The sequence below is a fragment of the Herpailurus yagouaroundi genome, unplaced genomic scaffold (assembly GCF_014898765.1).
Source record: "Herpailurus yagouaroundi ecotype Mexico unplaced genomic scaffold, PumYag 187, whole genome shotgun sequence".
Taxonomy (NCBI): domain Eukaryota; kingdom Metazoa; phylum Chordata; class Mammalia; order Carnivora; family Felidae; genus Herpailurus; species Herpailurus yagouaroundi.
In genome coordinates, this window is record NW_024412418.1 from 33204052 (window position 1) to 33276140 (window position 72089).

A 72089-nucleotide genomic window follows, 5' to 3' on the forward strand; every position below is an offset into this window, starting at 1 on the left:
TTTTTTTGCATCTTGTCTAAATTATTCCTATACTAAATCATAAAAATGTTCTCCTATAATTATTTTTTCTATAGTATTTTCTAAGAGCTTTATTGTTTTACCTTTTACAGATCTACAATCCACTGGAATTGTTTTTTAAGATATGAAGTGGACATCAGGTTTCATTTTTCTATGTAGATATTCAAATTATTAAAGAATCTATTATTTCTTACTGCTGTACTGTGCCACCTTTTTCATAAATTTAGTGTTTGTGTGTGTGTGCATCTATTGCTGGGCTCTTTTTTTATTCCACTTTCTATTTGTGTATCATTATATCACACTGTTTTAATTACTGGAGCTTCATAGTAACTGTTGATACTCAGAGAAGCAAGGTGTCTTGTTTATTCTTCACAAATGTCTGTCCTATTTTTGGTCTTTTGAATTTCCTTATAAATTTTGGAATCAACTTGCCAAGTTTCACTCCCCACCCACAAATGGATTTTTTTTTCCTATTGAAAATGAATTACTCGTAAATTACTTTAGGGAGAATTGTATCATCTTTATAATGTTGAGTATCCTAATCCATGAACATGATATATTCCCTCATTTATTTGGCCTTTAAATTTTTCTTTCCAAATGTTTTATAGAAAGAAAGAATTCTGCTTCTAGCAATGGTGGACAAAGTAGATGTGAATCAACTTTCCCTCTGCAAACAAATAGAAAAAGAGGCTGAAGTACAAAACAAACAAAATACAAACAAACAAAATACAAAACAAAACAAAACATATTTGAAGCACTGGAGAGCTGTTAGATTTCTGTATGGAACCAAGATCCAGAGGAAAGGTAGGAAGCATGAGGTAGGCATTTGGTACCATTTTCCCCTCAAGGTGCATTCCATTTCAATAATTGTGGCTGAGAGCCTGACCAGCTCTTTAGCTTTTAGTCTTCAAGCAGTTGTTCTTTGATAGACTCCCTTAGTCTCTCTCTGTTCGTGTGCACTGCAGGAGTCAGCCAAGGACCTAGGGAAATGGCTTTGTATAGATTTGGGGCTCTACAGCTCCCCCATCTCCAATACTCATCCTTCCAAATCCCAATCTCTTTGACAGCCTTGAATGCTGGTCTCTGTTTCTTCCACCCAGTGAGTCTGCTACTTCTGTTTATGCTCATTTCCTTTACTGTGGTTGGAAAATGACCTCAGGGAGAAAGCGGGGTTGAATATGGAAATCACTGAGTGTGCTTCCTTTCTCTCAATGATCAGAATCCCTGTGTGGGCTGGCCAACACAAATTTCTTTACCTTTACCCTTGAAGGGTATTTTCACTGGGGATAAGATTCTAAGTTGGCGGATTTTTTTTTTTTTTTTTTTTTGCCAGCGTTTTGAAGGTATCATTACATTGCATTCCAGCTGCTTTTATTTATGTTGAGAAGTCAACTAGCTTATTTTTGGAATCTTAAAGATAATGTGTCTTTTCTTCTCTGTGCTTTTCTTTTTGTCTTTTTGGCTCACAGCACTTTTACTAGAACATGTCTAGATGTGAGTTTGTCTTATCCATTTTGGAATTTAGAGATCTCAAATCTGTGAATGGATATCTTTTGTTAGTTTGGGGAGATTCTTTTATCTCTTTAAAAGTTGATTTTTCCATAGTCTATTTTCTCATTAAGGGACTTATACAATTGTATGAATGCTAGCTCTTTTTACTCTTATTTCCCTGCTAGGAAACAATACCTCATTATGCAAGAGAAGGATTTAACAAATCAATAAGTCTTTCTCTTACTGAAATGTTTTTGCCACTCAAATCTCCTGTACTCTGAAGTACAGGACAGCATCTGACATTAGCAGTGCAAAACCCACAAACCATCATGGAATTTGGACATAGTCATCTTTTGTTTTAAGGACAAAAGGCAAAGTATGTGGAGGATTTTCTAGTCACAAGGTTAAACATTTAAGGTTTTAGGCTGCACTATGCCAGCCCTCAGTGGCAGATTCTGTGTGATAAAGGCACCTACATGCTCTCTGATAAATATGTATTTGTGATATGCAGGGCCCTCTAAGACATGGCCCCAAGACAGAAGCCCATCTTACCTGGGTTTAAGGGTAGTGTTTCTCCATCTCAACATTGACATTTGGGCCAGATAATTCTTTGTTGTGGAGGTCTGTCCTGTACATTATAAGATGTGTAGCAGCATCCCTAGTCTCTACCCACTAAATACTAGTATCACCTCCCAGTAGCAATAAACAAAAATATCTTTACACATTGCCAAATATTCTGTGGGAGGTAAATCCCTCCTGGTTGAAAACAACTGGTGTAAGGATAATACTCCAGACAAGAAAGACCCACATGGTGAAGTTCCACTTAGAACTTGAGGCACCTGGGTGGCTTGGTTGGTTGGGCAACTGACTCTTGATTTCAGCTGAGGTCATGATCCCAGGGTCATGGAATCAGGCCCTGCTTTGAGTAATGAACTGGGTGTCGAGCCTGCTTGGGATTCTCTCTCTCTATCTGCCCCTTTCCCCTGCTGATGCTCTCTCTCTGTAAAATAATATCTTTTAAAGGATAGAAAATAAATAAAATATAATATAAAATAAAGTTCCATTTGGAACTTAAATACTAGTAGTCTGGTTTATAAAAGCACATAACCAGTTTAACTAGAGACCATGGGTTATAATGAGTTGTGTGTTTTCCTTTGGCGTTGAAAGGAAAGGCTTCCTGTTTGGAAGCTTGAAGCTAAGTTTCATGTTTACTACTTAACTGTAAGCCTCAGTTTTCAGGACTGATCTTTTATTTCTAATATAACAATTCTTTTGGAAATGGCTTCACATAATGTGAAGCAGGCAGAGTGTCTCCATTTGAATTCAGCCTTAGGAGACAACATCTTGGTACTGGTAATGGCATAAGAGATACTATTCTCAGCAGAGCAAGTTAGGCTCCTTGAAGCAGCTTTGAGGGCAGTGAGCAACAGTTTAGGGAGATGGAAAGAACAGGGAAGGCATTGTTGGGTATCTGTTGGGGCATACCTTGTGGGCAGCATACAGGTGTTCCTCTGATTTATCCTGTGCCAGAAGTAATTTCTGAGAGTGGGGTAGGGAGCTCAAGTCCTGAAATCAAACTAGGGGGAGAGGGGTTGAAGCAATAATTTGAGTGTGATAAGTTAATGACTTCCAGTTTGGGGTCATTTCTCTCTTCTTTTGGAAATCACCCAAAAGCAATAAGGAGAATGAGAAATGGAACTGCAAACTCCAGCTTCAACAAACCTAGGAGACATCTGAAACTTGTAATTCTCAAATGGGTGAAAGAGTTGAAAAAGTAGTGAATATCGAATGGGAATACAGGAGAATGCTTGCTTCTGAAGGATCCTAGAAACCTAGCTAGTGTCTTCTCCAAGGCAAGGCTATTTGCAGGAGCAGTCTGTTAGAGTGGCAGGAAAGAGAACTCCCTCCTGTAGTATATGATCTTCACTGGCAGGGCTAGAAGGGTTCACACACATATAACTCTGGATCATGAAAAAAAAAATCTGCTAGCTTGTCCCCTTGTCCATATGAAAATCCTACAAATACCTGGGAAGAACTTAATTTAAAAATGAGTCATCAGTTTTCCTCATGTAGGTAAACAAATTCCATTCTTCCAGGAAATCATTCTTGACCCCTCTCACATGCTATATCCAGTCTTCTGACAAATACTGATGGCTCTACTTTCGAAATATACCCAGAATTGATTTCTCATTACTTCCACCATTACCACCCTAGTCTAAGTTCCTGTGCACATCTAGAATACTGCAGTGATTTCATAATGTGTTCTCAATTTTAACATTTGACTATAGTATAGTATTTCTTTCAAATACAGCTGCCTAAGCTACATTAGATCATGTCACTCTAATCAAAGACTCTCTCCAATATCTTCTCAGATAAAATCCAAAGTTCATACCATGGCCTGATGATCTTATTCCTTACTGCTGTCTTTGAACTCATCCCACAACTCTTTGTGGCCCCTAGCTTATTCAATTACTTTCACTGCATCCCTTTATCCTGTTTTTTTTAAAAATATTTATCCCATCTGATATGTTTATTGTGTCACCCCTCCACCAGAATGTAAGCCTCATTAAAGTGGGGACTCAGGGGCGCCTGGGTGGCGCAGTCGGTTAAGCGTCCGACTTCAGCCAGGTCACGATCTCGCCGTCCATGAGTTCGAGCCCCGCGTCAGGCTCTGGGCCGATGGCTCCGAGCCTGGAGCCTGTTTCCGATCCTGTGTCTCCCTCTCTCTCTGCCCTCCCCCGTTCATGCTCTGTCTCTCTCTGTCCCAAAAATAAATAAAAAAACGTTGAAAAAAAAATTAAAAAAAAAAAATAAAGTGGGGACTGATTTTGTTCACCACTGTACTCCCAGTGGCTAGAACAATGCCTGACACATAGTAGGTGGTCAGTAAATATTTGCAGTTGATAAAACAATAAAAAGGAACTAGCACAGGCGTTGTATGAGGATATTACAATAGAGAGGAAAAGATCAAGAAAAATAGACAATAGATGAAGAGCACCAAAAAAAAAAAAAAAAAATTGCCTCAAAGTAGTTGAGAATTATGATCAAAGATTTCATGATAACCTTATCTCTATAAAATAAGAGCAGACATCAGAAATACAAGAGGATATGATGAAACAACAAAGAATGAAATGTGAACTGACAGAACAGGAAAAAATTACAATTCACAAAGATGAATATAAAATTGGAATGATAGAATATACAGTGCTCCACTCACAATAAGGGAGAATACAAAACAGGGATTAAAAATAAAGAAAAATGACATGGAGATAGGAGATGCAACATGCACATAATTGGGAATTCCTAAAGGAGAAAATTTCTTTTCTATTTTTATAGATGAAAGCACTGAGAAACCCCGCTCATATGAAGAATCAGTAATAGGTTTTAGAAACTTTTAGAAACTCAATCCTCTGAACTCTTGGAATCTAGGTCAAACATCATGTGATCTTTCATCAAAATGCATTTCTAGTAAATCAGCTGACAATTCACTTTAACTCTCTACTAATTTTATTGAAGGCATAGAACTGGAAACTACCTGACTTCCATTCAGACTTCAGTATCAACAATATTTCAAATTGTCCCTTTGTTTGGAGCCTTGAAAGACTACCCACTAGGAAGATTAAACACTGTGAGGTTTGGAATGGTGGAGAGGTATGTCCTTTCTTTCCTCTACTGGAAAGTCTACCGTGAAAGGAGAGGTAGATTTCAGGGAGGTCAATTTAGGAACAGGAACACGTGGATGTATAAAAAGTGATTCTGTTGAACCCCTTCATGTACCCCAGAAGTGGATATTCATCTGAAGACTGCTAGTTAACAATGCCAAGTACTGCTAACAGGTCAAGAAAGGAACTGAAAAATACATTTTAGGAAAATGAGAATTATTGATTTGATGCAAGTAGTTTTCAAAGAAATCGTGCCAAGGTTGGGTAGAAACCACACTGAAATGAATTGAGGAGGGAGAGAATGGCAGGAAGACAGTAAAAGAAGCGTTATTAAAATTGGATGTGGAAGGCATGAGATAGGATCACAAAAGCCTATGTATCATCTAGGAACAATTATTTTTAAGATATGTAATACTGGGGGGGGTACAGATATTGACAAAAACGGGACAATAGATTGAGAGATTGAAGACTCAAGGAAAATTAAAAGCATTAGGTTCACAAGAAGATGCAAAGAATTAACTATAGCTAGTATTTATTGAGCACTGAATACCTCCCAGTGTGAAAAAGCATTTAATGTGTTTTATCAGATTCTCACAGTAACATGGAAGGTAGTTGCTATTGCTATCCTCATTTAACAAACAGGGAAAGGAGATCCAGAGAGGTCTAGTTATGCCCAAGGTCACTCAGCGTATTCACGATGGTGGTAGAGCTAGGCTGTGACCTAAAGGAGTGGACCTTTTCCATGGTTGTGAACTTAGAAGGCGAAACTTCTAGGAATTTTTGCCTGATAAAATCTATTTCTTATGTAAGCTAGAAGGCAAGGAAGGACATGTTAAGAATGAAGGAGAAAAGAGAGGGTCACAAGTTTATGAATAAAGGTTTTAAACAATCATTAAATGGGAGAAGAGTTGACTAAACAGTATTAACATGCAGCGTTGATGCCACTAACGCTTTAGTGATACTGGTTTGTACAGTTGGTTTTCTCCAGAAATAATCCATAGAGGGCTGGATATATCTAGGGATAGGATTTTCCAGGAAGGTATGAAAGGAGATCATTTAGGATACTCTTAACAATGATATTGAATTGATAGACCAATTAAAAATCTAGACAGAGTTTATGAATGACAATGACCTAATTTGAAGTGTAAAGGAACAGAACTATCATGATCAGTGGTAATTTCTAAATTAGTGACTTCAGAGGTAAAGTTGTTTATAAATATTGGAAACATCCAGGATATGGTTGTTGTGGAGACAAAGTAATGGAACCAAAGCTCTGTAAGAAGTGGTCATTCAAGTTTAACCAGGTAGTTGAAAATATTTCAAGATTTACTCGAAGAACGTGACCTTTCTGTTCTCAAACTATTGTTTCATCAGAAAAACAATCACTTCAAACTTTCTTCTGTAACTTCCTTTCTTCCAGGTTTAAAAAATTACGGATTTGAGGACTTTTTACCTATTAATACACACAAAATTGGAAATTGTGTTCCTGAAAAACATTTCAATAAAAAGACTAAGTCATTGGCATAATAGGTAAACACTCAGAAGTGTATTTCAGGTAAGAAGTTATGACAGGGCAATTTGTCATTAAACTTTTGAATAGTCTTTCATTGCACAAAAATAATGTTATTTTCCCACCTGATACTTTAGTAGGAATATCAAGATGGCATGGCATCTGTCTTCCTTTAATGTCCCCCCCCCCGAATTTATTAAATTCAGGGGAGAAAAAACACAACCCTGATGTTCATGCTTAAATAGCCATGATGTTTAACGTGCTGCAGAGACATTAGGCCATATGGTGTCCTAAATTTATTCCAACCCTGAATTATGTAAATGTGCAATAATATATGAGTTGGAATCAGAACTTCCCTACTTGGACAAGGTCTTCCAGTGTAGTTATTTTAGAAGGTTCTTCTGTTTACATATTAAGAATCACGACTTAACCCAGTATATTTAAACAGTAAGTTGATGAAAATACTTTTTAAAACATAATCCTGATTTCTCCCTTTTCCATTCTTAAACATAAGTCAGCCTTCATTTACTACTTTAGTTGTAATAAGCAACCCTAGAAACTAGATATTTGAAAATCTGTGGCAGGGACACCTGGGTGGTTTAGTTGGCTAAGCATTCAACTCTTGATTTGGCTCAGGTCCTGAGTTCGAGTCCTGTATCAGGCTTTGTGCTCATAGTGTGGAACCTGCTTGGGATTCTCTCTCCCTCTTTCTGCCCCTCCCCCATTCACATGCTCACTCTTGCTCTTGCACTCAAACTTAAAAAATCTGTGGCCAATTGAAATTTGAATAAAGCGAAATGTATTCAAACCAAGTATCTATTAAATGTCATATATCCTCTCCACTACCCACTGACTTGATATTTTACTCTGCAGGGTAGCACCTATTATAAAACAATACAAGAACTAAGTAAAAGCAAAAGCCAAATGTTGGGGATCTGATGTATGAACAGATTATATAAACCAGTTATCACCTGTTCTAGTTGCTTACACTACTACTATTTTAAATTTCAAAGTGACAAAGGAATTTTTTTTAAATCCAGCACATCCAACACATACTTAAATATCTAGATATATAAAAATTCACCAAACAGATTTTACTCAAGCCTTTGAACATGTTACTTAGAAACATTTTGGACCCAATTATTCAAAGATCATTGACTAGCCCATAATGCAGTTTGTCAGTCTGCTATACAGATCAACCACATAACACCAGTCAGAGGATTCTACTCTTACTCCCACAGAAGCAGCAATAAAATCAGAAAGCAATACTACTTTCCAGTAATTTGATAATCGAGGTAATAGTATTGGGATAAAATGAAGAGAATTTGTTTCAGCTTCTTCAATAAGCCTATTCCTCATTTTTAGATAATGAGGATGAAGGTATCACAAACCAAATATGGGAAACTGCTTTTCTTTATTGAGGGCTTAGGAAGAAAATTAACTTTGGTCACATATTACCATAAAAAAAAAAATCCAGTTTTACATATTCCTAAACAGGACCAAATAATCAGAGAAATAATTTCTTCTGTAAAAATTGGCCAAATTTATCAAAAATCTAACATACAATGTAATTCAAATTATATAAAGACTGCTTGGGATCATAGCATTCCAAAATGTATGATAGTTGCAACTCCATCTTAACCAGTGTGAAAGTATTTGCTCTCATGTTGCTTTGGTCCAAAAGAGTAGAGCTGAATCAGGAAGAGTAAACTAAGTACTTAATCTTTTGCAAACAATTTAGACTGTTATTGGCAGCAGAAATATCCATGATGAATAGTTCTACTACAACAAAGTATAATAACTGAATATTTTTCATGAACACATTACAGTATCAGATAAACTTCTTATAAGAGAAAAATATGAAGGAACAAAAAAGATGAAACAGCTACCACAAGTGTCTCCCCCGTAACTATCTGAAGGGGTAAAAAGGTGAGATTAGAGGTTTGATGATGCTAATATGAAAAGAAATTGAGTATTGTATTTATTTCTTATTTTATACAACTCTTACTCTTTACAAAAATGGTTAATAGTCATGCCCATAAAAGTGTAATCCATGGCATCTGAAAGCAAACACTCTTTGTAATTATTTAAAAGGGCCTTTTTAAAAATTATAATACAAAGGTCTGTGCTCTATAAGCAGTCCTCCACTGTGCATTATAACAATAAGGCTTACTTTTAATACAAAGACTAAGTGTTTGGGAGTTATGAACCACTGGATTTAACAAACATCATTTTATAGTTGCTTTTTGCATCTTTTTTGTTTTTGGGATCCTCCACTTCATCAGGGTGCTCAGTAGCTTGGAGTTCTTCAGCAGATTCTTCTTTCTCTGACTCTGAATCACTTTCAGAGTCATCTGGACTTTCAGGATCAGGTGAATCATCATCATCATCATCATCTCCAGCCACATCACCTTCTCCATCATGATCTTCTACCTATAAACATCAACCAAAAGGCTCTTCTTAAATACGATTACCCAGGACAAAAAACTGGGAAAGACCCTAATTTTTGTCACATTTTTTTTTTTTAATTTTTTTTCAACGTTTTTTATTTATTTTTGGGACAGAGAGAGACAGAGCATGAACGGGCGAGGGGCAGAGAGAGAGGGAGACACAGAATCGGAAACAGGCTCCAGGCTCCGAGCCATCAGCCCAGAGCCCGACGCGGTGCTCGAACTCACGGACCGTGAGATCGTGACCTGGCTGAAGTCGGACGCTTAACCGACTGCGCCACCCAGGCGCCCCTTTTGTCACAGTCTTAAAACAGCTCACTCCCTAGCCATTAAAATCAAGTTTTAAGACTGCTATTATGATCAAGAGATGCCGAGTGAAGACCTGAGGACTCCAGCATTGTCATGTTTTACATATTAGGACTTAACTAGGATTTTGTTCTAAGAAACAGCTTTGAACGGAGGGCCTGAGTGGCTCAGTCAGTTAAACGTCCAACTGTTGATTTTGGCTCAGGTCATCATCTCAGAGTCGGGAGATCAAACCCGCATTGGGCTCTCCATTGGGCACAGAACCTGCTTGGGCAAGGATTCCTGCTCTCAAAAAAAAAAAAAAAAAAAAAAAAAAAAAGAGAAAAAAAGAAACAGCTCTAAAGACCACTCACCTGCTCCCCTCCCTCTAGTTTGAAAGCTACTATATCTTCCTGAAACAATATATATTTTTTGAAGTAAATAAGGCAAGTTAACCACTGACTCATGGAAATGTGGAAAAGTTATCAATGTTTTATGTATGATATTACTTTGGAGTAGTTAACCGGTAGTTATATTATGAATAAGGATCATGGAAAATAGAGAAAGAGGGGCACGTGGGTGGCTCAGTTGGTTAAATGTCCAACTTTGGCTCAGGTCATGATCTCACGGCTTGTGGGTTTAAGCCCTGCGTTGGGCTCTGTGCTGAAAGCTCAAAGCCTGGAGCCTGCTTCATATTCTGTATCTCCCTCTGTCTCTGCCCCTCCCTTGCTCACACTGTGTGTCTCTCTCTCAAAAATGAATAAACATTGAAAAAAAAAAAAAAAAGAAAAAAAAAAAGAAAAAAGAAAAAAAAAAAAAAAAGAGAAAGAATCTCCTAAACTAGTATTTACAAGAACTACTTCCCCTAACCTGTATGTTGTTCATGCTTATTAAAGATATGCCCTGATGTATCTAAGTAGAATTTACAGTAAGCTTCTATCAGAAAACATTTGGAAAACTCACAAAAGTATCTCTTTCCATTATCTACAAAGACCTGTTTGGGCATACAGAAAATTAAGTAACTGTATAAAGAAAGCTTTCTACATAGGATTCTTTTTTTTTTTCCAAAATTTTTTTTACACGTATTTATTTTTGAGAGACAGAGAGAGACAGAGCATGAACAGGGGAGGGGCAAAGAGAGAGGGAGACACAGAATCAGAGGCAGGCTCCAGGCTCTGAGCAGTCAGCACAGAGCCTGACGCGGGGCTCGAACCCACGAACTGTGAGATCATGACCTTAGCTGAAGTCGGACGCTCAACCGACTAAGCCACCCAGGCACCCCTCTACATAGGATTCTTAATTGCTAGAGTAACCTAACAGATATAAAGATATCAATTTAGAAATTATCTTCCCATTTAAAGAAAATGTTAATTACTACCTCACTGAAGCCAAGTCCACAATGTCGTCGATATCTTCCTGATAATTTACTGTCCATACTTTGCTGATATTGAGACTCCAGTTCTTCATTAATTTTCTTGTCTTCTTCCCCTGCATGTCCAGTGTACTTTGGTTATGTTTCAGTCAAATTAATAAAAACATTTGATTACACAAAAAACCCATATTACAGATGCTATTATATTCAGGGCTGATTTCTCTGTGACTAATTTTATAATGAATTTTGTGGATAGGTTTCTCTATACCATAGGTAGTTACCTAACAGGCATAAAATAATTGAAAGATGTATTTATGATTACTTCTTTAGTAACCAACCCTCTAAACTACAAGTGTTTATAAAAGATGAAGAACTTATATTTTTTTATGTAAGAACTTAAACCCAGACCCACAGTCTCAAAACTGAAGTTCAGATACTGTAAATACTAATTACTAAGAACTTTGGGCCTTAGATGTTTTATAGTTTATTTATAGTCTAATAAATAACTGTTCTCTTGAAAGTTAGAGTTTTCTCCCACATTCAAAAAACCACCAACAAACAAAAGCTTCTGTCTTTGAACAGAAACAATGAAAAGGCAGGCAACTCTGTTCAGAGAATGGATAAGTAAAATGACACTGTAATGGCTCTACTTTCTTACATATCAGTTTACTGAAGCAACATAAACTCCTTTAAAATTCTGTTGTTATTACATACCATTTGATGCATTATTTTTATATATACTGTGGCTTATGTAAATTATGAAGCAATATACTAAACTACCTATGAACTTACTACTCAAGAACTAGAGCATTACAAATGCCATCAAAGCTTTGTGAGTATGCCATTTTAATTTGTAAATGAGAAATTTAATTTTAATCATAAATGGTAGTGTCTGCATTATTTTTATTCATAAATTCTACAGTTTTAAAGAATAAATGCAGCAGTTAAATAGTTTTCCATTCTGCAAAGCTCAGGGATTCTTTTTGCCTTTTCTACCAATGCAAATCAATTTAAAATAATTGTTTAACATTAGAAAAATGAAACACCTATTAATTTTCAAAAATGTGCTACATATTCTAGGTCAGTATAAGGTGAATTTAAATAATTTAACTAGAAGATTTGTTAAATATGATCCAGATCATTATGCCCTGTTATTAATAATGTCCAAGATTAGGGTCAATTTTAAGTAGGAGAAAATTTCATTTGACAGCAGCCTGAATTCAAATCCAAACTCTTCATTTTCGGCTTTTACTTGAAAGGTTTTTTATCTGAAATTAAAAGTTAATTTCTTCAGGCTTTGCAACAAGTTTATATTCTTTAAGGATTTCAAAATAAAACTTAGTGAATAAGTTCAAAACCAGTTTAATATACCAACTAGAACACCATACATTAAATAATTTATAAAATAAAATACATAAATTCAATACATACCGTAACTGGCATTATGAGTCATAAAACCTCACTATAATTAAAATGTTATAAATCAGTAAAAATGAAGACAGAAAAAAATTTCTTAGTTAGATTATCATGGATATATACTCTCAAATATTTAAAAACTAAAGTATATGCTAATTGTTACATGATATACACGTTTACATATACATTTCCAATTCTAATATTTAACCACGAATACAATTATACAAGTCAGAATATCCTGAAATACATACAAATATTTCATATTCCAAATCTAGCATTACCTCTTAAATTATATTTTACTTTCTTACCTGTTCGGAAGTGAGATGTTGATTTGTGATCTCCTATAACAAGACGTCCAGTATGTTCTTTCTGTAAGAAAGTAGAAAATATACTAGAATTTGAGACCACTAATTTAAAATAATTAATGAGTGTCTACTATGTACCCAACGCTGTTCCAGGCTTCTGGGATACAGCAAAGAAAAAGAACCAAATTGAGATCCATAGCTTTATAGAACTTACATTCTAGCAAAGGTAGAGATAAGGAAGGGAAATGAAATCAATAAGCAAATATATAGTATGTTAGAAGCTTATGTCATTAAAACAAATACACAGAGCAGAGAAAGGAAGTAGAGAGTATGTTGAGATCATGCTGGAATTTCAAATAGGATAGAAAACTAAAAAATTGAGTCGATATAAACATTTTCTTTCCTAAAAGGCCAATTAATGGGTTGCTTTAACTCTCCCACCTCCTCTTTCTGATCCTCAGGCACATCTCTTAGGGAGAAAACAAATGAAATTATTTAGATAGATAAAAATGAAGTAACTGACAGACATATAATAAACAAAGAGTATACAAAATAAAAATAATCACTATATCACAATCAAATATCCAGCTATTATTTGACTACAATAAATACCCTATCTTAAACTGTCAAAAAGAACAGAATTTAAAATAATCTAATTCTATAAAACATAAAAATAAATCCTGATTCAACATTACTAATTATCAGGCTACATAATTACTCTCAATTACCAGTTACAACCCACTCTTTATAGTTCATATAGATCAATGACTCAATATACTGCTTCTTTAGATTGCAGAAGATACCCCATTAACAAGATTTGAAAATATATAATGCATCAAGTTATTTGAGGATGAGGACAGTAGTGCACTGGTCTATTTATACTTTCAGTTGGTTCTCCCTCTCACCAGTAAAATACTCATGGTAGCTGGCTAGGCTTAGGAATATAAATATACGTGGTGGCCACAAAACAGAATAAATCTCAACAGTCTATATAAAAGATCAAAGCTACAATCTTGGCCTTTCTAGGAAAGAATTTAACATACGCTAAAGAAATGAATTACTAGTAGCCAAATTTCTTCTTAATTGTTTGATTTGTTCTCCCCCCCCCCCAACCCCAATTTTAATGAGATATATTTGACTACTGGTAGCTAAATTTCATACACTTTATGTTAGGGGATTCTTCCTAAATACCTGAAGAGTTTTCATTCTACTAGGTTGAGTATGCCCCCTAAATTATTACTTTACATACTCTTAGAAAATATTTTATTTGCGTGAATCAAGAGTAACTTCACATTACTTTCTAGGATACATTACAAATTAAAAATTTTGTTTATTTTTGAGAAGGAGGGAGCATACATGTGAGTGGGGGAGGAGCAGAGAGAGGGAGACAGCATCTAAAGAAGGTTCTGCACCATCAGCACAGAGCCCAATGTGGAGTTTGAGCTCATGAACTGTGAGATCACGACCTAAGCCAAAATCAAGAGTTGGATGCTTTGCTTTACCAACTGAGCCACCCAGGCACCCCAATAAATTACAAAATTGTTGGGAAATATGAATTAATGAGATATTATACAAATGAATCCTTATTTAGGCCTTACTGTGTTGCATGATGTCTCCCTACCCTGAACCCCATTGTTCTAGTCTGGCTAACTCCTCTTCGTTTTACCAATTCTATTTCTGGAATGCTTTCTTGTACCATTGAGGCAGTTAGCTACCCTTGTCTGATTCACAGCACTATGTGCATAGTTCTTTCACAGCAATTATAATTCTACATTATCTAGTTTCCTATACATGAAGGCTCTAAACACGTTAATGATCTATGTGATCCAAGACCTAGTATACAGTACCTGGCACAGAGTAGACAGCCAATAATTGTTGGTTAATGAGTAAGATAAAAATGTGTGTCCACACACAGACCTGTAGACAAAGGTCCACAGCAGTACCATTCGTAAGAGCCAAAGAGTGGAAAACCCCAAGCGTCCATCAACAATGAGGGGATTAAAAAAAATTGTTGGTAAAATATATGAATGAATCCCTGTATGAATAAAGACAAAGCGCAGAATTTAGTTTTGACGAACTTAACCAACTGAGCCACCCAGGCGCCCTGTTGACGAGCTTAAAAGAGAAAAATTTTCTTATTTTATCCACATTTGGTTTGCACAAAGATTTTTGGGACAATGTTAGGAAAATAAATTTACTTGCTTATACAAAATAAATACCTAGAGATACCTGTATTTGCATGTAAAAATTATTGCTAGGAACAAGAGGTATTTTCTCCACTAATGTTTTCCTGGCACCCATGGCTTGTATTTCCTACTGTGATAATGAAACTGAAAGGGATTTCAAACTATACTGAAAATTCTAAAAATTAAGTTTTGGGGGCACCTGGTGGTTCACTCAGTTGCGCGTCTTGACTCTTGATTTCAGTTCAGGTCATGATCTTAGTTCATGAGATCGAGTTCCACATCAGGCTCCACATCAGGTTCTGAGCTGACAATGCAGAGTCTGTTTGGGATTCTCTCTCTCCTCTCTACTCCTCCCCTGCTTGCACTCTCTCTCTCAAAATAAATGAATAAACATTAATAAAAATTTTTTTAAAAATTAAATTTTTGATAAAAGCTTGGTTACTACATCAAAGGCTGGCGAGAGCTATAAAATATGAAAGGACTACCATTTGGTCTCCCCAGAAATACCTTCTATTAAATCATTAGGCTAACAGCCAATCATAAACTTTGTTCCACTGCAATCTCCTCAAACCAAAGTTTTACTCTGTTCAATCTCTAAGCCTTACTGCCCCGTGGCACTGAGAATCCTATAAGTGGTTCAGAAATAGTATACATTTTAAGTGTTTGGTTAGGTCAGCTGTGTTTCCCAAAGCCAAAAGTAATAATGCAGACCAAGAAAATGAGATCCAAATATATTGTCTGGGTCACTCAACAGACAAAATAAGGGTATTACTTTCACAGAAAAGACTTTAAAAAATACATACTGTTTGATGCTTACCTTTCCTGCGCCCATAAGTCTCAAGAACTTTTGTTTTCTTTCCTCATTACCTAAGTCTGCTGCTTCCCAATTGCTAGATCCAAGCTGCAAAAGAAATTTGCCAATTAATTTTTTTGCACAATACTTAAATATTTAAAGTCTACCCATAACTCCCAATGAGTTTTTTTTCCCCCCTCCCTGTCATTTTTAACTATAAACAGGGCTCACTGTTTTTGTTTAGGAAGTTAAGCACATACATCATATTCAAACTTAAATATACTCCTTTTCTGTTACCTCAAGGCAGAATCCTTTAGTTCTTTTGCAGCCAGAGCTCTGAATTCTCAAAAGTCTGCATTTATCAGAATCACCTGGAGGGTGTATTAAAACCCAAACTACTACGCTATAACCCAGGAATTTTAGATCTAGTAAGTGTGGGGTGGGGCTCAAGGATTTCATTTCTAACAAATTCCTAAGTGAAGATGATGCTGTTGATGTTGACATGGGGAACCACACTTTGAGACCTACTACCTTGAAGCCTTGCAGGGCCCTAGAGTACCTAGGATTTTGAACCCAGAGGCTGCCACAGTTGTTAGTTGGAGTTAGTTAAGCTCTGGTGATATTCTAAGAACAGTGTAACATCAGAATCTAATGGACCCAATTTTAGGTTTTCAGTTTCTATTTTGTGCAGTTCTAGTTATCTGTGAGGATTGATATGTTAAGACTTATCAATTCTTTCCTAAAGGTCTTCTGAAGAACAGAAAACTTATTTTATTTTATTTATTTATTTTTTTTTCAACGTTTATTTATTTTTGGGACAGAGAGAGACAGAGCATGAACGGGGGAGGGGCAGAGAGAGAGGGAGACACAGAATTGGAAACAGGCTCCAGGCTCTGAGCCATCAGCCCAGAGCCCGACGTGGGGCTCGAACTCACGGACCGCGAGATCGTGACCTGGCTGAAGTCGGACGCTTAACCGACTGCGCCACCCAGGCGCCCCAGAAAACTTATTTTAAAAAACAGTAAAACTCATTCTACCCTATAATTATCAAATGGTCAGTTGAGCCCTTTTACAAATCTAAGAATTACGGAATCCTAGTGATCATATTTTTCCCTACATTTTGAAACAAAGGTAGGAAATATTTCATTATGATTCATTAGTTATTGCCAACTATGCTAAAAATGACTAAAATAAGAAAACAGAAAAATGGTAGAAGAGTTTTCTCATGTTGTCCAAAGTACTGCATCATCTTTCAAGATATCACTCCTCTGTTGTGTGCTTCTAGCTGTCACGGACAGAGTTGAGAGTCCAAAATTTTTCACTTCTACTCTTAATGGCAACTGGGTAAAAAGTGAAAACTGACAGCAGTCATTTCACAATTATTAGATGAATAAAATGAATGCAAAATGGTAGGTAGTGTACCCTAAACTAACAATGGCAAAATTAACTGTATATGCAAAACTCTTAGACTATGAATTTTTGGATGATGAAACACTAGATGACTTTTCTCCAACCCAGGAATCAACAAGAGACAAAGGAAAAGAAAGAAAGAAAAAAAAAAAAAGACAAAAAAAAAATGGCACTCTTATCTAAAGAGTCATTCAGCAGGGAGGACTTCATCTTGCAATACTGTGCAATAAGAGCCTGAACTATCCTGTTTTTCTAAAAATATGTATGCCTGTTTCATCTCTTATGGTATTTATAACCAAAATTTACTTGATAGCATTTGAAACTGGACAGTGCTGAAGGCAGATATGTATACAAAGGTGACTGGAAGAAATGTGGAAATGAAAACATTCATTGGATTCAACTTTGTAATTGAGTTTATAATCTAAAAATGAAAATGTTTAAAAATATGGAGCAAAGATGACAACCCCCATTTTCAACACAAAATCATGAGCACAAAGGTGTATGTACTGTATTTTGATGATGCAAATGCTAGAACTGCAAACAATAAAACTAAAATCTATTAGAAATTTAAAATCTGAAATTATATGTTCCAGTTTTACACACAACTGACAAGCAGTTAGCTGTATTCAGAGGCTGCTAATCATTTTGGGTAAATATGTCACGAAAATCAGGAAACTGTGTAACAGAAATTTGGGTTTGCTATGTTTACATTCATATTAAAATTTTCAATAAAATTGTTTTTTGCTGTCTTTATTCTTCTGGGAATTATGTGTAGCAGATTTACAGAATATAAAAGAAATGATGGTGACCATTTCTCTGAGGATATGAGAGTTAAAGTATTTGTACAACAATGGACACTCACTGATGGTCCTTTAAATTCCTTTTGGTTGGGAGCTTATATGCTTTCATGATTCTGGCTACCTAACTTGCAGAGCTCTACTTTCCATCTGACAACTCATATCTTTTTATAAGCCAGTTAATTCTTAACTATTTCTGGCTGACCATAGTTAAGAAATAAAAGGCAAAGTACTAGTGAAGCTTAAGTTCTGATTCTCACTACATCACTTGCTCTCTGTGAGCCTGGACCTGACATTTAATTTCTTAGTTTTCATTCCTTATCTACATTAAGAAACTTCTTTAAAAGACTATCTTAATAACAAAACCCAAGAACTGCATAGTGTTTTACAACTTACAAACGACTGTTCACTTCCATTCTCTCAAGAATCCATTTAATAAATAAGAACACTGAGGCAAAGGGACTTAAAAACTTAAGTTGCTTACTCTGATCCTCTTGCCTTAAGTTTTTTGCTCTTTCCACATCATATCGTACATGATCAAATGGGACAGAATACGTGGAAGTACTTTTTGAACTACAGTTATAAAAGTTATGGAATCAAGGTAAAAACAAAACTGTCTAAAAGCCAAAACTTTTCTGAACCATTTCTATTAAAAGAGCAAGTATCTTCAATGTCTTTACATAAGTAATCCTATCCTTTACAATATCTGATCCTAATGTTTTTTCCAATCAAGTCCTGGTTCTTCCTTCCAAAGACATTAGCATACAACACCAAGTACCTTGCCCAAATGCTGCATTCTCAAAAGCTCATGGGTGCCTGATAGATTCTTAGAGGGTCTCCATGAGTTACTACAATTAACTTTCTCTCTCCTCCTACTTCCTACATAGCTTTCATTTCTTCAAACCAATGAGGCCATTTTTAAATTCTTTACCCTTAAAACCTTTTAGTACAGAATTACAGTCAATTACCTCCTCCTGAATACATATGCTAGTAACTCTTAGAATTTACTTCTAACACTGTCAGCATTTTCCTAGAGCTGGATTCCATGTTTAATACCTACTTTTAATATCTCTCAAAATGTGTTACCCTCATTTAATATGTGAGGTCAGTAGGCAAAAAAAAAACAAAAACACTTTATCTTTTACATGCAATGGATGCTCATTAGAAACTGATGACCAACTACAACTTTAATTATAATTGATTTTCTACAATTTAGGTATGTATTTCAAAAGTATATTTTTAAAATTCTGTATACAGCATTTAAAATATTTTTAAAAGAAGTACTTAAAGATAACTCCCAATTACCAGTAAAATACTCACCTGAAACTGACTTAAAAAAAAAAAAAAAAAACACTATCAAAAGACAAGTTACTCTACTGCACTTTAACATAAAATTAGCAACATAATCATTTTTAGAGTCTGTTAAAGTTGCAGGGCCTAATCCTGAATTGCAACTATAACCATCTCCTTCAACTGACAATGCTTATAAAATTGGAAAAGATCTTAAAGGTCATCTAGTTTAAACTGATCCCATCAGACAGAAGCTGTTAGAGTTAATTACTTAATCCCTTTAACTTTGTTAAATTACCTAACATCAAGAGTTTTCTGTTAAGCTAAAAGATTGTTTGTTTCTGAGTCTAGCAAAACAGGTGCCACAGTTAAATACCACGAGGAAAACACTGTAATAGCTTTTAAAATGGCACCCAGGTTACTCAAATGCCTTTAGACAAATGCCTGACAAGTACTGGATTGCCATATTAACAAGATCTAAAGCCAGAAGCAGGTAAGAACATGGCACATGAAAAAATCTCTCATTATGTAATTATTCACCTCCAAATCTTTACTGATTACTAATCTTTCTGCAGAGCTAAATTTAATTTAAGGACCTTGGTATTCTAGTCTTAACACCAACCACCACCCATCCAAAGTGGGGTGGGTCTTAACATCGTCTCATTTGCTACAACTTATATACAACCGTAGTCTTTAATGAGCTTTTTAATGGTTCACTAAGGAAGGTATTATGAAAGGTACTGAACTGCACTATAGAAATAAAGAACTCTACATGTTCAGAAATTAATAGTGCTTTAAACAATAACTGAAAGAAAACTAGATGTCCTTTTATCATCCTTAAAAATGGCATTTCGATGCCCCCCGCGCCCCAAAATTTCTCAATCAACGTTCCCAAGGCGTTTATTCATTGTATGAAGGACCTAGTTTTCCGTTTACTGCAGTCTCCATGACACTGCGCTAAGAGCCAGGACAAATATACAAAAAGACTTAGGGACAAGCACCGTCCTTCATTTTTGAATTCCCAACACCTGGCATAGCAGTAAATATTTAATGGATTACTTTAAGGAATGGTTTGCTATTTAAGCTGACAAGCTTTGGGTTGGGGGGTGGGGGAGAAAGGTGGCTGAAATCAAAATGGGCTTCTAGGTCTTAACATCTTAGACCTCGCCACCATGCGTCAGTAAGAAATTACTCCCCTGGTACAATATTCGGTTCAATACTGTTTTCCGTTTACTCTTTATAGTACATTGCAAAAGTAATAACGGCCGGAAAATCTGTCCAAACGTGCACCACATCTTGACATTGTCACAGGATCATTTTAAACCTCAAACAGGGAGGATCCTGCCATCCCTATCCTAACTAGAAAGGCCCGACAAAGAAGCTTCATCAGCCCCCAAATAAGCTACTCGACCCTCTTAGGACTTCCTTTCTCGAACCCCCTTCCTACGCAGGTCTCTGGCTCTTAGGGTGTAGACCTCTTAAACCTTCCGACACTCAATTAAGGAAGGGAGACATTTCCCAGTCATTCTTCTGGTTCCTCCCCCTCGGCCCTCCCCCTTCGGGCCACCTCAGACGCTTCCTCTTGCTTAATCCACCCTTCCCGGCCTACCCCAGCCTTTAGTAGGCCTCAACCCTCATCCACTCCGCCATTGTTATTTACATCGTCGTCTGGGGAGGCTGAACGCTTCACCCCGTGCGGATGGGACTCCCTGGCAGCACTCATCGTTGCGGAGACCCCGACGGGCAACGCCGAACCCACTCGCCGTTCTCTTCAGCCCCAGCACCAGCAGCCTGCAACCTGCCACGGGCCCAAGCAGCGCCACTCCAGAACGCAGAGCCCCTCCAGGCCTTCTCCGCCACAGTCGTCACCGCCGCGGCTACTCGCCACTACGGAGCACTCTGGCAGTTGTAGTTTTCCGGCTCAATCCATACCGACTAGAACGTACGGGATGGATGGGGCAACTAAAACTACAATTCCCAGGAAGCTCAGCGGCGCAGATCGCGCTGTGTGGCGGGAGTGCCCTCTGAAGCTCCGCCTTCATGGGCTGGTGGAGGGAGCTTTCCCGCGGATGGGTATGGCGGTGAGCGTTCGTTTAAAGCTTCGTTGCCACAGAAAGAGCCTTAGCGGCTTCGTCGCCACAGAAAGAGGGTTTTCACTATGAGATGCTGCCCTACTGACAGAGCGTCTGTCATAGTTAAGCACCGAAGTTTAAATGTAATGTTTGGAGATTATTGAATCCTCACGGATACCCTCCACCCGCAACGAAACCCTTAAAAAAAAATGGCTTCTACTGTTTCCATCCGGGCGTTCTCTATTGCTCTTAAGGGATTTCTAGGTGATCGGCGGTGCGGCTTTCTAGAAGATTCTGATGAATATTTTTGCCGCTATCTCATTCTTACTGAAATGAGTTCAGTGTGGTGCTGGTTAATTGGCTATTATTGAAACTTGGGTCCACCTGAGGGAATTCTGTAAGCTGTACACACATCTCTGTGTGAAGTGACCCTCCCTGCTGGTAATTAGGCATTGTACCTTTGAGGCCTTCACCAAGTGGAGTCCGTCTCAGCCAGAAAGCCCTGTATCTTTTATGTTCCTCAAAAAAGCTTTTTTGGTGTGTTGAGGTGAAATTCACAACAAAATTAACCACTTTAAGGTGTACAATTAAGTGGCCTTTGGTACATTCGCAGTGTTGTGCAACTATTACCTCTGTCTAGTTCCAAGACCCCAAAAGGTCCGCCCCCTGCCACCCCAGCGGCCACTAGTCTACTCAGAAAGTGCTGTATCTAAAGATTTTATTCAGATACTGAAGATTCATTCATGCAGTATTAAGGTTTCTGAATGTTTGACCAGGCCTGAATCTGGCTACCTTCAACCCTAACATTCTGTCAGGATCCTTGTCCTTACTTAATCTGAAGCTTTCTGACCTTGAACAATATTTTTTTTTTTTAAGCAAAAATCAGTAAATCATATGATAGTATAGCTTTAGTCTGCACTTTGGTGATGAGAGCAGCCTGTGAAACTGCCAATTAGCTTCTGAATTTAGCAATTACTCTAGCTTGACTGCCTGTGTAGAAATGGTTTTACCTTTCTAGATTTCATATGATCCCTGTACCATTTACAGAATTGTGACCAGTGGAAGAGAATTAATTTATGCAGTCATATACCCAAATTTTGCTCCTTTATTTTGGAAGCAAGAAATAACAATGCTAATTAGGGTTATGTGAAAAAAACCCTCACTCATATTTTATAACCAAGCAAGGGCACCTTAATCAATTAGATCTGTGGTAATAAAACATAAATCAAGGAGGGGAAGAGTAAACCCATGAGGAGAAAAAGTATTTTGGCGAAGTAGTTATTTGTTGTTTACTATGAATTAAAATATATATTAACTGATTCTACAAAGATTTTGTGAATATACTTACAATGAAATTACAGTTAATTTACAGAATTTTGTAGGATGGACTACAGTTTACATTCAAAGGGTTTGACAGACTATAAACACATACAATTTATAACTTAGCTGTATAAATAAACAAATGGGGAGGCCGAATAGGTATTTTGGAACTGCTAAAAGAATTCAGAAGAAAGGACTATCAATAAGGCTAGTAGTTACTAAATACTTCTAACTTAAATTGGGGAAAGTCCAGAAGAGTTTAATGAGCTAGCAACCTGTCTTTTATTTCTTCACCAGAATTGTTGGCACCTGGATGACTAAATCTTCAAGTTGTCATAAATCAAGATCACAAGCCAAAGAGTAACATAGGAAATAAAAAAGACTGGATCATTTTATCAGATTTTACTGTTTCGTATACAGAAGGCTATATGGGTAAGGATGAAATATTAGTGTAATAGAATTCATATATGGCACAAAAACTCAGTAATAACCTTACTCCTTATTTTGTAAAGACAAGAAGATACTCTGTCCCAGGTATAACTCTGAAATACGTTCTTCAGGATTGTGACTGTTCCATCTTAATTTTTTGTTTCTGTATCTTCTGTCACAGTGCATGCCAAAGAGTAGTTAATAAGTTTTTTTGAATTAATACAGGAAGTATGAAGTTATATAATGTAACAGAGTGGTACCTCATATAAGTCCTAGAAGCCTAGAAATGTTCTTTATTGGGTAGTGGAGACAAGGAGAGGATGGATGCCCTGTTACTAATAGCACTTTAAAATACTTTCCTGACCATGCCTTTTTCATTTTTTATATACCCAATGCTTTAGCATGTAGTTGGCATTCATAAATGTTGAGTGTGTACATTAATATTCCCTCAACCCAAAGCAGTCATAACTGAACATGGTTAACAAACCTAAAGAATACATAAAAGTTCTGATAAATATGTTCTGTAAAAAAAACTTGCTACTGTGTTATCTGAGACTAAAAAAAATTCCTGCAGCCATTGTTATAACTACTATTTATTGAGTATCCATTATGCATCTTACATGTTGCTAGGTGCTTCTCAAAGCTTCACAACAATTTCCAAGGATTTTTATTTTATAAAGGATGAAACTTAAGGAAAGTTAAGTGTTTGCCCATGATCAGATAGTTAGCTAATGAGTGGATGGCTAATGGAGGATTTAGTCCTTAAGTCTGTCTAACTCCAAAAACCCATGCACTTTGCACTGTGCCAATATAAATCAACATTTACATAGTGTGCTTAGTATGTGTCAGGCATTGTGCTAAATTTGAAGAAACCCGGAGTAAATAATGTATAATCCCTTACCTCAAGGAGTTTACAGCTTGGTCGGGGAGGAATGATTAAGTGGCACCAGTAAGTCACAGACAAAATGCTATAGGTGGTGCCTGGGTGGCTCAGTCAGTCAAATGTCTGACTCTTGATTTCACCTCAGTCATGATTGTAGGGTCATGGGATCCAGCCACGCGTGTGGCTCAGCAGATGGAGTCTGTTTGGGATTCTCTCTCTCCCTCTCTTTCTGTCCCTCTCCTCTGCTCACTCGCTCTGTAAAATGAAAAAAAGAATTTTTTTTTAATGCTATAGAAGCAGTTCATTTTAGCTGAGGGAAATGGGGAAATTCTTCCCTGAAAGTTTTTGAGCCAGACCCTAAAACACTGTGGAAGAAGGGTGGGGCATGTATTCAGGAGTGGTTAGTGTTCTATGAAACTGAAATCTGATAAGCACAGAAGTATCATATTCTCAACAAAACTCTATAGGCTAATTAAATCTAGGCTGATCAAAGCCTTGAGTTTGAATCTCTCACTATGTGTGTTCAGGTTCAAATCCTCTGTTTCATTGATTTATAGTAACCTTTTCCCATGCTCTAATAGTTCCCAGTTAAATCCATTTTACACACCATAACCAGGCTCATCATCTGAAAATGGAATGTAGAGACTCTCCTGCTCAGAAAGTGCCATTTTGTACAGAATTAAGTTGGTAAAGTTGTTATAATTGGCTTATAATTGAGGGTCTGTATTCTGACTTCAATCATCCACTCCGTCTTATTTTCTTTCTTTTTTTACATTTATTTTTCTTAAAATTTTTAAAGTTAATTTTTTTTTTTTGAGAGAGAGAGAGAGCAGGGGATGGGTGGAGAGCAAGGGAGAGAGAATCTCAAGCAGGCTCCGCACTATCAGCATGGATGGGCTCAGTCCTACAACCATGAGATTACAACCTGAATCAAAACCAAGAGTCTGAGGCTTAATGGACTGAGCCACCTGGGTGCCCCTCCATCTCATTTTCTGGTTCTGCCTTTTATTTATGTTGTTAGTCTGCCATCACTAGTTAGAATAAAAGTATATGTGCTATAATAGAGCTATGAACAAAGATATAAGTCTTGCTGACTATTATATACTACCTAAGAACCTTTTGAGTAGAATTTAAGCTTCACATCATGATTTGTGTATAAACCATGACTCAAATTTTTGTTGTATTAGTATATGAATGGATGTGGTCAGAGAGGAGCAGGTTTATGTGGTAAGATGATGAGTTTTTTTTTTATTTTAGACATGTTAAATTTAAGGTATTAGTGGGATACCAACTGGAACTGTCTAGTAGGCAGTTAGAAATATGGGCTTCAAAGTTAGGAGAAGTCATAAATTTGGAAATCACCAATCTAGAGATGATGGGTAGACTAGGAGAGTGACTAAGCTCACTCAGTGATCATGTAGAAAAGAGGTCCTTGGAAAAGGGGAGGGGGGGGGGAGAACATTTAAGGGTATAATTAGGAAAAGCCTGAGATTAAAAGAGTAAAAGATAGATGTGGGACAGGGAGAGTTAAGTATCATTGAAGCCAAAGGAAAAATACTTGAAGAATTCATTGTTCAATTGGGAGACTCAGAGAGGAAACTTATCTTAAAGCTGATTTTAAAGGCATCATATAAGGGCACCTGGATGGCCCAGTCGGTTGAGCATCTGATTCTTGATTTTGGCTTAAGTCACGATCTCATGGTCTTGAGATTGAGCCCTTTGTCTGGCTCTGTGCTGGGTGTGGAGCCTGCTTAAAATTCTCTCTTCTTCTCCCTTTGCCCCCTGCCTCATTCGCACACGTGCTCTCTCTCTTAAATTAATTAATTAATTAATTAATAAAAAGAAGAAAGGCATCATATAAATGGAGGGAACCATAGAGCCTAATGTAGAATACTGAAGACAAGTTATAAAAAAATAAATATTTGTGATTGATGATGGTTGTTGATGATGAGATGAATTCCCATTCTGTTCATGGGACATGTACATTTACCACATTGCTACTATAATTTGAATTGACATAAATATTGGCTTGATTATTTTACACATACCTAGAAACTTAAAAAATAGAGAATGAAACAGCAAATGCAAATGTATTTGCTTATAAAATTGCTTCCATAAAATTGTTGATATGTATCTCTAATTTGGTCATCTTTTAAAAATTTTTTTATTTTTTTAAATGTTTATTTCTGAGAGAGAGAGAGATGGGGAGGGGCAGAGAAAGAGAGACAAGGAATCCAAAGCAGGCTCCAGGCTCTGAGCTGTCAGCACAGATCCCACTGTGGGGCTAGAACCCATGAACTTTGAGATCATTACCTGAGCTGAAGTCAGATGCTTAACCGACTGAGCTACCCAGGTGCCCCATGGTCATAAGACCTTTATATACAAAAAGCAGCAATGTTCCAATAGTTGTTATCAAAGAGAATTTGTGACTTTAAATTAATGGTGATATCCACTTTTTTTATTTGTTTTTTGTTTTGGAGAAAATTTGAGAACATTCTAGCTTATTCTCAAATTACTTTGTTGTTCTTGCCAAATATGAAAGTAATCTGTCAGTATGAGACTAGCTAAATAATTATGGTAAATCCATAGAGTAGATCACCATGTAACTATGAAAAGGAAAGAGGAAACTCTCAAAAATTAAAAATAGAACTACCCTAAGATCCCAGTAATACACAACTGGGAATTTACCCAAAAAATCCAAAATGCTACACTAAATTAAAGATATACATGCACCCCTATGTTTATTGTAGCATTATTTACAATAGCTAAACTATGGAAACAACCCCAAATGTCCATCGATTGATGATGGATAAAGAAGATATGGTGTATTTATGCATACAATAGAATGTTACTCAGCCATAAAAAAGAATGAAATCTTACCATTTGCAATAACTTGGATAGAGCTGGAGAGTATAATGCTAAGTTAAACAAGTCAACCAGAGAGAGACAAATAACTATATGATGTCACTCATATGTGGAACTTAAGACATAAAATAAGCGAGGAAAGAAAAAAACCAAGAGACAAACCTTAAGAAACAGGCTCTTAACTATAGAGAACAAACTGATGGTTACCAGAGGAGAGGTGGGTGGGAGGATGGGTGAAATAGTTGATGGGGATTAAAGAGTACACTTATCGGGGCACCTGGGTGGCTCAGCTGGTTGAGCGTCTGGCTTTGGCTCAGGTCATGATCTCACAGTTTGTGAGTTTGAGCCCCACATCAGGCTCTGTGCTGACAGGTCAGAGCCTGGAGCCTATTTCGAATTCTGTGTCTCCCTCTTTTCTGCTCCTCCCCCACTCATGCTCTGTCTCGCTCTCTCCTTCGAAATAAATAAAAACATTTTAAAAAATTAAAAAAAAAGAGTACACTTATGATGAAAAAAATAAAAATAAATAAAAAACAAAACAGTGGAAAAAAAAGGAAACTTTGTAAGTACTGATAAGAGATAATCTCCAAGATATATTGTGGGATAAAAAAAGCAAAGTGGAAACAGTATATGTTTTACTGCATTTGTATTAAAAAGGCAGAAAAGAGTCAATATATATGCATAAAATATTTCCACAAAGATACCCAAGAAATGGATAGTATTTGTAGACTCCATGTTTGGAGTGCTGGTGGCTGGGGAGCTGAGGTGTAATGGTGGCAGGGAGACTTTTCACCATACTTTTTGTATCTTTTGAATTTTAAGTTGTCTGACTATATTAACCTATTTAAAGGTTAACCATAAATGAATAAATTGGATTTAAAAAAAGAGTCACAAAGATAAGCAGACTCACACAAAGATAAATCCATTGTAAAAATGTGGAAAAGAAAGTATAAAGAAGAAATAAAGATCACTCATAGTGTCATAGTGATGAAGTAGTCACAGTTAATTGTAATGAAGTAAGAACAATTAGGTGTAATTCCTTTTAATTTATTTTTTCTAGTAATTTGGGGGATATACATTTTGTTTTTAATACTATTTAGTACTATTGTATTTAATACTATTAATTGTTATATTTTAGTTTTTACTCTAGTCAAGAGTAAAACAATAATATCTCCTTGTCTTATGACTCCCTATATGTGTGAACAATTTAGCATCTCTCCTTTTGCCCTGTTCATCCGTCCCTTAATTCCAGGATAGTATCATTTAGGGTTTAGGTGCAGATTATTGTTATTACATCAGTTTTTATATTATGTATATTTCTATCAATAATATTTTGGCATATGCCTTTAGGCTTTTTAAGTAACAGCTTTATTGAAATATAATTCACAAACCACATAATTCACCTATTTAAAGAACCCAATTAAATGTGTGGTTTTTTTTTTTTTTTTTTAAAGTAGGCTCCATGTCCAGTGTGGGGCTTATATGCTGAGATCAAGAGTCATGCTTTACTGAGTCAGCCAGACACCCCAGATGTTTCTTAATATAGTCTCAGAGTTGTATAATCATTACCACCAAAATGCAATTTTATAGCATTTTTATCACCCCAAAAAGAAACCCTGTATCCATCAGCAGTCACTCTATTTTTCCTTCCACTGACCCAGCCCTGGGCAACTACTAATCTACTTTCTGTCTTTATAGAGTTGCTTATTCTAGCCATTTCATGTAAATAGGATCATTCAACACATGGCCTTTTTTTTTTTTTTAATGTTTATTCATTTTTGAGAGACAGAGAGTGTATGAGTGGTGGGAGGGGCAAAGAGAGAGAGGTACAGAGGATCCGAAGCTGGCTCTGCACTGATAGCAGTGAGACCCTAAAGCTCAAACTTATAAACTATGAGATCATAACCTGAGCTGAAGTTGGATGCTCAACTGCTGAACCACCCAGGTGCCCAAACACATGGTCTTTTGTGACTGCTTTCTTTCACATCATAATGTTTTCAAGATTCATTCATGTTATATAGCACATATCAATATGTTACTCCTTTTTATGGTTGAATAAGATTCTATTGTATGGCTATACCACATTTTGTTTATGCATTCACCACTTCATGGACGTTTGGGTTTCCACATTTTGGCTATTATGAACAATGCTGCTCTGAACATTTATGTATAAGTTTCTATGGAAACATGTTTTCAGTTCTCATGGATATATGCTGTGGTCATGTGATTATGGTTAACTTTTTGAGTAATCGTCAGACTGTTCTCCAAAGTGGATGCACCATTTTATGCTCTCAATAGCTATGTATGAAGCTATGTATGAAGAGGCCAATTTCTCCGTACTCTGGCCAACACCTGTCATCTGTCTTTTTGGCTGTAACTATCCTACTGGATGTAAAGTTGCTTTCAGTTTTGAAACCAAATCTTTGAGTAATTTTGTGACAAAAGATGAAGTGTGTAAAGTATCAAGTATACTTATGGTTATATATACTAAAGGCTTTATATAAGTCCAGAGAGAAAGGGATAAAAATCTTACTGATTCACATCAGTGGTTCTCAAACTTTTGTGTGCAATGGAACCACCTGGAAGACTTTTTGTGAGTCTGTATTATTGGGTTCTACCCCAGAGCTTCTAATTCAGTAGGACTGTGATAGGTAAGAAAACTTAACATTTGTAACAAGTTTCCAGTGCTACTGTTGGTCTGCATACATTTTTATTTTGTTTATTTTTAAAATTTATTATTATTTTTTTTTGTTTTAGAGAGAGAGTGCATGAGTGGGGAAGAGGGGCAGAAGAGACAGAGGGAGAGGGAGAGGGAGAGGGAGAGGGAGAGAGAGAGAGAGAGAGAGAGAGAGAGAGAGAGAGAGAGAGAATATGAGAATTTTAAGTAGGCTCCATGGTCAGCATGGAGTCAGATGTGAGGTGCCGTCCCATGACCCCTGGGATCATGACCTGAGCCGAAATCAAGAGTTGGATGCTCAACTGACTGAATCACCCAGGTGTCCCCAAACCACATTTTTAGAACCATTGATTTGGCAATCATGATGGTAATGCTTACTTTGGGCCCAGTTTCTTCCTTGTTTTATATATGTTAATTTATATAATCTTCATGCAGGTGTGTCCTACTATTTTATCATTTTACAGATGAGGAAATTGAGGTGTATATAGATTAACTTGCTCAAGGAAATTGATTATACAAAAGTTAAGTAACTTGCTCAAGATCACACATCTGAAATTAGTGGAGCTGATACCTGGTCTAGGTCTAGTATTTATACTTTTAATTTCTGTGTGATATTGCTACACATAAAGTTAATTCACATGGTATACATGATGTTTATTGAGTGAAAACTTGAGAATAATCCATTTCTTCCAAATTTGGGATGCTTAGTTCCAAGAGAGAATTCTTTTCTTTCAAGACAATAGATAACCTACAAAATGAAGGATTTCCTCAATGTGCTGTGTCTAGTAGTTCATTCATTGGTTACTGTGTCTAGTAATTCTTTTTTTTTTAATGTTTTATTTTTATTCTTTTTTATTTTTGAGACAGAGAGAGACAGAGCATGAACGGGGGAGGGTCAGAGAGAGAGGGAGACACAGAATCCGAAGCAGGCTCCAGGCTTTGAGCTGTCAGCACAGAGCCCAACGCAGGGCTCAAACTCACGGACTGTGAGATCATAACCTGCGTCGAAGTCGGACGCTTAACTGACGGAGCCACCCAGGTGCCCCTCTAGTAATTCTTAAAATACTTTGTGTTTATGATTTAGTTTTATGTAATGTAGGACTACTGTGAATTATGATTTCTATGTTAACGAGTATTTTGGAATAGCTAAGTAATTGTGTGAACTTGGAGAGTCACAAATTTTTTTGGGTCTCAGTTTTTTCATCAAACTATGCTTCTATGATTTTGATTTAGTTCTAGAAAATTATAGATCATGGCAATTATTTCTTAGTTGAGAGGGAAATTTAGTTTAGTAGATGGAATTTTCTCAGTTTTAAGATTTTTTCCCTTGAAATTTTCTCAACTTTGAAAGTTACTCATGGAAAAACTCACGAATTGGACATGTTTGGTTTGACAGCTTGTTCTTTTTATGGAATTTGTGTTTGCAATTGTGATTTTATATTGCATACCTATAAATTACTCACAATTTCTTACACTTTTTCCTATTTTGTGTGTCAGTATTTTATGATGTTTTTATAATTTATTAATGTGCCATCATTTAAACTGGTCTGAAGTTTCTGAAGCTTAAAGTATTACCTCAAATATTTTGTGATATACTTTGATTGTATACATATTAAGTACAGAACACTTTACTAAACATTTCCAGGGCATAAGTAAGAAAGAGACTGTATTCTTTATGCCTTCAAGGAATTTATATTTTAATTGTAACAGTTTTGATTTAGTTTACTGATTAGTAAAATATATTTGAAAAATTTGTCAGACTTGGGCATGGACAAAAGTGATTACCGAGTTTCCTTTCAAGAGAATGCTGAATGTCTAGGGACCCTGAAGGGTTTATTTGATCCTAAATGAGTGCGCACTTTAGATCATCTTTGATTGAGTAGGCTATTTTACAACTCTGTAGGGATAAAAGTTAAATTATAGAAAACCGAAAACGTTGCAGGTGTTTTATGCCTATAACAATGCACATGATTCCTATTTTTGCCAATGCAAATGGATTTTGTTCAGTAGAACGTATAAATCTCTGTAAGTCAAATTCTATTATGAATTGGTTTTCACTTTTTCATGATTTCCTCATTAATTAATAAGGAAATGAAATCTGACACTTAACATTTTGATTCATGTTCTTTTTGAATTTACATGAGAATCATGATTTTACTATTTTGGAAATTATACTTTAGAATCTTTATCTACCTCTATAATGCACATATAGTTAAATATAAATATATATGAATTTTTAAGAAGTACCTGTATATGCTGAAAAGCAATAAAGCAAAACTTATTTTTTTAAACTAAGGGTAATATTTTCCCTTATCACAAACAATGCATGTACCTATAAGATGAATTAAAATATATTTATAAGCAAGAAGAAAGTTAAAAAATAAAAAATTTTATGGTCTCACCATCCAGAAGTAATGATCATTATTAAGCCTTGGAATACAGTGTTTCAGACTTATTTTTTCTATTTATGTAATTTTTTTCTTGAATAGGATAATACTATATCTATATTGATTTAAGCCTTTTTTGTTTTAACTTAAGAGTGTATGAATGAACACCTTTTTTGACACTTGGTTTCTGAAGATTGTATTTCAGCAGTTCAAAGGAAAGGGAGCTAACAAAGGTTCTTGTTAGCTATTTAACTCTAATTACTTTGTGGAGACATGTCATTATTTTTAACATGGAATCATGTTAAATAGGCATATGAAATCACCAAGTATAAAAGAAATTGAAGCAAAAATGTTTGAATACTCTACATTACAAGAGGTAGCTGCTGTTTGGGATCTTAGAAGTCTGCTTGTATATACATCATGATGAAATATTTTTTTGTTTTTGTTTTTGTTTATTTTGTTTTTAAAAAGAAGCTGGCATGGAGGTTATTGGGGAATGAGGTGGGGAAGAACACAAGATTACAAAGGAAAAGAAGCCTGGAATATCAGTATAGGAAAGCAGTCTTATCCTAGCTGTTAACATTTAAAAAGCCCTTTCAAGGACTAAAGAAATAAAGGCTACAAATGTCTGGAGCTTGAAATGGCTTTTATACTTTTGAACCTGTTATGAAAGCTTTTCATAGAACTCTTTCCTCCCCCTCCTGGAAAACAAATAGTTAAAAAAAAAAAGAAATTAAACAGGAAAAAACCAGATATAAAAGATATTACCCCATAGCCTATTTTAAGTTTCTGAGCCAGGAGAACAGCTTCTTTAAAAAAAAAAAATTGAACCAAGAAGAATTGCCATATTTCGAAGTCTGAAGGAAACAAAGAGAGTAAGTTGTTATATATATCCTTGGACCTTCTGAATTGCTAGCAGCTTACATGTAGGTGCATTTCCATTAGGAATCAACACCTCTTGATTTTATTGCTCTTACACTTGTTTACAAACATGTTAGAAAAAGTAAAAGAGAAAGAAGCAATATGCACTGAGACTATTCTGTTTTTAACATGGTATTTGGCTGAACACAAATGTTTTATATCTGTCATCATAAAGAGTTAAGTTTTTAAAAAAATGTTCAAAGGACATGGATTGCCAATTCTTTTTTTTTTAATTTTTTTTTCAACGTTTATTTATTTTTGGGACAGAGAGAGACAGAGCATGAACGGGCGAGGGGCAGAGAGAGAGGGAGACACAGAATCGGAAACAGGCTCCAGGCTCTGAGCCATCAGCCCAGAGCCCGACGCGGGGCTCGAACTCACGGACCGTGAGATCGTGACCTGGTTGAAGTCGGATGCTTAACCGACTGCGCCACCCAGGCGCCCCTGGATTGCCAATTCTTATAAAGTTCCTCACCAAAAGGCTAGATATGCCTTTTTCCCCTCATTTTATGATTTATTTATTATTAAAAATGAAATGGAAAAATAAAGGACTGACATTCAGTAACTTGTAGATTTTGTCCTTTTAGCGTTATAAACCATCAAGATTGTAGAGGGATTCCAAATCTCTGTATTGGAGTCTAACTCTGCTTAAATTAAAAAGTTTTAAAAGTCCTGCAATGTAGGGGCACTTGGGTGGCTCAGTCAGTTAAGCATCTGACTCTTAATTTCGGCTCGGGTCAGGGTCTCATGGTTCGTGTGATACAGACTCTGCTGATAGTGTAGAGCCTGCTTGGGATTCTCTCTCTCTTCCTGTCTCTCTGCTTCTCCCCTGCTTGTGTGCTTTCTCTCTCTCAAAATAAATAAATAAACTTTTAAAAGTCCTGCAATGTAATATGGAAGTTCTGAATTTTAGTCCCATCACTGCTTTTGATTTAATCATTGCCAAGTCACCCAAGCTCTTTCAGAGCCAAACTAGTTTGTTCTGTTTCTTCCATCTCTGAAGCTCTGTAATTCTGTGATTTTAAAAACTGTGAAAGTTAGGTTAAAGATAAAATTTTCTTTAAAAAACAAATCTCAATTTAACACATATTTCTAAATACCAAATGAAATCTTAATTTAATTAGTAATATAAAAAAAATTTTAGTATGACCACAGAATTTTTTTTTGACCATGGAATTTTATTTTATTTTTTGAACCCATTTTGTTTATTTATTAATATTACAATAGCTACTGCTGCTTCTACATTTGGCAATTTTTTGATGTATAATATTATATTAGTTTCAGGTGTACAACATAGCGATTCAACAATTCTATATATTACAAAATACCACAAGTGTAATCACCATCTGCCACCACATAGTTATTACAATATTATTGACTATATTCCTTATGCTGTACATTTTATCCCTGTGACTTATCTATGTTATCATTGGAAGTTTGTACCTATTAATCTCCTTCACCTACTTTTAACTGAAATTTAATAGGCATGTAGAAAAATGCACAAAGCATAACTGTATAGTTCATTGTCACAAAATAAGTATATCTATGTAACCCTGCCCAGGTCAAGAAATAAAATATATTTGATGCCCCTTAAGTCTTCCCACCTGACTACCTTCTCTTTTTTCCCCAAAGATAGCTATCTTGACTTCTAAGAACATGCATTAACCACCCCTGTTTTAGTGTTAAAATATAAATCGAGGCATATTAAAAATTGTAAGACTTTATTTGAGTGAAAATCAATTTCATTCAGACGGTATCCAGTCTAGCAGATAAAATGGAGCTTGGAGGAGCTGTGCAAAAGGAGAGATTTTTACAGGCAGAAGGGAGCAGGAACAAGGAAGTTTTACTAGCAAAAAATGGATTGTGAGGGGTCTATCAGGTAGATTACTTCCCTAATACTTAGATCAGGTGATTCTTGTTTAAATAATTTAAGATTCCATTTCTGAGAGAGGTCAAAACTGTAATTAAGCCTTGGTTTGGTGATGGGGGGCTTAGCATAAGTGACTCCATTTGGGGTCTCCTATCTTGTTTCTAACATAAGCTTTTTTTTAAATAGAACCAGACAGTATGTATTCTTTTACATCTAGCTTTTCTTACACAGTGTTATATTTGTGAGAATCATTACTGTCATCACTGTCATTATGTAGTAGTGGTTGGTTCATTTTATTTCGGTGTAGTATTACACTGTATGAATTCACCTGTTGATGGGTGTATGGGTTTCCACTCTGGGCTATAATGAACAATACCATGTAAAATTTTATGTAAGTTTTTTGATATAAATGTGCATGCATTACTGTTGGGTATATGCTTAGGAGTAAGTGGAAAATAACATGGAAAGGTTTTCCAAAGTATGTGTACCAATTTATATTTCCACTTGCTCAGACTATAGAATTTTAACAGTTCCTTTATGATTATCAGAATGAATTGATCTCTAATATGAAGCATTTGAATTTTCCCAGGAGAAAATTGGTATGTGGACACTGATTAAACTTATTAATGCTTATTTTTGAAAATGTCATAGCCCTACTCTTTGGTGACTAGGACTCTAGAATTTCTCACTACCTATTTGATACAGGGAAAAGCAGTTGATTTTTTGCTAATTTTTTTTTTCCCCTCAGAGAACTGAGAGTGGCTGGAAAAAGTAAAACTTCAAAATCATTGAACTGTTGTTTTAATTTTCTTTTTTACTAACTTGGCTAAACTAAGCAGTGTTCTAATAATAAACTCCTTTAGCTGTTATAACATTCTTGAATAATGTAGTACTTTCTGCTTTGAGCAGAGGGGATTAGTATTTATTATCTATTCTGATGTTGTTTCTGTCCCCTTTTTTTTTTTTTTTTTTTTTTTTTGTTGCTAATTCTTACTTGAAAGTATATATTTTCATTTAAGAACCTTGCTTGCTGTGGGCTATCCACCACAACACATTTATCAAAAGCTGTTTCTCTGGGGAAAGACAAACACCAAACACTAACTTAACTGTAGAAAGTTAGATGTCCTCAACGGCTTTATCTACCAGTGCCATGATATTTTTGTTCTGTTTTTTAATTCAGTTCTGGAAAATAGATCTTTCCTAAGCAAGGTATTGCAAAAATACAAGGATTCTAGATGATGATGGTTTGATTGATGTGGAGAGAGGTACTAAATCAAATTAGAAGATCAAGAGAATCAAATGAGGTCATATATTTGAGACTATTTGGTAGAATTTAAGGTATCATCATCATCATCATCATGAGGACAATTTAGTCTTTTTTAAAAAAAATTTTTTTAATGTTTATTTCTGAGAAAGAGAGACAGATATAGAGACAGAATGTGAGTGGGAAGGGGCAGAGAGAGGGAGACACAGAATCTGAAGCATGCTCCAGGCTCTGAGCTGTCAGCACAGGGCCTGACATGGGACTTGAACTCACAAACCATGAGATCATGACCTGAGCTAAAGTTGGATGCTGAAGTTGGGTGCTTAACCTAATGAGCCACCCAGGTGCCCCTTTAGTCTTTTGTAAGAGGAGGAGGAATAAATAGTTTAGATATAGTAGAACTCTATTAATTACATTGGAGTGCTGACCTATAGAAATATAAAGTGAGTCACAAATGTGAGTCATGCATATAATTTAAGATTTTCTAGTAATCATACTAAAAAGAAGTAAAAAGTAAAAAGAAATGGGTGAAATTAATGTTAATGTATTTTGTATAACCTAGTATATCAGAATAGTATCATTTCAACATGTAACCAATATAAAAATTATTGAGATGTTTTATATTATTTATTTATTTAAATGTTTATTTTTTTATTTTATTTTATTTTTTTTTTTAATTTTTTTTTCAACGTTTATTTATTTTTGGGACAGAGAGAGACAGAGCATGAACAGGGGAGGGGCAGAGAGAGAGGGAGACACAGAATCGGAAACAGGCTCCAGGCTCTGAGCCATCAGCCCAGAGCCCGACGCGGGGCTCGAACTCACGGACCGCGAGATCGTGACCTGGCTGAAGTCGGACGCTTAACCGACTGCGCCACTCAGGCGCCCCTATTTTTTTATTTTAAAAGAGAGAGAGAGTACATGTGCATGCATGCGTGAGTGGGGGACAGGCAGAGAGAGAGGGAGAGAGAGATTCCCAAGCAGGCTTCACACTCAGTGTGGAGCCCAATATGGGACTCGATCTCACAACCCTGAGATCATGACCTGAACTGAAATCAAGAATTGGATGTTTAACTGAGCCACCATTAATGGTTGATACATAATGATAAATAAACAATGGGCACCCCATCATTTATTTACACTAAGTATTCAAAAGTCCAGTGTGTGTTTGTATTACAGCACATCTCAGATGGGGCTAATCACATTACCAGTGCCCCATAAACCACAGGTTGCTATTGGCTACTCTGTTGGACAACACAGATTTGGCACTTTCCATGATAGAATGGGTGTGTGCTCCATGCTATACCAACTGGACATGATTTACTTATACTTCTAGCAGTATTTCACTGTAATGCATAATAATAGTGAGTTGTTAGTCTGTATTTGAAATATAGGATTTTGAGTTTTTGAAGTAAGAAAGAGCTTTGAACTCTACTGCTGAAATTCATTTTCTGAAACTTTTCCAACAGGACTATTTTGCCAGATTCTAAATGATAAAAATTAGAGCCTTGAAACCCATAGAAGTCCAGTATATTCTGAGGTAATTTGCATATTAATGAGCAGCAGCAGGAGACACATCTGGTGTACCAAAAAGACCCACTGAAAATTAAATGATACAACATTCAGAACAACTGGCAGGTAAATAACAAAGATATATATGTTAACTGTGAAATTTTTGTGAGGGAAAAACAATGAACATGACTGATTATGTGAAAAGGACTTTGCTATAGACTGAATGTTTACGTCCCTGAAATTCATATATTGAAACTTAATCTCTAAAGTGATGGTATTTGGAGGTGGGCCTTTGGGAAATGATTAATTGTCCTTTTAAAAGAGAACACAAGAGCTCGTTTGCCCCTTTCCACTATGTGAGGACACAGCAAAAAGACAGCTGTCAATGAACTAGGGAATGAGTGGTTCTCACCAGACACTGAATCTGTCAGGGCCTTGATCTTGGACTTCTTAGCCTCCAGAACTATGAGAAATAAATGTTTGTTGTTTAAGCCACCCAGTCTATGGTATTTTTGTTATAGCAGCCTGAACAAACTAAGACAAACTTTGAAAGTTTAGCATAGTAACTTTAGGGAAGTTGGAAATAAAGCAAAAGTTCCACATTTTTTCCCATAGAACAATGCTGTATAAATGTCTCATTCACTAGGATAGCCCATATAAACCTATTTGAACTATTGATACAGCTGAAATATTTGTCCTTTGCAGTAATTACTGTTATAATGCTACAAATAAAAAAATTTATATTTATTATTTCTAATGCTTTTGAAAAATTATGTAGAATTCTTTAGAAGATGAGGAGGTAGATGGAGACAGTTATTTTTAAGGATTAAATGGCCAATGGCAGTTTTTTTCCTAACTTTTTATTATGGAAATTAAAAAAAACACATACACAAGTAGATGGAATAGTGGATGTGGATACCTGTGCTTAATGGAGAAGTAAATTGTTGGCAAAGAAAAGTTGGGTCAAAGATTCCTCCATCAGTCACTGAGCGATAAGAGCAGTTTGAGATGGTTTTGTAGTTATCTGATTTGGGTTCTGGAGGGATAGAAGGAGCTGGAGGCAGTTTTGTATTGATTCATGGATTGAGTAAATAGATACATAGCTAAGTTCTTTGCAGACCAGTGATTAGATTCTGGAAGTAGGGAGTGTAGGATTCCTGGGTTTGATTATTTCTTCTTTCATCTGTGGTTATTATTAACTATGGATATTTTGCTTGTTTCTTGTTTAGTTTCAAAATTATGTGAGTTTTACATTTTATATGAATTTTAGAGAATTATTGGCTATTGAGAAAACAGTGAATTTTTAGGAACAAAAGTGATTTCCCTAAGAAAGTTCATTCTAAATGTATTATCTGTATGAAACAATTTTTTGTTTATATTGTGAAGTAAATGATTTATGTAATATAAAATGGAGAACTATTTATCTATATTTTCAAGTGTTTTATTTAAAAAATAGGAATAATTATGTAAAAGATTTTGACAACCAAATGCTTTGTGTTGTAAATGATTGCAGAAGTTTTTACTGGTATTTTTGGCCACTTTGTGGAAAAGTTGTTAGGTGTATTTTTGAGTGGGGCTATCATCATAAGGCAATGTGATATGTAAGAAAAACCCTGAATCAGAAGTCAGAAAGCCTGGGTTTATTATGGCTATGTCACTTATTACTGTGTGTCCTTGGGCAAATCACTTGTCTTTCTGAATCTTTGTTTTTATTTGCTGAATGAAAGGTTTGGACTAGATGATTTTCTTTTAATTTATTTATTGTTTAATTTACATCCAAGTTAGCATATGATGCATCAATGATTTCAGGAGTAGATTAATGCCCCTTACCCATGTAGACTATACCCTCTCCCATGACCCCTCCAGGAACCCTCTGTTTGTTCTCTATATTTAAGAGTCTTTTATGTCTTGTCCTTCTCCTTGTTTTTGTATTATTTTTGCTTCCCTTCCCTTATGTTCATCTGTTTTGTATCTTAAATTTGTCATATGAGTGAAGTCATGTGATATTTGTCTTTCTCTGATGGACTAATACCCTCCAGTTCCATCCACGTATTGCAAATGGCAAGATTTCGTTTTTTTTGATTGCCGAGTAATACTCCATTGTATATTATACCACATCTTATTTATCCATTCATCTGCTGATGGACATTTGGGCTCTTTCCATACTTTGGCTATTGTCGATAGTGCTGCTGTAAACATTGGGGTACATGTGTCCCTTTGAAACAGCATACCTGGATCCCTTGGATAAATGCCTAGTAGTGCAATTGCTGGGTTGTAGGGTAGTTCTATTTTTAATTTTTTGAGGAACCTCCATACTGTTTTCCAGAGTAACTGTGCCAGTTTGCATTCCCACCAGCAGTGCAAAAGAGATTCTCTTTTTCTGCATGGACTAGATGATTTCTAAGATCCTTTAAGGTGATAGCATGATATAATGAAAAGAGCATTGGTTTTGAAATTAGACACACCCTGTTTTTGTTCATTCAGCAAATATTTATTGAGAGCTATTTTGTACCAGACACTGAAAATATAAATAAGTTAAAAAAAATATATAAATAAGCTAACTAATTAGTCTCTACCTTTATGTAGCTTACATTCTATTTTGATAGACAACAAAAAGACAAATACATTAAACAATTACAAAATATAATAACTTCCATAAGAAAACTAACAAGGGACTCTTGACAGTGTGGTTTAGGACTGTCTCGTTGAGGTAGTGACTCAGGATCGCTAGCTAGATAATTAATGGGGAAGTATTTCAGGTAAAGGGAACGGCATCTGAAAAAGACTTGAAGCTGGAAAGAGCTTAGTGTGCTCTGGGTGCTGAAGGAAGACTAGTGTGAATTAGACTGTAGTGAAATGAGGGGAGAGTGGCATAAAATGAGATTGGAAAGATAGGCAGAGTTTTGTAGATCATGATAATGGAGTTTGGATTTTATCCTAAGTGCAATGGTAAACCATTGTAGGCCCTTTAGCAGAGGAGGGATTGATTTGATGTTTTATTTTAAGAAAGCTTCTCTGTTTACATTTTGGGGAATTGATTAGAGTAGGTGTAAGAGTAGAGTTGAACCTGTTGCCTAGTCCAGGTGAGAAATAATGAAGACCTGGGTTAAAGTGGTAGTGGTGGAGATGGAGAGATGTGGAGGAATTTAAGATATATTTTACGGGAAGAAACAACTGGATTTACTGATGAATTAGATATTGAGGATGATGCAAAGGAAGGAATAAAAGAAGGCTCTTTGGTTTCTGGTTTGAACAACCTTTGGACAGAATTTCTATTTATTCAGTGGGGAAAGATGGGCAGATTTGGGTAGGTAGGTATCATGATTTCTTTTTTGGGCACATTAAGTTTACAATGTTTTTGAGATGTTTAGGTGATGATGTAAAGAAACTAGACAATTAGATATTCAAACCTGAGATTCATATAAGTCAAGGCTAGAGATACATGTTTGGGAGTCATGAGCATAAGGTTAGTGGCATTTAAATCCAAGGGAATGTCTGAAATGATCCAGGAAAAAGAGACAAATCTCAAAGGGCTCTGGCCTGAGTGTGAGGAATCCTAGAAATTACAAATCAGGTAGAAGAGGTGGATTAAAGAGTGGAGACTAAGAGGTAGTAGTAGTGGGGATGGCCTAAACCAAGAGAGTGTCATATTTGGAAGCCAAGAGAGGTCAGTGTTTCAAAGAGGGTGTTGTTGAGTTTGTTCAATGCTTATGCGAAATGAAGTTAAGATGAGCACAGAGAAATGACCACTGGGTTTTGTAACATTTGATTTTAATTCTGACTCTGTTACTTACTAGTAGTGTGAACTTGACCACTCCACTTCACATCGAGTCTCTGTATTCTCATCTTCAGAAAAGAGAATAGCAATACTTCTATCATGTAGTTATTGTAAGGATTGATGAACCAACACGTATTTATCTGGATCAGCATCTGATAAACTTGGGATACTCAGTTGATATTAATTCCTTTCTTCTCTAGGTCTGTGATATGCTTTGAAACTTTGAATAAAGTACACCTATTCCTTGCTTAAAGATGTTAATTTGTTTAAGAAAATTCTGTTGCTTAGTAAAAATCTATAAAATAAAAAATATTACCATGAATTTGATGGTAAAAATCATGATATATTTCATTCCAACCCAACATACCCAAATACTTTCACAGATAGAAAAATATATCATTTAAAGGGCATCTGGGTGGCTCAGTTGGTTTAGCATCCATCTGACTGTTGATTTTGGCTCAGCTAATGATCTTACAGTTGATAAGATCAAGCCGTGCTGACAGTTTGGAGCCTGCTTGGGATTCTCTCTCTCTCTTTCTCTCTCTCTCTCTCTCTCTCTCTCTCTGCCCCTCGCTTACTTGTGCATGCATGCACTCACTCTCTCAAAATAAATGACATTTAAAAAAAGAAAAATATATCATTTAAGGAACAATGAAAACAAATTTGTGTAAGTAACAGATAACATTTGAAAGTACATAGATGGATAGATTATACATAAACTATAAAGTAATAAAAGTTTATTGTACTTGCCAAAGGAAGAAAAGAATTGATAATGGCTAGTGGTTGGTGGAGGAGGAGTGTGAAGTATTCATTCTTTGGAAGATATGTTATTCTTTCTGCACCATTTTCCCCATCACTTTTTTCAGCCTTTGAGGGGTTCATGATTATCATGCCTTCACATAAACTTAATATAAAATTATAGCATACTCTTAGAGTTGTACAAGATGCTACCTCTTCATTCTTTTTTTAAAGAAACAAAATTTACTTAATGTTTATTCATTTTTGTGAGAGAGAGACAGAGACAGAGCATGAGAAGGGGAGGGCAGAGAGAGAGAGGGAGACACAGAATCTAAAGCGGGCTCCAGGCTCTGAGCTGTCAGCACAGAGCCCCATGTGGGGCTCGAACTCACGAACTGTGAGGTCATGACCTGAGCCAAAGTCAGATGCTTAACCAACTGAGCCACCCAGGTGCCCAATTTTCATTCTTTATTGGCAGTGAAGAACATTTGGGTCATCTAAACATGGTTTACAATGTAAATTTTCCCACATGTTATTCTCTGACAAGGAATTGTTATGTTGAATAAGTTGGTGAGTGTTTTTGCCTGAAAGTGTAACATCAAAATATCATATCTTATAGGGGCACCTGGGTAGCTCAGTCAGTTAAGCATCGGACTTGGGCTTGGGTCATGATCTCATGGTTCATGAGTTCAATCCCCACCTCTGTGCTGACAGCTCAGAGCCTGGAGCCTGCTTCAGATTCTGTGTCTCCCTCTCTCTCTCTGCCCCTCCCCTGCTCATGTTCTGTCTCTCTCAAAAGTAAATAAACATTAAAAAAATATATATGTATCATATAGTATATTTACTTAGTGTGGTTTTGGGTGAAAAAATATTTTGGAAAAAGGGGTGTCATTTGAAAAGTGATAAAACTTTTTCAGAACCATTTTAAATTAATTAGTTGCTATCTGATGTACTTACTGATCATCTACTCCATGCATGGTTATGTTAGGTTCTGTGGAGATAGCTAATATGTTTATAATTTAATGAGTAGCTTTTAGCAGACAGAATTTTTAAGTTATTTTTAATTTTAAAGGAAAAATAGTGAAAAAGCAAAAGCTATTATTAGTGGCATCTCTCTAATAATGTGAAATACTCTCAATTGAGTAAAATTTGAAAACCTAATTTACATTAACTGGAAATAAGAGAATCTGATTATAAAAAATGTAGTTATACTTTTAAACTATGTTTTTTTTAAACATTTTTAATTGGCACCTATACCCCCAGACTGGCAAACCATGTTATGGGGAATCATAAAGTCACTCTGGCAGATGGGTAGGAGTGTGGATGCACCAGAGAACCACTGTCCACGCAGGTTGGATTTCCATTTCATGCTGAGCTCATACATCTAAGGCGCATGTATTTCTTGGCAAAAATCTGAATTTCCTGCTGAAAGTCTTGGCATAGATAAGCATAAGATCAATGAGTTCCAAGATAGGGCTCTGTGCCTTAAGTATCTATGTGTAACTTCTATTGGCATGATGCTTTAAAGGAAATGTATTTGGTAAGTTACTCGTTTCCCCCTCTAAACTATAAAGTTGCTATATGCTAGTTTTAATAATATATTTTACAACTGTTGTTACTGGTTGGTGTTGTATATAGCTTGGTCCCAGAGCAATAGCATATGCAGATTGAAAATCAACCCAAAAGACTTCTTTGCGTGAGTATTACAAACTGAGACTTAATTCTACTTCTCTCTGATCATTTTCTTTTTGTATTGATATTAGATTCAGTATCCACCTTAGTAGCCCATCCAATGATGGGGTTTGTAGGCATCCCTAAACCTGAAAAAATGGCTGACATGAACTCAGGGGCATTCTTTGCTTTTCTGAAAGTAATTCTGTGTGGCTTATTTCAATTTATTTACTTTTTTCTCCAGAATTACTGTAAAGGTTTTCTATTTCACTCATTATAGCACAGTGTTTTTCACATTTGAATAGACTACATCTACATGAATTCTTTATAAGGACCTTAAAAACAAACTTTGCCAAGTCCCCGAATACAGAAGTGAATTCACATCCCAATACTCAGCTGCCTCATGAATAAAGGAGAGCCTGTGCCTGACACTTTGAAGCTGTAGCTGTTAAACCATACAGAATATTTACCTCAATAAATCATTATAAGAAACTAAGGTACAATTATACCCACAGAGAAAAAGAATTCAAAACACTGATTTATGTGTTTCAGTGCCTGTTCCCTTTCCCACTATGTTTTGAATTTTATGCGTGTTTGTCATCTTTGGCTGCTCCTATGTATCTTTAAACTAATGGGTTCTGATTTTTTTTAACATTCCTCATTAAGTTTGTTATTTTTCTTAGACATACAGACATGATTTGCATAGTGTACAAAGTTTTACATTTAAAATGAACTATATCTTATTTCCTAGGGCTGAAAAAAAGTGGAAAAAGTGACTTATTTTCAATAAAACACTGGCTTTGTTTAATTTATGGGCATTTAAGCTGAAGTTCCATATGAAGGGTTTCATTTGTCATTTATTTTGGAGTACTGGGAAGCAGTAAAGAACTGGGATATAAACAGGAAGTAGACCACTGCCCTAAAGAACCACCTTCTACTGAACCATTTTGCTTATTTAAAGTGATAATAGTATTAATGGAAAGAAACATTTGTTCACCAATGTGTATTTTGTCTCTCCGAAGGTAAAAAAGTCTAAAAGCAAAAGTAAAACAGTAACATGTTGAGAGGAATGGCAGTGAACTTGACAAAGAGTTAATGTACAGAAAGGAACATTTTTGCCTAGAATAATTTACAATGTCACCTAGGATGTGGTAGAAAAAAAAAAAAAGGTTTTCTGATGGTATGCTATAAATTGAAAAAATATAAAAAGTCTTTTAAAACAGCTAAATAATTTAACAACAAAGGTAAAAATGCTGTATCTTACTGGTTTAATTTAAAACAATTTAATTTTTATAATTTTAGAAAAATCAAAGTACACACCATCTCTGAAACTTAGAGAAATCAGAGTCTGAGGGTGCCTGGTTGACTCGGTTGGTTGAGCATCAGACTCTTGGTTTCAGCTCACGTCATGATCTCACGATTCATGGGTTTGAGCCCCGCTTCAGGCTCTTCACTGACAATGCAGAAATTGCTTGTGATTCTCTCTCTCTCCCACTCTCTCTTCCTCTTTCTCTCTGTCTCAAAATAAGTAAATAAACTTGGGGCGCCTGGGTGGCTTAGTCAGTTGAGCATCCGACTCCGGCTCAGGTCGTTATCTCCCGGTCTGTGAGTTGGAGCCCCGCATCGGGCTCTGTGCCGACAGCTCACAGCCTGGAGCCTGTTTCGGATTCTGTGTCTCCCTCTCTCTCTGACCCTCCCCTGTTCATGCTCTGTCTCTCTCTGTCTCAAAAAAATAAAATAAACGTTAAAAAAAATAAAAAATAATAAACTTAAGGAAAAAACAATCAAGGATCAGTTTAGATCACAGGGTTGTACTTTTAAGCAATGTAATATTATCTAGATGTTATTTCCTTTTTCAGTGTGTTAAATTGCAGATATTATTTGGATTAAAGTCAGACTTTTAATGAATTCCTTACTACCCAAGCAATAAGATTTCTCTCTCTCTCTCTCTCTTTTTTTTTTTTTTATCTTTTCTAATGGGAGAAATATAAGGATACATGTGGAATGTAGGTTATTTGGGATTCTGGGATCTTCCCTTCCCCTAATTCTCTAATATTGCAACCTGTTTATTTCCTTCCAATGACTAATTACAGTCTATAATTATTTTATTTATTGTGATTTTATTGTGTACTTTATTATATATCTTCCCAATAAGAGCTCCAGAAATTATCTTATTAATAATATATTCCCACTACCCAGATGGATGTTCCTGTTGTATAGCATGTGCCTAATAAGTATTCATAGAATGAATGAATGAAGGGAGCCAGTATAGTGGGCACCCTTGTTTATTTTCATATTTATTTACTATGAGTATAGTGTGGTTAAGGTAAGTGGAGTTAGGGGAATGAGAAAGCCAAAGAAAGAAACAGCATAAGACAGAGAATCCAAATGGAGAAAATAAAATAAAATCTAGTTATTGAAGAGCAGAGGAAATATTCAAAATTTTCATATAGAAAGTGGTTCACAATGAGAGGTCATATGAGAGGAGTAAGATCAACAAGTCAAAAAAGGAAAAAGTAAAAGAGAAGTTACAGTGAAAAAAATAACCTCATCCAACTCATTCATTTTGGATACATTTTTATCAAGCACCTACTCTGTGTAAGGAACTGTGTTAGGCACTGAGGGTGTTCCCAACACACTTTTGCCTTCAAGGAGCTTAAGTATAGCAGAAAGATAAATTGTGTACATTAATAACAAGGAAGAAAAAACAAGAAACAAAAGAAAAGTATAAGCAAATTTCTTGAGAGTTCAAGCTAGTCATAAAAGACTACATATTGTATGATTCCACTTATATTAATGTTCAGAATAGGCAAATCCGTAGAGATTAAAAGAGATCAGTGGTGGGGCGCCTGGGTGGCTCAGTCGGTTGAGCTTCCAACTTTGGCTCAGGTCATGATCTCGTGGTCTGTGAGTTAGAGCCCCGCGTCGGGCTCTGTGCTGACAGCTCAGAGCCTGGAGCCTGCTTCGGATTCTGTGTCCCTCTCTCTCTGCCCCTCCCCGACTCATGCTCTGTCTCTCTCTCTGTCTCAGAAATAAATAAATATTAAAAAAAATAAAAAAAATAGATTAGTGGTTGTGTAGGGCATGAGGTAAGGTAGAAGGAAATGGGGAGTGATTGCTGTTAGGTATGGGGTTTCTTTTTTGGGGGGGTGATACAGCTGTTCTAAAACTGATTGTGGTGATGGCTGCACAACTCTGAATATATTTAACTCCACTGACTTTAGCAATCTAAATGGGTGAATTGTGTGCTATGTGAATTATGTCTCCATAAAACTGTTAGAAATGTTTTTAAAGCATTCAGTGAGGATTCTGGAAAGGTATGGGCTGAAGGATTGAGGAAGAGGGGATTAGAGGAGATTTTGAGGATAGGGAAGAGGTAATAAAGAAACCATGGGTTATCAGGTGGCAGATAAATGGAACAATTTGGGGGTGCTTAAGCTGGATTTTCCCTTCTTACTTTTGAATAGGAAATTTCTGGGAATGGGGAGAGAAATTATTAGGACTGGCAATAAGAAGACACCAGGTGCTTAAAGGAAGAGTGAAAAATGTATAGATAAAGTTCCCTTTAGAGATAGTCCTCTGTGTGGGTGAATGAGAGTGTGGACATGAGAACTCAAAACTAAAGCACAAATAGAAAACAATAAATGTATGTGTCACAGTACAGGAGGTTGAGGGAAAAAGGAAAAGAAGTGTACGGGCATTAACTAGATGAAGGAAGGGGATGGAAGGAATAGGGAGCAAGTGAGAGAAAGTAATGTTAATGACTACCTATTCCTTTGTTTTCAGTTCAGGCACTCATAATTTCTTTTTGGGTTCTTTTTCTTCTTTGAGCCACCCTATCCCTTCAGATACTCAGTCCTTTCCTATTAGTTACTCTGAGATCTGATCAACTCATTTACTCTAAGAGGTTAGGCATATCAGGCTGTTCCTACTTTCAAGATCTTTTATTTTTAACGTGTTTAACACGTTATTACTGATGGAATTTAGACATCTGATTAGAAAGTTTGACTTTTTCTCAAAGAGGTAGAAGGGAATGTTTTTATCACACAATATAAGCAACTGCCTATTTCTTTATGAATCTGAGCAGAAGGGATGGAAGTCTAAATGATCTCTGGTTTCTTTAAGGTTGCTTCATGTCAAATAGATTTTTTGCTATTAAGTAATGTTTCCAAAAATTGCCAGGAGAGTATTTGAATATTCTTGCTGGAAAATTTTTTAAATCTTCGTTACCTTCACAAAAATTCTCTATAATTTTGTACTCTAGTTTAAATATCCAGAAGAGTTGAGTCCTGAACTATGTTTTATATTTTTAAGTTTATTTATTTATTGAGAGAGAGAGAGAGAGAGAGAGAGAGAGAGAGAGAGAGAAAGTGGGGGAGGGGCAGAGAGCAAGAGGGAGAGAGAGAGAATCCCAAGCAGTCTCCACATTGCCAGCACAGAGCCCAATGTAGGCTCAAACTCACGAACCGTGAGATCATGACCTGAGCTGAAGTTGGACACTTAACTGACTGAGCCACTCAGCCACCCCTTGAACTATGTTTTTTAAAGCCCACTTTTAACTTTGGGAGAATCCAAACTAGATTTAACCTGTAAACTGAGAATTTGGATATTTTGTAGGAAACTCAAGGTAAATATAATGTTCTACCCTATTTCTCTTAGCTTAGGCTTTTATTCATTCAATAAATTATTTATTTAATACCTACTATATGACAGGTCCTGTGCTAAGAGTCTCAGATTCTTCACATTAACATAAGCATAATAATACCTGTTTTGCAGGGTTATTTGGGTGGTGTATGTAAAAATCTACCAAAGTACTTGATACAAAGATGTTTAATAAATGTTTTTTTTAAAAGGTTGCTAAGCTTATTATCATTTTACCTATTTGATCTTTTGTATTTTTTTCCTTGTAATTGATAAAGAAATGTAATTGTGAGAGAAGGGACCATGTCTTATTTATTACAGTACTTTGCAAATAGTAGGTTTCCACATACTTCCAGAAAGAAAATCTATTATAATTCCTGAAACAAAGTAAATTATTTTCAAGTAATGGAGTGGAGGAGATCGTTTTAGTCAAATTGTGTACAACATTTAGTTTCAGGCTTCTTGGCAATTCAGAATAAGTGAACATCAGAGTATTGCTATCCAATAAAAAGAGTGCATACTTTTTTTCAAATAATGCAAAATTTTCTCTATCATTCAATTCTAAAAGGAATTTGATCTTTATGTAACCCATTTTGAGTGTAATTGACAGTGCCTTCAATAGCAGATTAGATTTGTTAGGTTGACAAAAGGTACTATTCAAAGGTGAGAGGTTAAGTTAGAAATTGTATAATTGGTAAGAGAAGTTAGGGTACTTCACTAGCTTAATTCCTTCATTCGATAAGTGTTTATTGAGTACCTGCTGGTGAGAGAAAAACAGAATTATAGGTGTAGGGGCGCCTGGGTGGCTCAGTTGGTTAAGTGGCCGACTTCGCTCAGGCCATGATTTCACGGTCCGTGAGTTCGAGCCCCGCGTCGGGCTCTGTGCTGACAGCTCAGAGCCTGGAGCCTGTTTCAGATTCTGTGTCTCCCTCTCTCTGACCCTCCCCCGTTCATGCTCTGTCTCTCTCTGTCTCAAAAATAAAAATAAACGTTTAAAAAAATTTTTTGAAAAAAAAAAGAAAAAGAAGAATTATAGGTGTATTAAAACAATTTGCAAGGTGTATTACAGAGTGATACTGTTGAAAGAAATATAAATTTTTCTGTGTTGTAACTCATAAATGCTGTTGCATGGGCAAAATTTTAAAGTATAAGGTATCAGGTTTGAGCATGTTGTAAAAAAGATGAAATAAACAAATAAACACAAATTTTTAAAGTTAGTTTGTTTTTGATGCAGAGAGAAATAAAAGTCAAAGATATATCAAGTTTATTCCATAGCACTCAAGCTTTCCATTAGCATTCCCCTCTACTTTCCAGATTATATTTCTAGTTTATGTTATTATGAAACACTTTGAGAAACTCAAAAGTGAAAAAGGTCTTTGTAATTTAAATAAGTCTTTGTAATTAAAAATTCCTCTGGGCTGGAAGTTGGCACTGAGGTCTCTTTCTATCTTGAATAGTCTTTTTCATAAAAAATATTCACCAGCCATTTTTTAATCAAATGAAAATTTAAAAGAATGTTTCTGGCAGTCATGAGACATTATACATTCATAAAAATAATAAAATGTTTTCATTACCAGGTGTTCTGAGAATGTTACATTCACCAATTTACAAGTGTAATTTGATCATTTACCATTAGCATATGAAATATTTTGTGATACTCTCATGGTCATTAATCCATATTTGTGAAGTGTATATTTTCCTTGTATTGTATCATACTGATTAGTATGATTTGATCCTGTAGTAAAAACACATTCTATGTACACACTATGTAACTTATTAAAGTACAAACATATAATGTACATTTTTAATGCTAGAGGAAAGCAAATTCAAATTTGATGCCACTTGTGACCTTCTAATAATTGTTTTATTTATTACTTACTTATTTGCTAAATGTTCAAGGGAAAACTATCCCTTAAAGAAGTGTGTGGGGAAGAATTATGTAAATATAAATATAAATATAAATATATACATGTTTACTGCATAGGTAGTTTCTTTGACATGAACTATTTCAGTTGAGATGTAAAATACAATATTCAGGATTTTTTTTCCTTGTTCATAAAATATTACAGTACAACACAGGCTTTCTGAAGGTGTCTGGGACATCAAACACCTTTAGAAGATTGGGGACGCAGGAAAACAAGAAGGCTAGCCAAGAAGGCTAGCCAGTGGGCTTGGAATGGAGAATCTTCCAAATTTTCTATGCCCAGAGAGAATAAAGGATACTAATGGAAAAAAAAAGTTACTGTACTTCAGATCTAGCCAGTGTCCTAGGACTGGAAAAAGGTCTGTAAGAGGAAGGTTCTGATGTTTGTAAAAGTGCCTTCCAGTAGTCTGACTCAGGAAATCATATATAGTAAACTGATTTAACAATTTACATAGTCACTGTGTTTTCCCCAAGCATTGTCCTTATTTCTTGCGGGCACACAGACACATGCTTTTATTTCATAGAAGGGTTAAAACAATTCAGAGAAGTTACCTCTTCTAATAAAGACCAGCATAGTGACCAATGTAGCATTTAAAAAAATACATGGAGGGGTGCCTGGGTGGCTCCGTCGGTTAAGTGTCCGACTTCAGCTCAGGTCATGATCTCACAGTCTGTGAGTTCTAGCCCCGCATCAGGCTCTGTGCTGACAGCTCAGAGCCTGGAGCCTACTTCAGATTCTGTGTCTCCTTCTCTCTGCTCCTCCCCTGCTCATGCTCTGTCTCTCTCTGTCTCAAAAATAAAAACATTTAAAAAAATTTAAAAAATACATGGAAACTTTCCTTTAGACCATAAAGTCTTAGAAGGATTCAGGGGGCGCCTGGGAGGCCCAGTCACTTAAGTGTCCAACTTAGGCTCAGGTCATGATCTCATGGTTTGTGGGTTTGAGCCCAGGGTCAGGCTGTACTGACAGCTCAGAGCTTGGGACCTGCTTCAGATTCTGTGTTCCCCTCTCTCTTTGCTCCTCCCCTGCTTGTGCTCTGTCTCTCTCTCTCTCAAAAATAAATAAACATTAAAAAAAAAAAGAAGGATTTGGGAGTTTGTTTTAAGTATATATAGTGACTAGCAAAATTGCATGAATGTTAGTGTACATAATTGATATTTTATAATAAAAAATACAGTGAGATATTCCATCAATTTGGACTTTTATTTGTAAATCATTTTTGAATTTTCTCAAATTATTAATAAAATATTTCCTTCAGGTTTCAAAAATACCTTGAAATAATAAAATAATTTCAATATTTACATTTAGACCAACTCCAGAAATCAGATAATGAAGTGTGTTTAGAAAACTTTCAACTAGTATCTTTCTTTTACCAAACATGAGCTTTTGATCCTATGTCAGGTAGAACTTCATTCTCATGTTATTGAATGTTAATACATTACTTTGTTTTTCTGAGCCAGATTTCTGGGGGTTTCAGGCCATAAGATCTTTGTTAAAATCAGGATAAATTCATTAATAGCAAAAAAAGGTATATATCACATTGAAAATGTATTGTCTGTTTAGGATTTATAATGTAGGCGGTTATATGCAGTGTGAAATAGTTTAAAGAGCACTAGAGTTACAGTGGGGACCTAGGGTGCCTGGGTGGCTCAGTCAGTTGAGCATCTGACATAGGCTTATTCCTGAATTCGAGCCTTGCATTGGGCTCTGTGCTGACAGCTCAGAGCCTGGAGCCTGCTTCAGATTCTGTGTCTCCCTCTTTCTAACCCTCCCCCACTCACACTCTGTGTCTCTCTTTCTAAAATAAATAAATATAAAAAAATTTAAAAAAAATAGAGGACCTAGTTTTAGTCCTTGATCTATAATAGGGAAGTAACTCACCAGTTTTCAATTTTAGTTGGTTTGTTTTTGATGTTTAAAAGTAAACTTCAACACTAAAGGCTACGGGCTATTAAGTAAGTAAGTAAAAGTGAATAGTAGTATGCAAAATTAGAAAATTCACAAGCAAGTTTATCAAGTCATACAAGTGTATTTAAAGGAAAGAAAAACATCTAGGTATGTGATATCCAGTATGGTTGCCACTAACCACATGTGGCTATTTAAATTTGGATTTAAATTAACAGACATTAAACCACACTCAAAATTTAGTTTTTAGTCTGTCTTACCCATGTTTTCAAATTTCAATAGTCACATGTAGCTAGTGGCCAGACAGATATAGAACATTTCCATCAAGGCAGAAAGTTCTATTGTATACCACTGATCTAGGTGCTTAGTCAATTGGTCTTGATTTCTGTAGTGGTCACAGGAGCATTATAGGTATAACCTATAATTCAGATTTCTTACCAGGTATCATTCTTTTTTTTTTTTTAATTTTTAAAATGTTTGTTTATTTTTGAGAGAGAGACAGAGCACAAGCAGGGGAGGGGCAGAGAGAAAGACACACACACACACACACACACACACACACACACACACACACACAGAATCTGAAACAGGCTTACGCTCTGAGCTGTCAACACAGATCCTGACACAAGGCTCAAACTCGAGAATCAAGATCACGACCTGAACTGAACATGGACACTTAACCAACCAAGGCACCCAGGCACCCCATCTTACCAGGTATCGCTCTATCATAGGCATGTAGGTTGATACCTGCTTGAGTCAAATGGATTATTTTTGGACTTGGAAAGAAATAATAATATATTTCTAATATAATAAATGTATATATATATACATTTATTTCTCATATAACAGTCTAAGTCCTGGTCTGGTTGGTCCTGGTTGGTGATTGGCTCTCTTTCATATAGTGATTCAGGAAACCAGGCTCTTTGGGGGCTCAGCTGTCCCTTAGAACAGGCAGAAGGAGAAAGTATGGATGAGTAGAGCTGGTAATTAAAGTTTTATCCTATAAATGGGATTTATCACTTCTGTTTACTTTCCAGGATTCAGTTACGTGGTCAGTTATATTTTCCAAACAACGAAGAAGACTAGGAAATGTAGTCTAACTGTGCTCAGGAAGGAGAAGATATTTGGTGATCATCTAGCAGCCTTAGCCACACACAGGAAGCCAATAAATCTAGTTTAGCTAATAAGGAAGGTTAGTATGGAAGAACAATGAGAAAAAGACTGGAAATTTAGCATAGGGTCACATTGTGGGAGACTTTGTCAGTTTAAGCATTATGAACTTTCTTTTGTAATCATTTCGATGCTTTTGTACAAAAGAAAGATAGGGTGAAAATGGAGTTTTACAAGCATTAATCCAGTGTACAGAATGCATTGGAGGCAGAAAGATTTTTAAGGGAAAAGGTAGTCCAGGTTTGAGACGACAAGAGCTTGGCCTAAGGAAGTAGGAGTGGAAATGAAAGGACTGATTTATAACCCACTAGAAAGAAACTATAAAATATGATGATCGATTAGTTTGGGTCCTATGGAAGAGGGAGGAATTAAAATGGTGGGGAGAATGGAGAGGAATTTTCTTTCTGCTTTAAACATTCAAAGGAGTATCTGTGTGTGTGGTATTTGCCTTATTATTTCTAATTTACCTTAAAAAATCATTTTCAACCTTTTATATTGCTTAAGGATTTCCTAGGGCATATGTTAAAGGGGGAGATCCTGGGCCTTCCAGAGATTCTGATTTATAGGTGTGTATTTTTTATAAGCATGCTGAATGATTATGATGCAAATGGTCTTCAGACTACACTTTGAAAAACATTTTCTTAAACATGTTGGCTCATGTAAACATATTGGCTCAAGTAAAGTGATGCTTTACTTTTTTTGTAGCGAGTGATTGGCAATTACTTACTTTTATAGGCCGATAAAGGATAGTTGAGTCTTTAGGTTCTGAGTAGAATGATCATAACCATTCTTAACAGTGTTTTCCTTATTGTCCTGGTACTTTTCATTTCCTCTTTTCAGTTCTCTGAAATGTTTGTATTAAGAATCAGAAGTAATGGGGCGCCTGGGTGGCGCAGTCGGTTAAGCGTCCGACTTCAGCCAGGTCACGATCTCGCGGTCCGTGAGTTCGAGCCCCGCGTCAGGCTCTGGGCTGATGGCTCGGAGCCTGGAGCCTGTTTCCGATTCTGTGTCTCCCTCTCTCTCTGCCCTCCCCCGTTCATGCTCTGTCTCTCTCTGTCCCAAAAATAAATAAAAAACGTTGAAAAAAAAAAAAAGAATCAGAAGTATTTTCCATCCTGTCCTAAATTAGCCCAAGTGATAGCCAAAGAAATAGAAATAACAATCTGCTCACTCTATTTTCAAAATTGTAATTTTTTTTTTTGGATGGCATTGATATTAGGGTGGTATCTGAATTTTTTGGGATTGTTGTGATGCACACACCTCTGAATATCTCAGTCAGAAAGAAAAGGAGGAGTGCTGATTCTTCCCCTTCCTAGCATGTGTGATTTCATCTTCATTCTTCAAATGCAGTGTTTAAAGTGTAGAAAATGTCTATAAAGATACATACCCAATTGTTAACAGCAGTGCTCAGAAATAGAATTGTGAGGTGAAGGAAAGAAATGGGGCTTTTACTTTTTATTTTATACTTTATATTTTTCTGTACTGTCTTTAAAAACCATGAATATACATCAATTTTAAGTATGTGTCTTTTCCAGGACATCTGGGTGACTCAGTCAGTTAAGCATCTGACTCTTGATTTCAGCTCAGGTCATGATCTCACAGTTTGTGAGGTCAGGCTCTGTGCTGATAGTACAGAGCCTGCTTGGGATTCTCTATCTACCTCTCTCTCTCTGCCCTCCCTACTCACACTCCTTCTTCCTCTCAAAATAAGTAAATATACTTTTAAAAAAGTGTCTTTTCATCCTAGATTAAATAGATGTAATAGTAATACTAGCTACCACTTATTTTTTTTTATTAGATTTTGAAGTGTCTATTTATTTTGAGAGAGAGTGTGAATGGGGGAGGGGCAGAGAGAGAGAGAGAGAGTTGGGGACAGAGAATCTGGAGTGGGATTTGCACTGACAGCAGAGAGGCCGATATGGGGCTTAGACTCATGAACCCAGAGATCATGACCTGAGCCAAAGTCAGACACTTAACCAACTGAGCCACCCAGGTGTCCCAATTAACTATCACTTATTAAGCGCCTTCCTTTTACCAGCCCTCACTTTATTTACTATTCACAAGAATCCTTCAAGGTAAGTATTAAAATTCCCATTTTACATAGGAAACCGAGATTCAGAGAGTTCATAAAATATGCCTCAGGGCTTATGACTATTAAGTGGCAGAGCAAAGAACTAAATCCGGGTCTCTTCTTATCCAAGTCCATGTTTGTTATGTCTAACTACAAAGGCCTTGTTCCCTCTAATTCCTTTGGATGGATAGAACCTGTGTATGAGTGGTAATTGTTTTAGTCTGTTAAGAATTTTTTAGCAATTAAGAAGATCAACTACTAAGAATAAAGTAATCAGTGGAAATAAGACGCAAAGAAAATTCCATGGAGTGTCCTATGACTGGAATAAGTTAGTCTGGTCATTTGGTTGCAAGATATTTATTGAGTGTCACTTTGTACATATCTTTTTACTAGGCCCTAGGGATTGAATACTTCACTTGTTATGGTCCCAGCAGGAAACAATTCCACTCTGAGGAAAAGGCTTTAATGAAAGGACTACCTTCAAAGATGTGGGGAGGGTTAAGTAAAACAATAAGAAATGCTGAGGAACCCAGAGACCAACAGGAGGAAGCCATTACCATCCTCAGGCCTGAGGGCACAAAAGGATGGAACAGTGCTATTAGAGCCCAGAGTCCTAGAGGAGGGCCTACTGGGCAGGAGCCATTGTTTAGCTATGCAACAACAACTACTAGACCTGAGACCCCAAAGTAGGATGAGAGTATAGAAGAAATATTCTTCTTTGTTCCTGCTAGTCTCCTGCAGGTGCTTCCCCTTGTAAATACAAACAGAAGCCACTTAACAGTTTGCTCAGGTGATGCAGTCTGTGGTTTTAGCCTCCCAGGGCTATGTGTGGAGAATGGGTCTGGGAGTAGGGCAGAACAAATGGAGAATGACCATATATCCCTTCATTGCTTTGCCATTGTTTCAAGATAAGGACAAAATTCTTCATATGGCTTATAATGCCCTATACCATTTGACCTCTGGTGACTTCTTAAGCATCAATTCATTCTCTCCACTCTAAATTTTCCTTGTTCATCAATCCTTTGTTCTTGCCATGTATCCATCTTCTACAAGTGCCCTTTCACATGCTCTACCCTTTTCCTAGATACCTCCTTCTTTTTCCTCCCTTTTCACCTAATTAATGTTTACATATCTTTCAGATCTTAATTCAAAAGTTGCTTCCTTAGGGATGTCAGACTTCTCTGATCAGATCACATTTCTTTTTTTGTAAGTTTTTAAAAAAATATTTATTTATTTATTTTAGATTTAAAAAAAATGTTTATTTATTTTAAGACACACACACACACACACACACACACACACACACACACACACGGAATCTGGAGCAGGCTCCAGGCTCTGAGCTGTCATCACAGAGCCTGATGCCGGGTTCGAACAAACGAACTGTGAGATCATGACCTGAGCTGAAGTTGGATGCTCAACTTGACTGAGCAACCTAGGCACCCCTTTTGTAATTTTTTTTTAAAGCAGACTATAATTTTTCTTTATATCATGCATAACGGTAGCAATTGACATTTATTACATTTGTCTGATTATTTGTGTTTACATTTTTCTGATTATTTCATTAATGGATTTCTTCATGCTAGACCAAAAGCTCCATGAAGGAACTGAGTCTGAATTTTGCTTACCAGTGTAGTTCCAGTGTTCACATAATGTTTGGCACTAAGTAGGTACTTAATAAATATTTTTCAGAAGAACAAATGAAAATAGAAGATGAACAGAAGCCTCCAAAGGATTCACATTGTTTAACAAAGATAATACATGCATAAATAAAACAATATAAAAGCAAATACAGAGCAAAAATTATAACAGTTAAAGCAAGATCTCAAAGATTCCACAAATGTTCTGCACTATAGGTATTTGCATCTTATTGTCAAGTCACTTGCTTGCAGTCTGACACAAAAGTCTCATGCAAAAATTTACCTAACACAGCACCTAGTATGGTGTGACTTGTATATAGTGGTCATTCATTAACTATTAATCAATGTAGACAAATTATGAAGGTATAGTAGGCTTGAGAATTACTATGCATAGAAACCATCTGATCAGAATCACGCATTTAAAATATAGACTCCATTCATCTGTTGAAGAACATTTGGGTTGCTTCCATATCTTGGCTATTGTGTATAATACTATGATAAAGATAGGGGTACATATATCTTTTCAAATTAGTGTTTTTGTTGTCTTTGGCTAAATTCCCAGTAGTGGAATTACTAGATCATATGGTAATTCTATTTTTAATTTTTTGAGGAACCTCCATACTATTTTCTAGAGTGGCTAGACTAATTTGCATTCTATACCTGAAACTAATATAACACTGCATGTTAGTTATACTTCAATTAAAAAAGGGGGAAAATAAAATAAAATAAAATAAAATAAAATAAAATATAGACCCCACTCCATAGATGCTGGTTTCATTAGAAACCAGTATTACTTGAGTAAAGTCTGAATATCTGCATTCTAAATAAGTACCCCAAGTAATTCTGATGCAGGTGATTTGAGGACTACATTTTGAGAAATATTGGACCATTAGCTCCTTGGTGGCAGCATAATATTCTGGTTAAATATGGGCTTAGGAATTAGAGATCCCTGGGTTTGAATCTTGACTCTTATACTAACCAGCTATTATTTAAGCTCTCTAGATAACAATTTTTGGCTATAAAATAGGTTATAATAGCATCTACTTCCTAAGACTATTGTGGAGATTCAGTAAGAAAATATATGCAAAATGTTTACCACAGTGTCAGTTATATGTGTTCAATAAATGATAGAATTGGTTTTAATAGTCAAAATTTAGCCTGATGCCTAGAACATAATTGATGTTCAGTGAATGACAAATGCATGGAGTACAGTTATTAGATTATCAAATTTATAGCTAGAAGGTTGTTTTAAATTATCCAGTCCAGCATTGTCATTTTACATATTAGGAAATCCAAGCTAACAGAGGTTAGATGCCTCATTCAAGGTTACATATATAGTGACCTAATTAGTGGCAGAACTGAGACCAGAACTAAAGGGTGAAAGGAAAGATCTAGTAATTACTATTTTTCTAACTAGTATTTGTGGTTAGTGTTACATTTAGATTTTAAATAGGTACATGACATATATTTCTATCCATAATCAGTGGCGCACTCCAAAATGTTTCTTTCTTTTTTTTTAAAAAAATTTTTTTTCAACGTTTATTTATTTTGGGGACAGAGAGAGTCAGACAATGAACGGGGGAGGGGCAGAGAGAGAGGGAGACACAGAATCGGAAACAGGCTCCAGGCTCTGAGCCATCAGCCCAGAGCCTGACGCGGGGCTCGAACTCACGGACCGCGAGATCATGACCTGGCTGAAGTCGGACGCTTAACCGACTGCGCCACCCAGGCGCCCCCAAAATGTTTCTTTCTTAAACATTAAAACAACAAACAGAAAACTAGTAAGTAAAACTAAATGTGTAGCTGTTGTTGGATTCTATTTTCTTTCTAAATATTACCTCAGAGCACACAGTGTTTCCCAAATAAAATTCAGACATCATCTGGTTCTTAGAACTTTGGAACGACAAGCTACTTGGAGAGTTAAGTTTATCTCTTGCCTTTGGAAAATAATGGTGGTCCAGTATTTCCTGTCTCTTTCTGAAACTCTTACTTATTCAATAGGTAAATTAAAATGGAATTCAAATGCATAGTTATTTATTTTGGGGTTGAAAGTATGGTTTCAGATTTTCATATACTCTTCAGATGTATTTTTTCTGCATTTTATTATACTGTATTAAATTTACATTCTAGTTTTGGCTTAACTTCTCTATTTAGGATGCTTATGAGATTACTAAGTTTTAAGAATTAATGTAAATTTTGCTTATTTTTTGTGTTGGATGGAATTTTGTCTTCATTTCTAGATTCAAAAAGTATAGAGGGAGAGTTAAGATGGCAGAGAAGTAGGGGGACTGGGATTTTCCTCATCCCTCAGACACAGCTGTGTTAAGGTCAGAACATTTGGAACACCCAGGAGATTAATCTATGGGGTGGCAGAAGGAACGCCACATTTGGAGGGAGACAGCTTGTCAGGATCAAGGCTCCCCACCTTTTTTTCCGGGTTATTTTAACAAATCAAAGCACACCTAGTTGAAGGTCCACTGCAAGCAAGGAGGAGCTCTGCAGAGGACTGACCAGTGGGATACAGCAGCCAAAATGCAACAACAGAGTGAGTGCACAAAACATACACCAGAAACAGTGCCTGGAGTGCCAGTCCCTGGACAGTGTATGATCCCTTTTTAACATAGTAGTACTCTCAGGTGCAGGACATATAACAAGCTATTAAAACACACAAAAGACAGAAACTTAGCCAAAATGACAAGATGGAGGAATTCTCCCCAAAAGAAAAGTCAAGAAGAAATCACAGCGAGAGAATTTCTCAAAACAGATATAAATAACTTATCCAAACAAGAATTTAGAATAGAAGTCATAAGACTAATAGCTGGGCTTGAAAAAAGCATAGAAGATCCAGAGAAACCCTTACTACAGAGATCAAGGACCTAAGAACTAGTCAGGATGAATTTAAAATATGCTACAACTGAGATGCAAAATAAACTAGATACAGTGACAGCAAGGATGGAAGAAGCAGAAGAGAGAATAGGTGAAATAGAAGATAAAATTATGGAAAATAATGAACTTGAAAAAAAGAGGGAAAGGAAATTACTAGATCATGAGGGTAGAATTAGAGAACTAAGTGATTCCATGAAATGAAACAATATCCATATCATAGGAGTCCCAGAAGAAGAAAAATGAGATAAAGGGGCAGAAGTTTATTTGAATAAATTATAACTGAGAGCTTTCCTAATCTGGGGAAGGAAACAGGAATCTAAGTCCAAAAGGCACAGACAACTCCCTTCAAAATCAACAAAAACAGGTCAACACCATGACATATCATAGTGAAACTGGCAAAATATAGAGATAAAGAGAGAATTCTCAAAGCACCTAGGGATAAAAAATCCTAACCTACAAGCGTAGACACTTAGGGCAGTAGCAGACCTGTCCACTGAAACTTGGTAGGCCAGAAGGGAATGGCAGGAAATATTCAATGTGCTGAATAGGAAGAATATGCAGCCAAGAATCCTTTATCCAGCAAAGCTTTTATTCAGAATAGAAGGAGAGATAAAGGCTTTCCCAGGCAAACAAAAACTAAAGGAGTTCATGACCACTAAACCAGCCCTGCAAGAGATCCTAAGGGGGACTGGGTGAATGGAAAGCAGCCAAGACTACAAGGACCAGAGATCTCACCATAAACATGAAATCTATAGACAAAATGGCACTAAATTCAGATATTTCAGTAATCACTTTGAATGTAAATGGACTAAGTGCACCAATCAAAAGAAATAGGGTATCAGAATGGATAAAAAACAAGGACCATCTACATGCTGCTTATAAGAGACTCATTTTAGACCCCAGAACACCTGTAGATTGAAAGTGAGGGGATGGAGAACCACCTATCATGCTAATGATGTCAAAAGAAAGCTGGAACTTATATCAGACAAACTAGATTTTAAAACAAAGACTGTAACAAGAGATGAAGAAGGGCATTATATGATAATTAAGGGGTGTATCCATCAAGAAGAGCTAAAAGTTGTAATATTTATGCCACCAATGTGGAAACACCCAAATATATAAATCAACTAATCACAAACATGAGCAAACTTATTGACAATACCGTAATTGTAGGAGACTTTAATACTCCACTTATAACAATGGACAGATCATCTAGGCAGAAAATCATCAAGGAAATAATGGCTGTGAATGATACATTGGACCAGATGGACTTAACAGATATATTCAGAACATTTCATCCTAAAGCAGTGGAATATACATTCTTCCTGAGTCCACATGGAACATTCTCCATGTGACATTTTGGATCACAAAATAGCCCTCAACAAATAAAAATGATTGAGATCATATCATGCATATTTTCAGATCACAATGCTATGAAACTTGAAATGAAACAGAAGAAAAAATTTTGAAAGCCCTTAAATATATGGAGGTTAAAAACATCCTACTAAAGAATGAATGAGCTAACCAGGAAATTTAAAAAGAAATTTAAAAATACATGGAAGCAAATGGAAATGGAAATATGACAGTCCAAACCCCGTGGGATGCAGCAAAGACAGTCCTAAGAGGAAAATAAATTACAATTCAAACTTATCTCAAGAAGCAAGAAAAAGCTCAAATACCCAACCTGACCTTATACCTAAAGGAGCTAGAAAATAAATAAAATATAACCCAAAGCCAGCAGAAGGGAAATAATAAAGATTAGAGCATAAATACCTAAGAGGTTGGGGCAGGCTGCCCTGAGGAGGAGTTTGGGAGAATAAAAATATGTAAGGCAGATTCTAAATGTGTTGACTGTGGAGAAAAACTGCTAAAAAGTCTTCAGTGAAGTTTAATTGCTTACTAAAGCCTTTTTTTTCCTTTACTTCTTCCTAGCCCCCTTTTTTTTGTATTTTGAGAGAGAGAATTTAAAGAGAGAAGTAAATGGGGAAATATTCTCTAGGACTCCAGAGCCAGCTAAAAAGGGAGTAGCAGATGTATCTGGCTTACAAATGCATAGAAAAAGTAGAAAGATGTAATCCAAAACATTAATAGTGGTTGTCTTGGGTGATGGTGTTTTGTTTTGTTTTTTCTTTATACTTAAGTGGTTTTTTTTGTTTAAAAGTTTTTATTTAAATTCCAACTAGTTAGCGTAAAGTGTAATATTAGTTTCAGGTGTACCATATAGTGATTCACCACTTCCATATAACACTCAGTGCTCATCAAAAGTGCACTCCTTAATCCCCATCACCTATTTACACATCTGTTTTGTTTTTTAAAGTAATTACTTTTGTAAACATAAAGTTATTTTAAAAGGCTCAGATCAAGAATAAAGTGATCTTTTTCTTTGATGTTGTGTTTTAGTTGCCTCTTTCTTGATTATGAATGAATTCTCATTAACGCAATAAGAAATATCTAGCATCATTTAACAAAAGGTCTTCCCTTTGTAAAAGGTCTAAGACACACATGACCATGCATCTTCAGTTTCTCCCTTGCTTTCTGGCTTTGCCTCTTTTTCTTTCTTTTTGCTATCTACCTTCCCTGCCCTATGAACTTTGACCAGCTAATAAATTACATAGCTTGCAAAACCAGTTCTGTGACAATACTGTTCTGATGGCTATTAAGATTGCACCAGCTTTTCCCAAGCTGGGACATGAAAACAGGAATGATCCCCAATCTTGTCAGTTAAAATAAAAACAGTAAATCAGACAAAAAGCTCTGGTTCCTAAGCCAAAACTACAAGAACCCATACTTTCCAATATTCTGGCCCTGCTTCAAACAAGGAGTCACCTGATCTTCAGGTGTTACTTGATGCACATCAGCCAAATAAAACCGTTAGCCTATTATTTAAGTCACTTTCACTTAAAAATTTTTTTGACACTGCAAAAATATTTCCTTGTTGAAGGCTAACACTTATTAAGATGCTATTATATATCATATATGGTGGCAGGCACTATGCACGTAATAACCAATTTAATCCTCATAGCATCATGAAAATTTCACAAATCTGTAATGGAGGGTTTTAAGTAACTTGTCACAAGTAACCCATTTTGGAAGTTGCCAGCAGTAATTCTTTTAGACTCTGAAGACAGTGTTTCCTTGTATCACGTGAAAATCCAAAAAAGTAAACCATTAATGAGAAGGAGAAGGAGAAGGGAAAGAAGAAGATGGCAGGGAAGAGGAAGCATTATCACCAAAACATGTGTAATGGGATAGTATTTTGAAATATTATAGAAAGTTTTCCTTCTTGGAAAATTTTCCAAGTTCTGTTTTATCTTGCAGCCCTTATGCTATAAAAAGTAGACTCTAAGGCTGAGATTTTCTTTGCCTCAGTGGAAGGAAGGAAGTCAGAAAAGAACCCAAAATAAAGAGACAAATTCTTTGCTTTGAATTTCAAAACAAGCCCTATAAAGCTGATAAACCATAAAAACCTGGAGAACAGGATTTCAAGCCTTAATAGGATAAGAACCCTGGAGATTGGGAATTTTCAGTTTATATCATAAGCTACAGACTGAAGAATGGTGTATTTTCTAAGCACAAAAAGATAAAAACACTTATGGAGGAAAGAACCACTAAAGTGTTAGAAGGAACAATATTCAGTGATCAAATAGGGATGAAAGTAATTCCAATTTTCAGAAGCCAGGGTGAAAAATCTCATAATTCACAGGATATCAGGCAGTAAGCTCAGAAGAGGTTTGCCTCAACAGTAGGGCAAAATTAGCCTTGGACTATATATTGCTTTTACCTAGTGAAGCTTAAAAGCAAGACCAAGTGTTCAAACTATTTTCAAGTCACTTAACTATTTCTTAGAACAAAGCTCAAGGATATTTATAGGAATACAGAAGTGTCCAGTACTTATCAAGGTAAAATTTACAGTATCTGGCATTCACTAAAAACTTAACAGGGATGCAAAACAGCAGGAAAATACAACCTAATAAAAGGAGAAAAATCAATCAATTGAAACTGGCCCCAAAATGACATTGATGAATGAATTAGTAGAACAGAACATTAAAGAGTTAATATCATGGTATTCCATATGTTAAGAAGATAGAGGAAAAATTGAGCAGAGACATGGAAAATATTTTTAAAAAGACACAAATCCAACTATTAAGAAAACTATGATGTCTGACATTAAGGAACGTATATATACACAGGGTGTGATTAAATCATAGTATTCATTGCCAAAGAAAAGATTAATGAATTTGATGACAGTGATAGAGACTTTCTAAAATGAAACTGAGAAAAAAAAGGGGGGGAAAATGGAGAATGAGTTAGCTGTGGAAAAACTTCAAGTAGTCTAATATATGTATAATTGGAGTTCCTGAAAGAGAAGAGGAGAAGGGAAGGAAAAATATTTGAATACATAATGGCCAATATTTTTTTCAAATTTGTTGAAAACTATAAGCCCCAAGCACATGAAACACATTATAATCAAAATTTATTAAATTCAATGATAAGGAAAAGAAAACCAGAGGAAAAAAGATATTTTTTATAGAGATATGAAGATTAAATGACAGCAGATTTCACATTGGACATGATGCACATGAAAAGGTGATGGATCAGCAACTTTAAAGTACTGGAAGGATAATACTGTCAACATATAATTCTATTCTCAGCAAAAATTTCCTTCAAAAATAAAGGTGTAAGAGACTTTTCCTATGCATAGAAGCTGAAAATTCATGACTAGCAGGCATATACTATAAGAAATATTGAAGGAATTTTCTTTAGGCAAAAGGAAAATGGTAACAGATGGAAATATAAATATAAATAAAGGAATGAAGAACAACAGAAATAGTTACTGTGTGAGTTAGTTATAAAATGTTTTATTTCTATTATTGAAATATCTTTAAAAGGTAAAAGCAAAAATAAGAATAATGTATTGTGGGATTTATAGCATGCAGAAGTAAAATATAAGACAACAATAACATGAAGGTGGGATGAAGTAAACTGTTGTAAGGTGCTTTGCTACAGGCAAAATGAGATATACTTGGAACTGGTCTCATGGTAAGTTAAAATGTACACTATAACTCTAAAACAACCAGCAAAATAATATAATAAAGAATCTTTAGCTAATAAGCCAATATTATAGATTAAATGGATTCATTAAAGAATTTTATTCAAAATAAATTAGGAAATAGGAAAAAGAAACAAAGGCTAAATGAGACAACAAATAGCAAGATGGTAGATTTAACCTTATCATATCAGTAATCTCATTAAATGTAAATGGCCTAAGCATTGCAATTAAAAGGCAGAGCTTGTCAGATTGGATAAAAAGGCAAGATACAACTATATGTTGCCTATAAGAAACCCATTTTAATAAGTTAAAAGTAAAAGGTTTGGAAAAATAAACCATGCTAACATGAGTCAAAAGAAAGCTAGAATTGCTACTTTAATACCAGACAAAGTAGGTTTCAGAGGAAAGAATATTTTAGGAATAAAGACTGTCAATACATCAAGAAGACTTAACAATCCTGTTTATGCATAGGTAACAGCTATGGTACAGCTATGGTACCTGGTAACAGCTTCAAAATACATTAAGAAAAAAATGGGTAAACCTGAAAGTAGCTATAAAAATCCAAGATTAGAGGTGGAGATTTCAACAGTGTTTTCTCAATAATTGATAGAACAAGTATATAGGAAATCAGAAAGGATATAAAAGATTGAATAATGCTGTCAACCAACTTGGCCTACTTGACATTTATAGAACACTATACCAAACAATAGGAGAATACACATTGTTTTCAAGTGCACAGGGAGTATTTACCAAGATAGACCATATTCTGGGCCAGAAAATAAGTCTTACATTTAAAATGGTTAGAAACAACAAGGTGGGGCCAAGACAGCAGAGCAGCATGGAAGTTCTCTGCTCCTCCTGTCCCTGAAATGCAGCTAGATCAGCATCAAACCATTTTGCACACCTAGAAAATTGATCTGAGGCTTAGCAAAGCAATCTGCATAACTTCAGCCACAGAACTCAGCAGGTACACAGCACAGAGAGGTGAACTGGGGGAGAGAGAAGTTGCAGAAGGTAGGGAGTGGTGTTTGTGGAGAGAGGATAGAGAAGTGGGGGGAGTACAGGGAACACTCCCCCTGAAAGTAGCTGGAGAGAAAGAGTGGAAACACCCACAATTGCCTGAACAAAAAAAGGGAGAAAAGAGAAAAGAGAGGGTTTCAATATCATTAAGACTCTATAACAGGGCAGAGCAGCATCGGAAATTCTGCAGCCCAATACCTAGCAGTGCTCTGGTGGGAAGAGAGAATCCCCAGGAGCTAGTGGTGAGATCTGAATGGTCCTCAGGCCATACAGAGAGAAGTGGTTCCGCCATACCCTGTTGGGAGGGCATTTGGTAGTGGTGCTGTATGGCCTCCCCACAGGCAAAGTCCCAGCAGACTCCAGAGAACACAATTGTTAGTATTGGAACAAAAACACCAGAGTGTGGTGAAACCTGATGCAGATTGTATGTTGTGATTTACCATAATCCCTGAAATGCTGCCACTACAAGAGTGCATGAACATATTCTGGGGCAAGCCAGCATCCAGTCACAACCTCTGAGCCTCTATAGCAGTGTGATCACAGAAATGTTGCTGCGGGCAAGCTGGTATCTGGCTGTTGCTCAGTGAGACGCTCCCCCCAGAGGGTCAGAGCAGGTCCAAGCTGCAGGGCCCTCAGAAGTAAAGGGTTTGGAAACACAGCACCGTCTGAGATAAAATTTGGGAGGGAGGTGCTGCCTAGCAGGCTGTTGGCTTGGATGTGGACAGTGTAGAAGCAGGGAGTGGAAGGGAGCCAGAGACAAAGGAGGAGTGCTTGATGGTGGGGTAAAGGACAGAGTTCTCATGCTAGAGAGTGGGAAGCTGGGTGACGTCACTTCCACCTCTCCCGTGCATGCACATACACATGCTCACGCATGCCAGAGTAGCCATACTTATATCAGACAAACTAGATTTTAAAATAAAGCCTGTAACAAGAGATGAAAAAGGGCATTATATCATAATTAAGGGATCTATCCACCAAGATCTAACAATTGTAAACATTTATGCCCCCAATGTGGAGGAGCCCAGATATATAAATCAATTAATCACAAACATACAGAAACTCATTGATAATAATACCATCATAGTAGGGGACTTAAGCATCCCACTTGCAGCAGTGGACAGATCATCTAAACAGAAAATCAACAAGGAAACAATGGCTTTGAATGACACATCGGACTGGATGGACTTAACAGATATATTCAGAACATTTCATCCTAAAGCAGCAGAATACACATTCTTCTTGAGTGCACACGGAACATTCTCCAGAATAGATCACATACTGGGTCACAAATCATCCCTCAATAAGTTCAAAAAGATCGAGATCATATCGTGCATATTTCAGACCACACTGCTATGAAATGCTAAATCAACCACGAGAAAAAATATGGAAATACAACGAATACTTGGAGATTAAAGAACATCCTACTAAAGAATGAATGGGTTAACCGAGAAATCAAAGAATAAATTAAAAAGTACATGGAAGCCAGTGAAAATGATAACACTACAGCCCAAATGACCTCTGGGATGCAGCAAAAGTGGTCATAAGAGGAAAGTATAAAACAATCAATATGGGCCTTCCTAAAGAAGGAAGAAAGGTCTCAGATACACAACCTAACCTTACACCTTAAAGTGCTGGATAAAGAACAGCAAATGAAAACCAAAACTAGCAGAGGACAGAAAATAATAAAGATTAGAGTGGAAATCAATGCTATTGAAATAATTAAAAAAAAAAACAAACAAACAGTAGAACAGATGAATGAAACCAGGAGCTTCTTCTTTGAAAGAATTAACAAAATTGATAAACCCCTAGCCAGTTTGATCAAAAAGAAAAAAGAAAGGACCCTAATAAATAAAATAAAAAATGTAAGAGGAGAGATCACAACTAGCACAGCAGAAATACAAACAATAATAAGAGAATATTATGAGCAATTATATGCCAATAAATTGGGCAATCTGGAAGAAATGGACAAATTCCTGGAAACACAAACTACCAAAACTGAAACAGGAAAAAATAGATAATTTGAATAATAACCAGCAAAGAAATAACCAGTAAAGAAATGGAATTAGTAATCAAAAATCTCTCAAAAAATGAGAGTTCAGAGCCAGATGGCTTTCTAAGGGGAATTCTATCAAACACTGAAAGAAGAGTTAACACCTATTCTTTTGAAGCTGTTCCAAAAATAGAAATGGAAGGAAAACTTCCAAACTCATTTTAATCACCCCACATTACCTTGATCCCAAAACCAAAGACCTCACTAAAAATTTCCCTGATGAATATGGATACAATAATCCTCAACAAGATATTAGCCAATTGGATCCAACAATACATTAACGAAGTTATTCACCACAACCAAGTGGGATTTATACCTGGGGTGCAGGGCTGGTTCAACATCCACAAAACAATGTGATTCGTCACGTCAATAAAAGAAAGGACATGAACCACATGATCCTCTCAATAGATGCAGAGAAAGCATTTGACAAAATACAGCATCCTTTCTTGATAACAACCCTCAAGAAAGTGGAGAAAGAAGGATCATACTTCAAGATCATAAAAGCCATATATGAAAGTCATACTGCTAATACCATCCTCGGTGGGGATAAACTGAGAGCTTTCCCCCTAAGGTCAGGAACACGACAAGGATGTCCACTCTCACCACTGTTATTAAACATAGTATTGGAAGTCCTAGCTTCAGCAACCAGACAGCACAAAGAAATAAAAGGCATCCAAATTGTCAAGGAGGAAGGCAAACTTTCACTGTTTGCAGACAACATGATACTCTATATGGAAAACCCAAAAGATTCCACCAAAAAACTGCTAAAGCTGATTCATGAATTCAGCAAAGTCACAGGATATAAAATCAATGCACAGAAACGGGTTGCATTTCTATATTCCAATAATAAAGCAGCAGAGAGGGAAATCAAGGAATTTGATCCCATTTACAATTGCACCAAAAACCATAAAATACCTGGGAATAAACCTAACCAAAGAAGTGAAAACCTATATACTGAAAACTATAGAAAGTGTATGAAAGAAATTGAAGAAGACACACACACACACACACACACACACACACACACACACACACACACGAAAAATTTTCCATGCTCATGGATTGGAAGAACAAATACTGCTAAAATGCCAATACTACCTACAGCATCCCTATCAAAATAACACCAGCATTCTTCACAGAGCTGGAACAAACAGTCCTAAAATTTGTATGGAACCATGAAAGACCCTGATAGCCAAAGCAATCCTGAAAAAGAAAACCAAAGCTGGAGGCATCACAATTCTGGACTTCAAGATGTACTACAAAGCTGTAATAATCAAGACAGTATGGTACGGGCACAAAAACAGACACTTAGATCAATGGAACAGAATAGAGAAACCAGAAATGGACCCACAAATGTGTGGCTAACTAATCTTTGACAAAGCAGGAAAGAATATCCAATGGAATAAAGACAGTCTCTTCATCAAATGGTGTTGGGAAAACTGGACAGTGACATGTGGAAGAATGAACCTGGACCACTTTCTTACACCATACACAAAAATAAACTCAAAATGGATGAAAGACCTAAATATAAGATAGGAAGCCATCAAAATCTTTGAGGAGAAAGCAGGCAAAAGCCTCTTTGACCTCAGCTGCAGCAACTTCTTACTCAACACGTCTCCAGAGGTAAGGGAAACAAAAGCAAAAATGAACTATTGGAACCTCATCAAGATAAAAAGCTTCTGCATGGCAAAGGAAACAATCAGCAAAACTCAAAGCCAACCAACAGAATGGGAGAAGATATTTGCAAATGACATATCAGATAAAGATATCCAAAACCTATAAGGAACTTATCAAATCAACACCCAAAAATCAAATAATCCTGTGACGGAATGGACAAAAGACATGAATAGACACTTTTCTAAAGAAGACATCCAGATGGCTAACTGACACATGAAAAAATGGTCAACATCACTCATCATCAGGGAAATACAAATCAAAACCACAATGAGATATCATCTGACACTAGTCAGAATGGCTAAAATTAACAACTCTGGCAATGACAGATGCTAGCGAGGATGTGGAGAAAGAGGAACACTTTTGCACTGCTGGTAGGAATGCAAACTGGTGCAGCCACTCTGGAAAACAGTATGGAAGTTCCTGAAAAAATTAAAACTAGAACTACTCTATGATCCAACAATTATACTACTAGGTATTTATCCAAAGGATACGGGTGTGCTGTTTGAAAGGGCCACATGCACCCCAATGTTTATAGCAGCACTATCAACAATAGCCAAAGTATGAAAAGAGCCCAAGTGTGCATTGATGAATGAATGGATAAGAAAGATGTATATATATACAATACAGTATTACTTGGCAATCAGAAAGAATGAAATCTTGCCATTTGCTACAACATGGATGGAAGTAGAGTGTATTATGCTAAGTGAAATTAGTCAGATAAAGTCAAATATCATATGACTTCACTCATTTGTGGAATTTAAGATACAAAACAAATGAACAGAAGGGAAGGGAAGCAAAAATATAAAAACAGGAAGGGGACAAAACATAAGACTTATATAGAGAGAACAAACTGAGGGTTGCTGGAGTGGTTGTCAGTGGAGGGATGGGCTAAATGAACAAGGGACATTAAGGAAGACACTTGGGGTGAGCACTGGGTATTATATGTAGGGGACGAATCACTGAATTCTATTCCTGAAATCCTTATTGCACTATATGCTAACTAACTTGGATGTAAATTAAAATAAATAAATAAATAACCAAAAATCGTCCAAAAAAAAAAAAAAAAACAAAACCAAAAACCAAAAACAAAAAAATAAAATGAATAAAGAAATAAAATGATTCAAATCATGCAAATATGTTCCCTACTTACATTGGAATTAAATTAGAAACTAGTAACAGATATCTGCAAAATGTCAAAAATTTGAAAGCTAAATAACACACTTAAAAATTTTTTTTAATGTTTATTTTTTTGGGGAGAGAGAGAGAGAGAGAGACAGAGTGTGAGCAGGGCAGGGGCAGAGAGAGAGAGGGAGACACAGAATCTGAAGCAGGCTCCAGGCTCTGAGCTGTCAACACAGAGCCTGATGTGGGGCTCGAACTCCCAAGCTGTGAGATCATGACCTGAGCCGAAGTCAGATGCTCAACTGACTGAGCCAACCAGGCACCCCTAAATAACACACTTTTTAAAAAAACATAGGTCAAAAAGAAACCAGAAGTGCAATTTGAATGGAATAAAAATAAAATGGAACATGTCAAAATTTGTGGGGTGCTGCTCATTTAGTACTCAGGGAAATTTGGAAGACTAAAAGTTTTTCTAATAAGTTAGGTCTAAAATAAATGACTTTAGCTTTCACCTTAAGAAATAGAAAAAAAAAAAGAGTAAAATGAATCCAAAGTTAGCATTAAACGGAAAATAATGAAGATCAGAGCAAAGATAAATGAAGTAAGGGTCATGTGCATGGCTCTGTCGGTTAAGTGACCAAGTCTTGGTTTTGGCTCAGGTCATAATTGCGCGGTTTGTGGGTTCAAGCTCTGTGTCGGGCTCTGTGCTGACAGCGTGTAGCCTGCATGAGATTCTTTCTCTCCCTTCTCTCTCTGCCCCTTCCCTGCTTGCTCTCTCTCTCTCTCAAAATAAATAAACATTTGTAAAAAATCAATAAAAACAGAAAAGCAATGAGGAAAAATCAATGAAACCAAAATTGGTACTTTGAGAAAATTAACAAAATTGATATTTACTCAAAGTGATAAGGAAAAAAAAAAAAAAGAAAAAACAAAGACCCAAATGACATCAGTAAATATTCTGAAGATATTAAAAGGAAAATACAATAATTTATAAACAACTTTATGCCTATATATTGGACAGTTCAGAAAAGTGGGAGAATTTTTTAAAAAAGATGCAAACTACCAAAGTTCACTTAAGTAGAAATGAATGACCTTAGTATTTGTATATCTATTAAAGCAAGTGAATTTGTAGTTCAAAACCTCACAAAGAAAAACTCCAGGGCTGGATTGCTTTATTGGTGAATTTTATCAAGAAGTGAGGTAGAAATAATACCAATTCTATGCAAACTCTTCCAGAAAATTGAAGAGGGAGGAATATTTCCCAACTCATTCTATGAGGCTACCATTACTTTGACATCAAAACCACACCATAGCATTATGGGAAAGAAAATCACAGATCAACACTCCTCGTAAACCTAGAATCACAAATTTTAAATAGTTTAACAAAGCAAATCTAGCCATATATAAAAAGGTAACTTATCATGACCAAGTGAGTTTCCCTTCCAGAAATGCAAAGCTGATTTAATAATAAATACCAGTCAGTACTGAGTAATAGCAAAAATGGCAGAGCAGGGAACTCTCAGAGTACATATTTCCAGAAAAGCAGTGATATACTGGCAA

At 36.0% G+C, this 72089-nt stretch overlaps 1 protein-coding gene and 1 long non-coding RNA gene across 3 annotated transcripts; one reads left to right on the forward strand and one right to left on the reverse strand.

The window, feature by feature from the left end:
• Positions 1 to 7754: 7754 nt before the first annotated feature.
• CUNH11orf58 (chromosome unknown C11orf58 homolog) lies at positions 7755 to 20836 on the reverse strand. Its single transcript, XM_040495739.1, has 5 exons — positions 20646 to 20836; positions 15513 to 15596; positions 12513 to 12573; positions 10795 to 10904; positions 7755 to 9114 (listed from the first exon to the last, which is right to left on the reverse strand). The coding sequence occupies exons 1-5, from the start codon at positions 20706 to 20708 to the stop codon at positions 8884 to 8886; spliced, it is 549 nt and encodes a 182-aa protein (XP_040351673.1). The 5' UTR covers positions 20709 to 20836; the 3' UTR covers positions 7755 to 8883.
• Positions 20837 to 20940: 104 nt separating this feature from the next.
• On the forward strand, positions 20941 to 38925 carry LOC121043723 (uncharacterized). 2 transcript variants are annotated; one of them, XR_005796996.1, is made up of 3 exons: positions 20941 to 21066; positions 22675 to 22809; positions 37143 to 38925. It is a non-coding gene; the product is annotated as an uncharacterized LOC121043723 (long non-coding RNA). The 2 variants fall into 2 exon arrangements; XR_005796997.1 differs by lacking the exon at positions 37143 to 38925 and adding an exon at positions 30099 to 30145.
• The last annotated feature ends 33164 nt before the right edge of the window (positions 38926 to 72089 follow it).

Excerpts from the sequence above, each read along its gene's own strand:
- CUNH11orf58 (XM_040495739.1), bottom strand. The coding sequence starts at position 20,708 with ATGAGTGCTGCCAGGGAGTCCCATCCGCACGGGGTGAAGCGTTCAGCC. Across the intron at positions 10,905-12,512 it reads AACATCTCACTTCCGAACAG|GGGAAGAAGACAAGAAAATT; the intron begins GTAAGAAAGTAA and ends CTGGACATGCAG. Across the intron at positions 9,115-10,794 it reads GTGGACTTGGCTTCAGTGAG|GTAGAAGATCATGATGGAGA; the intron begins GTAGTAATTAAC and ends TGATGTTTATAG.